The sequence below is a fragment of the Mytilus galloprovincialis genome, chromosome 13 (assembly GCF_965363235.1).
Source record: "Mytilus galloprovincialis chromosome 13, xbMytGall1.hap1.1, whole genome shotgun sequence".
NCBI classification, from domain to species: Eukaryota; Metazoa; Mollusca; class Bivalvia; order Mytilida; family Mytilidae; genus Mytilus; species Mytilus galloprovincialis.
In genome coordinates this window covers 47,968,332-48,040,420 of record NC_134850.1, presented here as the reverse complement: position 1 = coordinate 48,040,420, position 72,089 = coordinate 47,968,332, and the positions used below count along the sequence as shown (strand labels likewise).

The 72,089-nt window shown below is 31.5% G+C and overlaps 2 protein-coding genes across 2 annotated transcripts; one reads left to right on the top strand and one right to left on the bottom strand.

The window, feature by feature from the left end:
• Window positions 1–13,109: 13,109 nt before the first annotated feature.
• On the bottom strand, window positions 13,110–14,834 carry LOC143056137 (uncharacterized). Its single transcript, XM_076229222.1, has 2 exons — window positions 14,688–14,834; window positions 13,110–14,632 (listed from the first exon to the last, which is right to left on the bottom strand). The coding sequence occupies exons 1-2, from the start codon at window positions 14,832–14,834 to the stop codon at window positions 13,532–13,534; spliced, it is 1,248 nt and encodes a 415-aa protein (XP_076085337.1). The 3' UTR covers window positions 13,110–13,531.
• Window positions 14,835–23,359: 8,525 nt separating this feature from the next.
• On the top strand, window positions 23,360–56,967 carry LOC143056205 (uncharacterized). The gene is made up of 22 exons (XM_076229289.1): window positions 23,360–23,498; window positions 25,312–25,386; window positions 28,426–28,523; window positions 32,006–32,101; window positions 34,240–34,338; window positions 34,697–34,999; window positions 35,636–35,756; window positions 37,785–37,992; window positions 39,498–40,360; window positions 41,959–42,073; window positions 43,258–43,452; window positions 44,240–44,276; window positions 46,103–46,402; window positions 47,235–47,276; window positions 48,570–48,724; window positions 49,335–49,539; window positions 50,952–51,068; window positions 51,745–51,899; window positions 52,621–52,731; window positions 53,548–53,668; window positions 54,699–54,792; window positions 56,109–56,967. The coding sequence occupies exons 1-22, from the start codon at window positions 23,425–23,427 to the stop codon at window positions 56,245–56,247; spliced, it is 3,723 nt and encodes a 1,240-aa protein (XP_076085404.1). The 5' UTR covers window positions 23,360–23,424; the 3' UTR covers window positions 56,248–56,967.
• The last annotated feature ends 15,122 nt before the right edge of the window (window positions 56,968–72,089 follow it).

Here is a 72,089-nt window from a genome sequence, read left to right as displayed (position 1 = left end):
TTTTCAGTATTTTGACACCTTATCATAGATTAAGTTCTTTGTTTATCATTTTATTATGAAAGACACACATCCATATAATGGAATTGCATACGACTATCATACAAGTAGTAGGTTTAGCTAGGTTGAATCCACCATTTTCTACTTGAGAAAATGCCTGTACCAAGTCAGGATTATATATATCAACCTGTTGCAAAATCAAACAATTGCAACCTCCTATCAAATATTTTATAATTACATCATACAAAAATGGATAGAAAAGAAAAGTGAATGTAGAACAGGTCTGACAAGGCGACGCTTTGTCATTGACAATACTAGCATTTATCAATAAGGTTAAAAGGCGCAGAGTAATGCTCACAATTATTAAACAGACAAGAAACCATGCCTTACATTCCTCTAAACCATTAATAAATATAAAGAAACAATATTTGTATCAAATGCCCGCACATAAATTTTACTTGTCTACTGTGTAACGACTACGAATTAACATAAAGATCACCTTGTTTTGTACAGTACATTATTATTCAAAACAGCATGACATCTCAACCTTGGTTCACACAAAATAATTGTAACAGGATCTTGTAAGGATTGTTATTAATAGAAATTATTATATAACTTTTCAGGATATATAATTATATTAGTGTATGATATATTAACCATATGATCGGCGATATAAATAGCAGTGATGCGATGAAATTTAGAAACGTTTTTTAAACTGAAAATACGAAGATATTCAAAAAATGCATTACGAAAATGCGTAGATGTGAATATCTGCATCTGCACAAATTTGAAAGATCACAAATAAATATAATGAAATGGGCAAACATTGTTTGAAATGTTAGACTTGCAAGAGTTCAATAACTATACAGAAGATGACAAGAATCCACTTTCTGTCTTTTTGCTCGTATTTCTCTAATAAAAAACCAGTTCCATTCATGTACTTCAAATATTTTAACGAAGTGATTCTATTCATCTCGTTTGCAAGAAGGTTCAGCTTCTGAAATCTATAGTAATATTAAATATGTTACAAAAAAGTATAAAACAAGCACTAAACTCTAAGTTTAGGAGGTCACCTCGATGGTATATCACAGTCATAGTGTGTAGACTAAAATACACACAAAATACTGATATGTATATAATCAAGTCCATGCATTGTAAATTGTTTTTTTAAGCTTATTATAATATAAAATTACGAACTAGTATGGTATAATTCAAATCTGAGAATTTGAGTCGAATTATTAAACATGAATTTAACGATAGCATGTTCGATATACGGCCGTTTCAAACAATATGCTTTACAATTGCTACTTGCTATTTCCCCAATAATAACTCGAATTTAAGAAAGAAGAGAAAAGACTCCGAAATTTCAGTGTATAAATCTACGCACCGCGCAAATAAAACTAAGAATAGGTTACGACTATAAAATTAACCTTTAAAACCTATTAAATGATATGTGTTCCACATCACCATGCATATTTGCGGTTGAAAATTCCAAACGTGATAGTTGTGTAATACCTGGAATTACAAAACCCTTTTTACCTTGTATCAAAATACTGAACATATCATTCTATAAGACAATACAGTTTGCACACTAGACTGTTATTCAATGCATTTCAATGTTATACTTTTCTGCATAAGTACCTGCTTATTGAGTGAAAGTGTAATGAGCAAAACGGGAAGAATTCAAGGTAAGCTTCGATATGTTTTATGATTACATACTATGTTTATCGGGTTTCGTATACATATAAAAACAAATATAAAAATATTGCGAAAAAGGACCATTTATTTATAACATAACTAATCGCCGTATTTGAATATCAAAAAATAAGACAACGCGTGACCGAACGACGCATGGATTGAACGAGTGCGCAGCACGAGTTTAATCCATAGCGGCGTTCGGTTACAAGTTGTCTTATTTTTGATATTCAAATACGGCGATTAGTTATACTTATTATTACATTGTCAAATGGCTTTTTTTTTATGAAATTAATGTAGAAAATGTAAGGGACTATATATTTTTCCTACGCATTTACAATTTGTTTTGATCCGACGTTATCGACGTCTTGACAACACCTATTGTTGTATGACGTCAGAGAGTGAAATAACCACGTTTATTTCACATGTGAAATTATCGGTTTTTATTTAACTGGGAAATCAATGTAATTTATTGCAACCAATGTAATAAAATTCATTATCAATTAATCAATATGCATGTACATGTGTTTTACTGCACATACCCTGACCACCAACAAATAAACATAGATACACGACATCACCAGCCCGTAACCTTCGTATTTCTTTAAAACAAAAGATAACCAGACATCTTACAGTTGGGAACATGCAAAGGAATATGCAGGTAATACATGCAAGGTTTATAAGCACGAGCTTCAACAAGATAAAAATATAATTGATCACGAGAGAGATACATTTGTACATACTTAAACATATGCAGTTACATCAAAAAGATTTGATACATCATCAATGAACTAGTATACCTCTTTGTTTAGGGGGCAACTGAAAAATGCATCCAGGTGCGGGAGTTTCTTGCTGCATTGGAGACCAATTGGTGACCTTCGGCTCTTTGGTCGGGTTGCTGTCTCTTTGAAACATTCCCCATTTCCATTTCCATTTCCATTCTCAACTTTATTATATGTTTTTTAATTAGTATGAAAGGTACCAGGATAACAAATTTATACGCCAGACACACGTTTCGTCTACATGAGACTCATTAGTGACGATCAGATCAAAATGGTTTTAAAGTCAAACAAGTACAAGGTTTAAAAGCATTGAGGACCCAACATTTCAAAAAGTCGTGCCAAATATGGCTAAGGTGATATATGCCTTGGATAAGAAAATCCTTAGTTTTTTTTTCGAAAAACTCTTTATGAAATGTCATTTGACTGCTTGAGTATCAACTCTCATTTCAATGTTTTGTTTTACAAAAATGTTTAACCTTTTGATATATCTTTGTAAATTGATTTACTTTGTGTTGACCTTATTCCTCAACGTAACTCTTTTCTAATGTTAATGATGGGGAAAAACATACTAGTTCTTTTGACAAAAACAAATAATTTGGTCCATGCATAATTACACATTTTATAAATGACCTTCTCTTAAATAAACGAAAAGACAACGCGTGACCGAACGACGCATGGATTAAACGAGTGCGCATGGATTAAACGAGTGCGTTCGCTTACAAGATGTCTTATTTTTGATATTCAAATACGGCGATTAGTGATACTTTTTATTACATTGTCAAATGGCTTTTTTTTTTCAATGAACTAGTGTACCTCTTTGTTTAGGGGGCAACTGAAAAATGCATCCAGGTGCGGGAGTTTCTTGCTGCATTGGAGACCAATTGGTGACCTTCGGCTCTTTGGTCGGGTTGTTGTCTCTTTGAAACATTCCCCATTTCCATTTCCATTTCCATTCTCAATTTTATTATATGTTTTTAATTAGTATGAAAGGTACCAGGATAAAAAATTTATAAGCCAGACACACGTTTCGTCTACATTAGACTCATTAGTGACGATCAGATTAAAATGGTTTTAAAGTCAAACAAGTACAAGGTTTAAAAGCATTGAGGACCCAACATTTCAAAAAGTCGTGCCAAATATGGCTAAGGTAATCAACTCTCACTTTAATGTTTTGTTCTACAAAAATGTTTAACCTTTTGATATATCTTTGTAAATTGATTTACTTTGTGTTGACCTTATTCCTCAACGTCACTCTTTTCTAATGTTAATGATTGGGAAAAACACACTAGTTCTTTTGACAAAAAACAAATAATTTTGTCCATGCATAATTGCACATTTTATAAATGACCTTCTCTTAAATAAATGAAAAGATGAAAAATAATGAAAAAAATAATACTAATATGCAAAAAACAGTTCTTAAAAAACAACAACCAATGATTGTACTTTTTTGGGTTTAAAACTGTTTTGATATGAGCGTCACTGATGAGTCTTATGTAGACGAATCGCGCGTCTGGCGTACTTAATTATAATCCTGATACGTTTGATAACTATTTCCTGTTAAGTTACTGGTAAAATCAGGAGTCGTGATTGATATATTACACGTTTTATTCGTGCTCCGTTTTCCTTTTCATGTTTACAAGAGGAAATGATAGGTGTTGATTCACTTATAAATGGTGTCTTCAAAACAGTCGAAAATATAAACACAACATGGTTTTAATTTCTGAAAAGTATCTGAATTTAAAAAAAAGTAATTACTTTCTGGTTGAAGACACGTCAGGTTATGGGTTTCCCAGAGGATATTCCACGGAACACACAATCAAAGGCTATAGTGTTCCGTGTATCAGAAGCAGACCTTGGTTACCCGGGCGACATCCTAGCTGGTTTTATTCTTTGTATTATTTGTATTCACAAAATAAAAAAAGTTAATAATACCCTCCGAGAATAACCCACCAGCAGTTAAGTTTCTTCCAGGAAGAAATTTGACATCGACTTGATTGTACCTGTAGTAAGAAGTAAAGTCATATAATTACTGAAGTCCGAAAATTGAAAAGAGAAAGTCTCTAATCAAACGACAAAATCAAAACTAAAAAACATCAAACGAATGGATAACAACTGTTTTATTTCTGACTTGGTACAGGCGTTTTCCAATGTAGAAAACCTGATTTTAAAGCTAGCTGAAACTCTCACTTCTATGGCAGTCGAATCAAATTCCATTATATTGACAGCGAAGTGTGAACAAACCACACAGACGTAATAGGTAAAAATGTCAAAAATAGGGGTACAGCAGTCAGCATTGTGTTATGATCTTAATCACTATCAACAAAATTTTGAATGGACAGTCAACTATTACACTATGCATACACGGTTTTTGTTTTGAAATGAACGAAAAGAAGAATCAGGAATATAAAATAACAAATAAGTTTTTTTTCTTTTTTTTCAGAGGATAATAAAGAACTTCCAATTATACGAGTCTTTAATTTTAGAAACATCGAAGCGGACACATTGTGTTCTTTTTGTAAAAGAATCCGTTCAAATTGTATTAGATTTTGTAATGGTGGAGCTAAATCAAGAATTGCTTGATGAATGAAACAGTGTCGTATAACTACAAAAAAAAAATTGAATTAAAAAAAATTGGGCAGCAAATATTGAACTGGCCCTTTTTATGAATATTCATCTTTGTATTATTTACAATTTCGAACTAGATTAAAGATTTTTCATTAATTTTGATTTACTATATATTGATCATGACCCTTTGGTTTCCCTTTTTTTAACGTTGTCTTTTGATTTGTATCATCTCTTATCTTTACCTGTTCAAATTGCACAGGTATTTCAATTGCAATATATGTCTTAATATTTGTATTGCATAGAAATTTCATCTTCTAATTAATAAATTCGGAAAGTACAATTTTTATTTTGCAACTGTATGTTTTCGTTTAGAAAACGCCAGTTTATTCTGTTTGCAGTTGATGTATTTTCTTTTTAATTCAATAATTGTCTTCATTTAAAATCTGATGTTAAGTAATGTAATAATTGTAGATATCATCGAAAAAGAAATACTGCACAGGATTAAAATATGAAAATTAAACAGAATACCATGACTGGAAATCTATCCAACAAACTGGTAAATCTACGACACTTTACTATGAAGGTTGGATTCCTTAAATGTATGCCATTTTTCTTTTATCCTCTTTCTCTCATCGTTCTCTTTTTTGTATATTTAAGTACCCTTTTTGTTTTTTAACCATTCTTATTAGCCCATTTTCTCTTTTCTTTTGCCCAATTTTACTTTTTAAAATGTTCAACCCACAAATCCTGCTTACACACTAATTGATTACATAAATAATTGTTGGTTGCTTAACGCGCAGTTACAAATATTTCATGCATGGTCAGGACGGAAACATATTAACAATTAATACAATACAGGTACATATGTAGGTCCGGGATGAAGGTCGGAGAACTTTAGACTGCTACTTGAAAATGAAAGTTTTTTAGATAGTGACAAAAATGAAACCTTCACCTACATATTCCTCACAAAATGTTGCAAGTGTCATAAACATGCACGAGACATTTAATTGAATATACCCATTCTGACCAGACGAGGCTTTTATTCTGCCTAGCCAAACGGACGCCCCACATTTTACTGCCAGTCACCTTTTTGAGTATTTACACATACATTCTGGAAAACGGGACAGCTGACATTTGATTCAAATTAAACAAAACATAGCCGACGCTTTCAAATATAAACATGGTTTCTTTATACTATGGCAAAAAAGTAACTTATGAACTCATCAATGATACTAAGCTTATAATTTTACATAGATCATTCAATAACTTCAAGATGGATTGTATCCCAAAACAACTCAGATATTACAAACAAAAACAAACTACAACATATAAACAGACAAACAATAGTACACATAACACAACATAGGAAACTAAAGAATAAACCACACGAACCCCACCAAAAACTAGGGTTGACATCAGGTGCTCCGGAAGGGTAAGCAGATACTGCTCCACATGTGGCAACCGTCGTGTTTCTCATGTTATTACAAACCCGGTAAATATTCTAAATCGGTAGGTTCCATTCATGAAAAGGGAAGGTGGAATAGTTATTCCATACTCGTGATGGCGTCCATAAAATTTACGAAGGAATGATGTCAACTTCATCATTTGGAACTCTTGGTTTAATAGCTTCCTTGTGAGCAGCAACCCTCTATCAAGGAAATCATGATAAGAATTCATTGGGTGATATACACATCGTATGCAGGCGCTGGTGTAATGTTGCTGCACAGAAATGGAAAGTTCACAATTGGGAAGCTGAAATCATCTCGTTTGTCGTAAAGTTTTGTTTTCAACTGACCCTTATTGTCAATTTCTAGATGTAAGTCAAGATATGAGGCAGACTTAACTGTATCTGTTGTATCCTTTATCTCTAATTCGATGTGATAGATACGTTCAACATATTGTCACCATATTTTGAATTATTTAGTAAGAGAACATCATATATATAGCGGAAAGTAATGTTAAAGGGTATTGCATACTTCTTGTTTTTCATCCTTAGAAGTTCTTGTATGAAGTCAGCCGCATAATAATGAAGAAACAATTCGACAAAAAGAGGGGCACAATTCACATTGAAATGCCGACACTCTGATATTAAAAACACGTCCTCCAAATGAAATAAAATATTTTGTCAATCAAGAAATCAAGCATATCGATAATTTATTTCGAACGCACCTTTGATAAGCAAGGACGTTAATTTCAATAGGAAAAAAAATCTCCAATATATGTAGGATTTCCAGGATTTCCTGGATCCGTATGCATGTTTCGGCAGCAGAGCTTACTAGTTTAAAGTAAGTAGTGTTTCTATGTTGAAAACTGTGATGTCCCTGTTTCACAAAGACATTTTAAGCCGGTTGTTTATTGCTGTATTAACATCGACCTAGATAAGATATTAACCTACAGAATTATTATGAAGTCTATAGAAAATGCATGTAGTATATTTGACAATATAACATTCACAATACACGGGGATGAAAGTGAAGCACGAATATCAATAATGTTCGGACAAAGTGATAATAAACATCCTCCTCCTCCTCCTCCTCCTCCTCCTCCTCCTCCTCCTCCTCCTCCTCCTCCTCCTCCTCCTCCTCCTCCTCCTCATCATCATCATCATCATCATCATCATCATCATCATCATCATCATCATCATCATCATCATCATCATCATCATCATCATCATCATCATCATCATCATCATCATCATCATCATCATCATCATCATCATCCATGGAACTTTGTCACGACGATCTTTTCTTACTGTTGTGAGTTCATAGTTCATTGCATAAGCTTCCGTTATTGAATAGTTCTTGCGTACGATTCCATCGCTCGCAGTTTCTTACAGATCTTCGAACGTATTTCATCAATGTTATCCATGCACTGCAATAACTGTACATCTAGTACTCCTGCAAGCATAACACCATACACATGATATAACGCATCTGCTGGCTCGCGCCAATCAAAAACTATTTTGGACGTTAAATCGTTTTCCAGAATCGACGAAATACCATGATTAATTGCATCTTTTCCTAATTCTAAAATATCAAAGACAAATAAGTCATCTGATGTTGCTATTGCCAATAACGAAATACTTCAAGTTCTAGAGATATGTTCTCCCTCAAACCCAATAGCTATATACTTGTGTTCATTCGTATATTTACCAATGGTCTGTACTGCCATTGAACTTCAGACAGAGTTTTAACATACTGAAATGAATCAAGTTTGGACAATATAGTTTCCATCAAAATAACATATGTTGTTCGATATCATGCATACGACTAAGTTTCAGTCATTTATAACCCTTTACAACTGTCATCAATGCGTTTAAGGCTTCATAGATTTTGAATATACATAGGTAAAGGGATTGAATCATTCCTTTTATCATAAAAAAAACCCATTTCATTCATGAAAACCTTAACAAAAATTGTGTTTTAACAGACTGTAATAAAAATGTTTAACAACGCACACATGTAAGTGTACCATGTAATTTCCTTACAAATACTCTAAATATGTTATTATGAAATTTGTTTCCTGTTGGAATACGTCCAACACTTTGATTGAATCTTTTGTTCTGATGATTTCAATTAAAATTTTTCTGTCAGTTATAAAGTAGATTTCACTTTAATTGCATGTTCCATAAAACATGTATTTTATATCATTGTATAAAGAAAAGTAAAATTGCCAAAATACCGAACTATGACCTAAATTTTAAAGAGAAAGTCCCTAATCAAATGATAAAATCAAAAGCTTAAACATATCAAACGAATGGATAACAACTGTCATATTCCTGACTTAGTACAGGCATATTCTGGTGTAGAAAAGTGGTGGATTAAACCTAGTTTTATCGTTAGCTAAACTTCTCATTTGTATGACAGTAGCACATACAATTCCATTATATTGACAACGATTTGTGAACGAAATAAACAGATATAACATGTATAATAGGTAAACACGTTAAAATAGGGGTACAACAGTCAACATTGTGTTATAATCGTTAAAAATGTAACAGAGAAACACGAAAAGCAATATAAACAACGCACGAGAAAAGTTAAAGACAAGAATATACAAATTAAGCATAGCACAATAATACAATGATGGGATATGAAAGTACCGAGCCACGTCAACTGATTATCACCAACACATAGACTAAACAGTAAAAGTGATATTCAAAATGACAAATAAAAGATTACTATCCCATGTGAAGATGATGAAAAATGTCAGTATGTTTGTAACCATGACATTCCTTTGCATGTATGTTATTGATGTACTATCATCATTCAGATATTTATTTTTGAAGTTTCTGTAATGATTTCGGTTGGATAATCTGTTATGACTTACCGTTTGTAGCCCAAATAATTATAAAGTTGCCTTTCCATAACATCATTCTCATGAAAATTGTTTGAACAAGTTATTGTACTAACATAGTTTGTGGAAAAGGGGAAGGGGTATTATGTTGTTGTTTTTTTCTATTTGTTATAACATTTCTATCGCGAAAAAGTGGTTATTTTGTCAACATTTAATTTTAATTGATTCGATTGAAATTTTCAGATAATCAGGATATAATTTTGTACCTTCTCCCACCAGACCCAATTGTGAGGTACGTGGATTTTATTTGATAGTTCAGTAGAATACTTTACAAGTTGATCATTTGATAGAGTAAAAGGTAAACATAAATGTAAAAAAAAAGTCAAGAACTGACATCAAGGAAGCACGGAATCGTGATACATGTACATGTAACACAAAAACGAATATAAATACACATTATGATTTCCTATTTAGTGTGATTCAATAAGATTTTCAAAATCTAATACTTGAATATGTTTAATCTGGCCTGTTTAAGAGAGTTATGAAAGTTTTTCATTAAAATTCATCTCACATAACTATATGATAATGTCTCTGTATTTAAGCGATAAATTACATTATTTGTTTTTAAAATTAAAAAGCGGGCAATTTCAATTTTTGGTACACCTCGCGGGCTTCTTGGAATTAACATAAGCAGTTGACAAAAAGTAAAGTGCTATGAATTAAGATATAGATTACCTGAAGATATGGGAATTTAACGATCGGCTTCGAATTGTTATTTATGAGCGTTTCTAATAATTATGCAAACTCAAAACTGCGAAACGGTGCATTTAATAAATGAAGTGATAATTTCACATTGAATATATCTATATATGGAAAACGATATTATTAATATCATTTGCAGTGTATATCACAAAAGACAACACAAAATCAATCAAATTTAAAGAAAAAGATAAATGACTTGTTCATATGATTGTACCTGGCGCTCTTCAATATTACAACTTATAATTGGCAAATTTCTATATCAAATGTCCTCATGTGTCAAAAGAAACATTAATAATCTCATCGATACATACATTAATTAAACAGACGTTTTTCCAGTGTTAATAAATCGCAGTTTTTTACAATCAAATTTCTCTATTTTTCAATTCTTCTTCGTGTATTGAAGTTTCGTTTTCACCGAGATCAAAATTATATTTCAAATTTCGTTTTCGTTTTGAACGACCTTTTCGTGATCCTTTCCGGTTATGTCGTCGTTTTCTACTTTTCTTTTGTTTCATCGAGTTTCCATCAATCGCAATACTTATTTTCACAACTTTGCATACACGACATTTCTGTTCACAGCCTCTTAAATCTTTTTTCGAGAATTCATTTATCGGAAATCGCCTCTTGCAACCTGTGCAAAGTTTGTTACCTTTCTCGAAAAAAAGCATCCCGTTATCTGGAATAATATCGATTGGCAAAAATAGATTGACTTCGTATGGATCAAAACTTCTTTCTCTCATAGCTCTTTTTGTATTACAGTAAATTGCAGATGCCACTTTAAGTCTGCTCATGTTAATGGTCCATGTTCTATGACTGCAATAAATCATATAAAGGCTGGTCATTGTATATGCCAAAAACGAAAAAGTGTCTTCATTAATTGGCCGCATAGTCCATACATTTTTCATACTTTTAAGTTTAGTAGAAACATCTTCCATTTTCCTGAATTTCAAATTCGTTCCCACGTACAATTGTATCGTGGTCATTAAAGATTTGATTTCAATAACTTCATCAACCCTTCTACGTCGTTCCAATTTACCGTACCGAGAACGTATACCATCAATCATATCGATACACTGCAACAACTGAATATCGTAAGCTGATGTGAGCAATACACCATGCACATGTAATAAAGAATCTGCCGGTTCACGACAATCGAACACGATTTTCGTAATACTTTCGTTTTTGAGAAAAAAGGATATGCCTTTATCAAAAGCAGCACTTCCCAATTCTAAAATGTCAAAAATGAAGACATCAGTTCTAGTTGCTATTGTCAATAAGGAAATTTTTCCTTTTCGTGATATATTGTCTCCTTCAAACCCAACAGCTATTAATTTGCTTTCATATATACCTTTACATATTGTTGATATAGCCTTTTTCAGATCGGACAAGGTCTTGACATATTGATATGCCATGCTGAAATGTCTTGCAAACTGTAGTTGTGTGAGTGTTGCTAGATACAAACACGTATTAGTTGCTGTAACCAATAGTTTTAAAAGATGGTAAATGGTTCACAGATTTTCAATCAACATAGGTAAACAATTACGTCAGTCATATTATGTTTTTTTTTAGTAGTATAACAAAAGTGAATGCTCAATATCTTATTCATGTACAAATCTTTTAAATTCTAAACATTTCTCACGAACTTTACTAAAACTATATGAAAGTATATTTTACAATTATTTTAATTCACTTAAGGCAGAATTTAGAGCTTGACATTTGGTAGATAAAATATAAAAAATAGAAGATGTGGTATAATTGGCAATTAGAAAAACCTCTACCAGAGATAAAATGCTATAGAAGTTAAAAGAATAAAAGGTTATTGTACGATAATGTTAGAGCTACTCTGTGAATGCTGTTTTCTTGTGGACGTTTTTAAACATACAACTTTAATATAAAAGTTACACAAATACAAACACTTCCTATATTAAAGTTGTTTTCTATTTTCGTCTGAAAATCTCAGATCGAATAAAACAGACATTTCATCAAAAGAAAATTAGCACAATTTTTAATTTCATTCCGGGTTAGGACATATTATATACCATCTGCTATGTTTGTACTATAGTAGCATGATAAATAAAAAGAAGATCGAACCCGTTCAAATATCCATGGAAAGACATGTGACATAACCCCATGCATACCACTATTTCCTTTTATCGATTTACCACGTGCTTTCCGATGAAACAACAAGTAATATTTGTTTACTCGTCTGCGATATGCAGATTTATTTTCATTACCAGTTTCATTTTTAGAATATTTTGATTTAATAAATTGAATTGACAGTTCGTAGTTAATCAATGTTTAAATTTCATCGATATATTTAAATGAAAAAAATCAAGAGAACAAACTAAGGGAAACGCAATAAAAGGAAAGTAACGGTAACCTTTAGTTGTTAATTTCTGTGTCATTTTGGTCTCTTGTGGACAGTTGTCTCATTGGCAATCATCACATTTTTCGAATTTTTTTTTAATTTTTTTTTTTATAAATAATCGATATTTGATTGAATATTTCTCATCAATGATGCATTTGGTTCGAGTTTTTTTTTATCCTGTGTGTTGAAAGGAGTATTATGATTGGCAATCGTTAATACTGTATCATGCACTTGCATGATTGTCAATGCAAACACCCAATAAGAAATAAAGAATGCGCAACGTGTTTGTTCTATTGAAAAACAATTGACCAGAAAGAACGCCCATATTCTAGGACTGTTTGACAAACAAAACTTTACACTTGGTTGGATTAGTTTTAATAATGTGTAGTTACTAATAACTTACCAAAATGATTGTAGGTTTCAGTTAATTGTAAGACGATAACACCCAGGAGATAATTTAATATTTAGTTGTATCGCTTGTTATTATGTGTGAGTATATAAAAAAGAAGATGTGGTATGATTGTCAATGAGACAACTATCCACAAAAGACCAAAATGACACAGACATTAACAACTATAGGTCACCGTACGGCCTTCAACAATAAGCAAAGCCCATACCGCATAGTCAGCTTAATAGGCCCCGATAAGAAAATGTAAAACAATTCAAAAGAGAAAACTAACGGCCTTATGTATGTAAAAAAATGAAATCAGTGGCAATATTTAAAATAGTCTGTCATTTTAATTAGATTGTCATTTTTATTAGACATGCTATGCTAGCGATGTTGAACTTCATTTTGTCGCGGTCTATTATAACAAACTCATACTTGTGACGGCATTCAAGGGTACACAGCTACAAAAGAAACATCGGTTAAGTGTCGCAATTAAGTTCAATTTCTAAAGTATTAACTGTTATTTTCTTTCAAACTAGAGTTTAAACATTTGAATAAACAAAGATAAAACATTTATTATTCTCCAAACTTCAAATAACTATGATAAAAATCAATCTTAACTCAATACATATAATAAGTATATAACAACAATAGCAACATTTACACACAAGCTCGTTTTTAATAATAGTACTGCAATTCACTTGATCCATCACCTCCTTCCATTTCATGAAGTCCACAATCGTACGTATATCTGAAATTGCCATAGCGATCATGATCGTCATCAGAATCATTGTTCCATCTTTCATCATAATCATCATAATCATTATCATGATCATACAAAAAATCATTGTCGTCGTCGTACCTATCGAAATGCGGCGGCTCGGACATTGCTATTGGTAATTTTGATGCTTCCTGATCTAAATCTTCATCTGGTTTCTTTTCAATTTCTTCAATATATGGAACTGGTCCAAGGCGGGGCTCTATATATGGACATTGCCTATCTGAATGACTCTTAACCATTTTACATACTCTACACAGCTGATCTCCATTGCTCAATTGATTTTTTGAAAATTCATCACGTGGAAACAGACGCTGACAACCGGTACATTTTGTATTGCCTTTGGTAAAACTAGTTTGTCCTTTTTCAGGTATGACGTCAATTGGTAGATAAGGATTGCGTTCATATTGATTAAATCTTCTCATGACCATTGAGCGCTTGGTGTTACAATATATTTCAGAAGCAATGCGCAATCTTCTCATTTGTTCTTCATCGGGTTTAAGTGAATCATACAGGGGGGAAAGACATTTTACGTCATATGCAGCGTATTTAAGGAGGGTATCAGAGAGAGGTCTTTCTTCCCATAGGTTTTTCTGGAATTTAATTTTTCTTTCAACGTTTTGTTTTATTCGCAATATGTCATTGTCTTTCTGGTAATGGTACAAACAAGAAATGAGACTTTCTACGCGCATTATCTCGTGATCTCTAAAGTTTCTTTTTTTCTGCTCACTCTGTGTTTTTGCTGTAGATTGCGTTATAATTTCCAACAACTGGATATCTAGTACTCCTTTCAGATTGACGTCAAATAAATGCCACAGGGCATCTGAATCCTCTCGGCAATCAAACAGTAGTTCTTTAATTGCATCATCTTCCAAAATCTCCTTCAGACCTTTGTCAAATGTAGCTGGACCTAATTTTAAAACATCAAACAGATATACTTGGCTACTAGTAGCAATAGAAAGAAGTGTAATTGTTCCAGCTCTCGATAAAATTTGCTCCTTCTAAATCTATAGCAAAAATCTTTTCAGTAGACAAAACATTCTTTAATTCATTTACCGCGGATTCTTTTTGTTCTGTGTTCGTAATATATTTGTATAATTGTTCCTTGCCTTCTTTACATTTCGGGGCAGTTCCACTTTGGCATTTATCATCAACTTTAAGTCCGTCAATTTTCTCAACCAGAGAATCCTCTGCAGCTAGCATTTTCCGGCTTTGTTTCCAAAAATTATCCTGCATTGAATAATAAAAAAATATCCTCATCAACTATATACTTGGCTAATAATCATTTACGCAAAATTTTGTTAATCGGGATTGTTTTGTTTTATTTTCTTGTAAAAGGTACCATACGAGTTTTGGAATTAAGTTTCTCAAATGCTTGAAAAATATTGCGGTTTTTATAATTCATACACAGACCGAAGAAAATTATAAGGTGATGAGGGTCTTTAGTATTTTGTAGTGATTTGTAGTACTTTGTCTGAGTTTTTCCTCGTATTTCGTTTTTGTCATATTTTTGTCTGTCTCTCTTGGACATTTAGATTTTATATTCTCTATAATATTTCTGTCCCCTTTTAACACTTGCAGTATTTTGATTAATCAAATAATAGTCATGCAAATTTCAATTATATGATTGTCAAGTTAATGACGAAATGATAGTAAGGACACAATTAAAGATGGCGTCAACTTAACATCATGTCTTTTTTTTTAGAAGTCTCTAAACGCTCATAGGAAAAACACGTATCGTGTTCCACCAATCAGGTATCAGAAGATATGTATTGAGGAATCATGACAACTGTTACCTTTTCACAAAACAGATCAGTCAACTGTTAAGTCAAATTGCAATTACCTTTTGTCGAATTTTTGCTTTAAGAACGATAGTTATAATTTTCATAACAAGCAAGAATTGGGTATTACTTAATATAGTGTGGTATATAAAATCATAACTTTAATTACTCGTCTTTCTTACTATCTTTCACCCTTTTTCTCTCACGACATCAAATCATTTTGCGTTGCCTATGTTATTTACGTCATCAATGTGAAAAGCAAATAATGCAAAACACTTTATTAATAAAACGTTTTTCCAAGTATTGCTACTCGTACCTCGAGCCGTCTATAAGCGTACACGGACATCTTTCATTTTGTCTTAGTCAATTACGGTTCAAGTAAAATGTTCAGAGATAATCTTCAGAAACCCCACGATATCAACATTCAGCTGATCTATACAGAGAATAAAGAAAAGTAACCATATATAACAGAATTTAAAGTGTAAGCCAGACGATTTTTTCAACAAAATCGGACCTAGACACCATAATGTGAGTTCTAAGCTACCAAATTTATTGAATAATAATAAATCAAAATATCTGTTTTTTTGATAAACTAGTTGGTAGATATTTTCCAGTGAATAGTTCAGTACACAAATCGGAGTTGATTTATTTCAATTATATGACTCTGTCTTATTGGGAGCATATTTCATGCAAATACATTTCTAACAAACAATACAACAATTAAAGGGAAACTTCACAAAAAATCAAAAATTGATATTATGTCCATTCTGTATGAAAATGTTCAGATTCATAGATATTAATGTTTTTTTCTGCTAGATAAGAGATCACCATCGATTTTAAATTTAGAGTATTAATTCTCTGCGTGCGACCATTTTGTCACCTTCTCCGTTTTGAAACCCCGATATGTCTATAAACCACAAAGGACCAAAACTACAGTAACCTGATGTAGTCATAATTGCGTGTCGATATCTTGTCAATCGTACGGTTGTTTTATCCGACTAACTAACTTGATACGGAAAATGTTATTATTTTCTAAATAACCATGGTCTGTCATTTTTATACTGTTTATATTGGAATTAGTTAAAAAATCAAAGTTCAATCATAAATAAGTGTTCCGTGAAAACTGTTTTCGAAAATCTAATTTGTTCATAATTCTTTTATGTAATAAACTTAAATAAATTCGGATCTTCCCTCATATGATCACCAGGCCAGCATGGATAAATGTATTACTCCCAAAGGTATTGTGAGGTGACACGTCCAGGTATTCAAGCGATTTCCTGTCGGGCTTTCAAGTTCATGCATCGTTTCACTTCTGAGGGTATTGATCAGTGTACACTGCCGATAACTTGTAACTTTCCATTTTGAACTATCAGGTGTATAATATACATCTCTGTCTTGCAAGTCCAAAATTCATATACTAGTCATTACTAAACTCATAGTGATACGCTTGTTTATAAAGAATGTAAAGAATGTTATTTATGAAAATCTAAATAATACCGAAAAAAAAAGATTTGATAAAATAAAAATATATTTACATATTTTTTCAAAGAGTAGATTTTAAAGGAGTAGGTTCAGTAAGACCCCTTTTTGGCCCCAATTGTTAAAATGTAAACTTTTAGTTATTTATTGGACAGTAGAATGCTTCTGCTACATAAATATGGGCTGTTTTTTTTTTACAATACAATGCATATATATCCGGTACTAGCACCATTAAGTCATGCTAAATTACTGAAATCTTCACAATTCTAGCATTTTAGTTAAATTTTAGACGGTTTTTGTGTAAAACGAAAGTGGCCGCATTCGTGTTCATCCTTAATATTGAAATGTTAGTAGTATTTGATGATAATAAATTACATATATAAAGGTTGAGGATGAACACGGATGCGGCCACTTCCATTTTATCCAAAAACCATCTGAAAAGTGACATTTTTCGGCATATTTGGTAGATTTTTCATAATTGAGCTTGAAATGGATCGTTTTGATGACTAAATCAGTTGAAATCTTTCCCATAAACTAATTAATTCAAATAAAATAGACACTTAAGTATTTAAAAAGTGGTCAAAATCTTTCGTCAGATGAACCTGAAATTTGAGGCCAAAATCGGTCCTTACCGGACCTACTCCTTTGAGAAAATGTAAGTATATACTCGTCAAGAGTGAAGGACAGATTGGAACATATCAGAAATATTGATTTAAACGCCTGGATAGAAAGTTATGGAACTTTAGCGCAATTTAAAATATATACATGTACATGTGTACATTGAACATAAGAAAGAAACATACAATGTGTGTAAATTAGGGTAAAAGATTCGTCAATAGACTAGTCCAGGTATGCGCCTATTCCAACAGTATGTAGTCATTGAATATCACTAGACTATTGTAGATACCAAGAGAAGAAGATGAAGAATAAGTGAACCAATTTGATTTAAATACAGGTCGATACATAACTTGCTTTGGTTCATCGAAGTTATGGACATAGTAAAATCACAGATTTATATTTCAATTAGATTGTTCTCGAATGAAGGAAGAAATTCGTCATTATCACAATTGTTCCGACATGCATGGAAAATATATGCAACTGGACGTAGACTAATTATTCCCAAGGGATGTGAACATTTTCCAGAAAAACTATTGAGTATAAAAAGTTTCAAATCAATTTCGGGATTTATTTTCTTTCTTGATATTCAATAACAGAAATTTAAAGAATAAACTGCCTGTCGGCTTTAAATTAGGAGTATTCTTGCCAGTTAAAACAGACTTATAATTACATTAAAAAAGGGGAAAGATGACATTAAATTCGTTCTGTCTTTAAAAAAAAACCCATCGTTAGTCAAAGTATTATACGTTGTTAGACGAACTCTATTGATATGGACGTTCCCGATTCTGTATAAATTTTGTTGATGTTTTTTACACTTGAAAAAAATATCTGTTCATAATTTTTTCGATTCGATTCTTTGAAGATCCATATATCTCCTGTCAATTTTTTAAACATTTTCTTTTTCAAATAGCTGAAGTATTTATGCGTTGTGAGAGGTAAAATATTTTGATGAGAACATTAATTCCTGAATATGTTTACAAATAAAGATCGCTTTGGATTGACTAAATTATATAATTGCAATTGGTAATGATCTGTTGTTTCAAATATTTTAAAGGTTACCGATTCTTATTTAAAATAGTACAATTTTTAGTTCATACACTCGTGTTTAGAAGGCTACTATTATTTATAAATTGGTTCAATTAAATTAATTCATTATTTCATGGTTACAAAAGTAATCAGAAGTCATAATTCGTTTAAAAATGAGCTTATGCAAAATATATAAAATATACAACGACTATCCAGTTATTATGCGACCTTATTACTCCCATCAATTTTGTTTTATTCTTTTTTTACATTTATGTGTCTAAAACCATCACTCGTCTCCCGTGTATCATTCATACGAAATGTCAGTGTTCACACCTGGAAAGGTCAACCGTGACAGCTAGAATTCACTGAATGAAGATCAAAAGATCAGAATTATATAATGCTTATCTTTTAATTACCTTGAGTTTAACCACGCATTCAACATTTACTAAGTGTCACATATCAATACCCATTGTATTTCCACAGTACACCTGAGACTACTACAACTGTGTTATAGTAGTCCCAGAGTACACGCAGAAAATGTTTGCCGGACTGAAGCAAAAAGGTCAGAAAACAACATGTATTTTAATTCACTATCGATCATGTCAGTTTCATATGTTTGATTAAAGTATTTGTAAAAAAAAATCATAAAAATAATTTATTGTATGAATTACTGTTATTACTAAAATTCGTATCAAAAGTCCACACATAAATCCTACAATCTAACTTTAAAAGTTGCATGGCTATCACTTATTTGTTGTTGGTTAATACATACACCAAAAGTCGTCGATGCGCTTTAAATCGCGTTATAAGATGGTTAACTAACAAGATTTAAATGAGATTTATTTCACTCCCGGCATGCAAAAAGACTTAAACTACGTCACATAAGTCAGGAAGTTTAAAGAAATAAAATTAATAATTCCCAATTTTCTTTTTTATTAGTTTTTATATCAAAATAAAACTTGGTGAAAAAGTTTTTATGGTATTATGAACATAATAAGATCATAAGTTAAAAATTGTAAATTTTCCCTTTAATACCGAAAGTAATGATAATTTAATCCAAGTAATGACTGGCAACACAAATGACCTTCTATATGCATAATAACAAAAGATTTGATACGTTATTCTTGTATGACTGATATTTAAATCTATCTATTAAAGTACATCACTAAATTTCCGAAAGTAAGAAGTCTTTTCAGAAAATTAGTATGCTATGCAATACAAATTTTTTACTTACAATGTAAAAAAGAAAAAAATACCTGCTCAAAATTAACATTGAATTTAATAAGTGCACTATCTATGTAGATATATATATCGAACACTTGATATACATGCAGTATGAATGAATTTTTCAAATTTAAATGTGTACTTATAGTGATATTCTATGTAATCTATACTGTTTGTTTTTGATCCTAATCAAAATAAGAGCTATAAAAAGATAAAAATAAATCTATAATACAATAGAAGAGCTAGTCAAGTTTGTACCAAAATGATAAAAAACAAGACTTTGAGAGGAAACGATTATCAATAAACGGGTTTCATATCCCAATAAGACCCAAACAAGTAACAATAAAAGAATAAAAAGATTTGGTATGATTTTAAGGATAAAACAATTGTCCATCAAAGGACATAGATTTTAGAAGATACAGGGCGCCTACTTCATTAGTGTTAATTATTGCACGAAAATTTAACAGCAACTTTGCTTATAAAGGATCAGATGTATAAGAATTAAATAAACACATTGAAAACCAGTACCGACAATCTCTCAATGAGACCCCCTGAATGATCATTCACTGACAATAAAATATAAAACGGCATGTAATTATGAGCGTTTAAGAGACAATTGAGTAATGAAAAATGTTACATATCCTGACACTAGGACATTTTGTACCCCAGGTACAGATTGGTTTAGCCTAATTGACTTTGGAACTCGATTTGTTTAGCTCTACAACTCCGTATTCGACTTTTTCTACCACATATAAGTTTATGACGGGTGCCGCATGTGGAGAAGGATCTGCCTACCCTTCCGGAGCACCTGATATCACCCCTTGATTTTAATGGGAATCGTGTTGTTCATTCTTTAGATTTCTATGTTGTGTCATGTGTACTTTTGTTTGTCTTTGTCCTTTTCATTTTTAATCATGGCGTTGTCAGTTTATTTTCGATTTATGAGTTTAACTGTCCTTCTGGTATCTTTCGTCCCTCTTTTAATGACGGACAATCATATTCCCACTGCCGACACAGGATATATGATAATTTCATTATAGCAAAGCAACAATCTTGTATCACTTGTTTGTATTGCTGATATTTCTATAAATCTGTAAATGTGAAAATCTGCCTATCGTAAACCTAAGAAGTGGTCCTTAATTATGGTAAACAAAGAAGACTAACTCGAACAATAAGTTACATTTTGTGATGTTGTGCTAGCTATAAAATCAGGTTTCACCCACAACATTTTTTTCGAAAATGCCTGTACCAAGACAGGGGTACGACAGTTTTTTCTTTTTTTATCTTTGGTTTTTGAAGTATAAAACTTCCATTTGTTAAATAAACCCTTGAATTGTGGTTCTGTGTTTTTGTTTTATAAGTTGACGATCAATTCTAATATTAATACTATACACATTGTGTGGATATTTGTTTTTAATAATTTGTTGGAAGGTCAAATATAAAAATCAGGAGATGTGGTACAGTTGCCAATGAGAAATATATCCATCAACAAATCAAATTTTATAAATATGAACATTGTAAAAAGTTTATTATGCATGATGCAATTGGACCATTTGTTTTCATTTATTTCAAAATATATTAAATGTTTTTTATTCAAAAGTCATCCTTTTCTTCATTAATAAGTAGATATGTGATTTTAGTGGAGACTATTTACATTAATTGTTATTGTGGTTGCTATAAAGTATTTTATTATTGACACCAGATAAAACGAAAGTGAAAGTAACATATTTATGGCCACAAAAATACATTCAATCTGCATTACATAAAAGCATTAAATTGTAACTTTCTGCATCGATCATATTCTGCTCAACTTGTCCAATTGATCAATGAAATTTCCGATAAGTCAATAGGATTTTAACCGAAAGAAAAATATAAATTGAAGTTATCCTTGCTTGAACGACATGCACATCCAGTTGAATAAGTGTTCGATCAACAATAGTCCGGATATTGATTACGTGATATGATTATGCAGCATACATGGATTTTCGGAAAATTTAAATGTTCTATTTCAACTGATACGAATGTCATTTATATTATAAAACATTCTAATCTGCATTGCAATACCCTGGTTCAAATGACTACATCAATGGATAATATAATTGAATGGAGCCAATTATTTCGAAGTATTCTCTGTATAAGTCTCTGCAAATAATTATCAAAGTTGAAAGAATAGACAATGTATACATACCTGTATATATAATCTGAATTCCAAAAAGAGACCTACGAAGATGGAAAAGGTAGTTTGAACCGAATTGTTCACTCTTTTTCCCTTAATGATTTGTATTTAACCTCTCCAGCTCTTTATATAAGTTGTTCATCCAATTATGTTTTATATTCGAGCGCCATCGTGAGTATTATTAAGACGAAATGCGCGTATGCATACAATATGTTAAACCTCGTATCTTTAACGAGTTTTGTTTTTATTTCAGGTTTTTTGAGAAATTCAGGAGGTCAGGAGGTGTGACTGAAAAACTTCTCAAATCCATCGTTTGTTCTAGTCATATTCCTAAATGAATAGGATGATATGAAATTAAAAAATAAAATGTCACCAGTTAAACTCACTATATATGTTGCCGTAAAGATGTTAAAATTGACGTATGATACACTTAAGAAAATACCTGTACCGAGTAAGAACATGACAGTTGTTGTCTGTATGATGTGTTTAAGCTTTTGATTACGGACTTTCGGTTTTTAATTTACCTCGGAGTGCAGTATTTTTGTGATTTAACGTTTTACATTCTGAATATATATATATTTTTTAAACTTTTAACAAAGAGCTTGTAACGAATCTAAGTGTTTATAAATCGCTGGTTCAAATATTTAGGTTTCAGAAATATCATAGTGTCTTTTATAAGCTATTTCTGTATTGCTATTTCTGTATTGGGCATGGTCTGTTTTTTATGTAAGCTGTATTGGACCCAAGGCTCGTACACTTCGGGCTAACTAAGAACCAAACCGCATCATAAGTAATACTTTACTAAAGTATTGCATCTTTCTGTCATACACAAAGTTATTTTACTTTTTAAGATTTTTGGGATCAATGGAATATATATAATTTGAAATAATTACGTTAGATGTATGATTCTGATAGGAAATGTCTCACAAATTTAAACTGTAAGCTTGTTTCCGAAACCCTATTTGAACTAGATTGCAAAAATATTATAGAACATCGCAAAGTTAATGACATTAAACATCTTTATTCTCACAACACAGTCCTACAATAAAGAACCTAATTTTTTTTATCTTATCGACCAAACGTTTTGTGAGATCTTCTGTTTTGTTTTTGAATTTAGATTCCAAATAATTTTGACATCAAACAACAATGAAAACAATAGTTTGCAAAATGCAAATTTCAGATGCACCAATATCGATGCCAGTACTTATATGTATTTGTAAATTGATAAGGCAATATATAATATTGAATGACACAGAGACAATTTTTTCCAGCCATACTTCACTAAATGATCATTTTTAAAATCATAGTATATACTTTATAAAACAGATTTAAATGTGTTGATTGGTTTATCATATTATCAAAAGTGTATAAATACTATCTGTTGTAAATACCTCTTTAAGGTAGGGTCCAAAGTTAACAAAATAGATAAATGAAGTCACGTCGTAAAAACTGTTCTTTCTTGAAATATTAATGACACATTCTGTTCGCTATGTACTTGAAATGGAATTGCAATTTTTTTTATTTTATAATACTGTTTTTTCATACAGCATACTCATGGAGTGGGTAAGATATTATTGCTTTGTCACCTTTTTTTGTCTCTATTTCATATGTTGTACCCTATTTTATTTGGTTAATTGTTCAAGATTTAGGAATCTTAAATGGTTTCTATGTTTGTTGTTCGTGTAATATATCATAGTATGCAATGATGTTTTGATTCACATTTGTGTATTGTTATTTGCAAGGTTCTTACGCTTTGGTTCTTTTAAATATAGTTTTTATATAGATGAACACGAAGTATGTCACGCTTGGAGCATGATCTGTTTACTCGATCGGAGCACGGGAGATCATTCTGATCTCTTAAGTTTGTGGTGCTCAGTATTTTGTATTCTATATTGTGTTTGATATACTGTTAATTGACTTTTACTAGTTTTTCGTATTTTGCAATGGCATCGACATTTAATCTGAATATCCTTTTGGCATCTGTGCCTTTCTTATAGCATTATACATCACATATTTGATACATATGACGTGAGCCTGTTCTTTAATTGTGTTATTGTTCTATGATCAAATTTGTATTTTTTCGACCATTTTTGCCTTTTTGTGTTTCTTTGATACATACGACGTAACTCTTTACTTGAAAATTCTGTCATTGTGTTATGTGCTGTTGTAAATTTTTGTATTCTTGTCTCTCATTTTTGCTGAAGATCTTCGTCTGTATGCCTATTTGTGCTTCTTTCTTAAATATTTTTTTAAGTGATAAACTCAATGATGACGGCTGTTTTTGACATTTTTACCTATTATATCTGTTTGTTTTGTTCACACATCGTTGTCAATATGATGGAATTTAATGCGACTGTCATAGTTAGAGGTAAAGCTAGCTGTAAAACCAGGTTTTATCTTCTTTCTTCTTAACAAGAAAATGCCTATACCATGCCAGGAAATATCAGTTGTTATCCATTCTTTATATATTTGTTTGAGCTTTTGATTTTGCCATTTGATAAGGGACTTTCCGTCCTTAATTTTCCTTGAACCTCAATACTTTGGGGACTCTTTTTTTTACACTTATCATAGAAAAAGATTCATTATAAATGCAACTTATCTTTAAAAGTGGAAAATATTTCTACATCATTGTATGTACCTCTAGTATATCACAGAGAGAATAACATTCTGTAACCTTGTGTTGTCTTAAATTTATTTAATTTTAATATCTCAAACAAAACACTTTTATTATTATGATAGCCTAAATAAAATCACAGTTCAACTGCTGGTAGACGTTTGGTCCCCGAGGGTATCACCAACCCAGTAGTCAACACTTCGGTGTTGACATGTATATCAATAATGTGGTCATTTTTATAAATGTCCTGTTTACAAAATTTGGAATTTTTGAAAACTAAGGATTTTCTTATCCCAGGCATAGATTACCTTAGCCGTATTTGGCACAACTTTTTGGAATTTTGGATCCTCAATGCTCTTCAACTTTGTACTTGTTTGGCTTTATAAATATTTTGATATGGGCGTCACTGATGAATCTTATGTAGACGAAACGCGCGTCTGGCGTACTAAATTATAATCCTGGTACCTTTGATATCTATTCCACAATCAAACAACTACCTGGTTTATTATTGTTTTCGCTAAACTATTTTCATTGCATCATGATATTTCTGTACGTAACTTCACAATTGCAAAGTGCAACGACAATTAAGAAGTAAAAAGTATTTATTCTATAAATCTTGGCGAACAAATATTAGTAATAAACGTTGTTTTCCAAAAAATATACTAATTAATGAGATAACAAATGACGATGATAATATGATAATATACTATCAAGACATCAGTTTTATTCAAATATCACATTCTATACCGTTTTATATTTTAGAAACTACTACACCAGGAAATATATACAATACTGGAAAACAACCCATCCATGCACAAAGAAATCATGGCCAGGAATGTAATTATAAAAACGTTTATGTTATTTAATGCTAATAATAATAATCATAAATATACTATGTCAAATTATTTTGTGTTTTCTTAAACAAATGGTCTTTACACCCCTTCCGTTTGTACAGGAAGGACGTTGATGAACAAAATACATTTCCTATAGTCCTGAAAAACGCTACAAGAAGGATTATTTGATTTAAAAACAGACCAAAAAATTACCACAGTCAATTAACGGTAAACTCAAAAACTGATAGAGATCAATGGCTGATGTCTTTTGTATTGTTTTTATCATGGTTTTGAATAACAATGAAACTAAGTGTACATATGTGATGCTTAGCTACACAGCTAGGCAATTAAAAAAATACCAAAAAAGAGACTTATTATTGTCGAAAGACATGAATGCTTAATAAATAATATTCTAATAGCTTAAAACAGTGATATCACATAGAGACACACGAATATCAGATAAATTTGAAATGCTAACGTGTAAAACCTTTACTTAAACCTTGGATTTGATTAAAGTTCTGAAATGAAAGAAATGACCGGAATTACAACAAGACAACACTCACATTTTGGTTGATCAGATAAAAATGATAATTGCTAAAGAACGGATCTCATTATAGATTCATAATATCTTCAAACATTATCAGTGTTTCATGTAACTCCTTTTTTTATAAAACGGAAAATTATTAGCCGAGGATTTCCTTGAATAAATCCAAATTATACATGTTGTTATTTCCAATCTGCCTTCATTGGTCTTATTATAATAACCTTACTTAATCCAACAAAAGGGAATTGCGTAAATCAATATATATGTTAATAGAGCAGAGACTATTATGATATCTTAAAATCATGACCACAAAAATATAAATGCGATGCAAATACATTGTGTAGTTGATGTTTCAACTTGTGTAATGCTGATTTCAGTCGTTTTTCCTAAGAATCATGGTGAAGCAGTTTTATCCTCTGATTCTTATGAATAACATATATGTTATGTATAAATATTTAAACGATCGAACTGTTTTTACTTGTAGCAAGAAAACAAGTTCGGTGACATCATTTTTTTCTTTCCTGCTCTTAAAAATATTATAAAACCTTTCTTCTGATATCTTATTTCAAAGTTCTGTCTCATATATCTCTTTTTGTACACAAAAACCTGTTTTTTTTATGAAAAATCTAAGCAAATTTTGGAAATTTTGAACGATTAGTACCTTGAAAAAATAAAAAAACAACACGTTTAATAATTTATTGCGTCCGAAGCTCTTTTCTGGATTTACCTTAAAATAGCATGGTGACCAATATTTTTTTTTTATCATTTTTTGAAGAAAAAAAAACATTTTGGCAAAGTATAAGAATTCTGTCATTTTTTTCTATACCCCTGAACTACCATAAATTCAAATCAAGATTTAAACGAAACACTTTAAATTTCTTAATACTTTACATAGTTATGTATATATATATGTAAAAGATATTTTCCGCAAATTGATATTTTACAGATATTTGCAACATTGTTTTATTCTCTAATTTTCTCCGCTTTCAACGTTTTTTTAAATGAAACGTGGATTTTTCACAAGGAATATGGCGATAGAACAATAAGTCAAGGAAGAAGTCATAATACTATTTAATAAATGATACTATACGATTAATGCGATTGTATAATGCGCAGTTTATAAATTTATTTCATTTGTACGTTTACAGAAAATATTACACTTTGTCAAGGGCGCTTTATCACTTAGGTGACCTGAATCAAAATCTATGTATACATCAAGATAACTTGTTTTGCTTTATCTACTTTTTTATTATGCATTGTCATTATCATAAGACATTTGTTTTGTCCAAAAAAATAACCGTAGAATAATGTTTTTCATAGCTCTAACCTCCTTCTTGGAGAGTAGAATATAAGGTAAAGATTGTTTTACTGAAAAACAGGCTATAACGACGTGTTATCCATTTCCTTCAAGAACAGATACATCTTCAATCGCACTACTAAACGGAGTATAACATGAATAAATGATACATATTTACTTTATTATTAAAGGTTCGTTGTTCCTGCAATGTGTAATGCAATTTTGATATTTATTTCTCTGGTTATTCGTAAGGTTAATGACTACTTTCTAAGGTCGTACGGGACAATTTTGTTCCCTTTGCACCTGAAAAGTATTTTCTTTGTTGTCAAATTTGATTGCTTTCTAAATCATACTCATAGTTTGAAAATCTCCGATGATGTAAGTAGTCTGTATTCCTGACAATATTATGGTATAGCTTGTCAGCTGAACGAATTTCAGCAAAATATTTGCTGCGTTTAAAAAGTTATTAAGGAAGAATCTCAAATGGTGTAGTAAATACATATATTCACGATGGCATGGTCATGAGAAAGAGATTCATACTAGATTACGCTCAGGACTAATTGCCCCGAAATTACCACTATACAAATATTATCTAACATGACATAGGTTTTCCGATTTCTGCCGAAGAAAAACCATTTAAATCACTGATCACTGTTTAATTCATTGCGTCCGTTACATCTGACTTGTCAAAATATAGTGTGTTTCAATGGGGCCTAAGCGTGACGCGGGATTGCCGATTTTTTGTAAGCAACATACTGACTACAGCATGAAAAAAGCGAAGTGAAAATGAGCAAAACACAAACAACTGTTTACAAAACACAACACAGAAAACTTAAAACCTAGCAAACACTAGCCCAACCAAAATCCGTCCAATTTGGAACATATGTATGTGTCTGACTAAAGTTAGTTAGCATATCAGTGTTTGTCTTTGTCTATCCAAATGTCGAGTGAACTTTGTTTTGTATATAACAACTGTCGTAGTTACTGTTAAATTTATCAATGTCATTCTGTAATAGATAGGGGAGATTCAGATATAATATGTAAATTGTTGTAAACGATATGTTAACCTGGATATCTTTTTAGATTGTTTTTGTCGTTGGGATGCTGTCGCACTTACATACCCTTTGCTTTATCACACTTTGTCGTAAGGCATAGTAAGAATTTGATTTTTCTAAACTGAAATATATTTTACATTTGTAAAGCTGCTGGAGCCGTGGAACTTCCCATTATCCTATATTTGGATACGAAAATGTATGTAACAGTGGTTGGGTGCATAACGGTAATCAGAACTGTAATATACGTAAGTGTTTAAACGTATTGCACTGTGTATGATTAAAAATTAAAAATGTTTGTTTTGTTAAATTAATTTTAACTTCACGTGAAACAGGGACGACTTATATAAAAGGAATTCTAAAACTCAATGTCCATTACACACTGGTAACGTCATGGTAAAACAAAACTAGTACAGTCCTTGGATGGTGTAAACTTCCCACTAACACCATACACCATACACCTTGTACCATTACACCATACACGTTACACGTTTGAACCATACACCTTACACATACACCATACACCATTACCCATTCTATCTACACGATACGAAATTACCCATTAAGCAATTAAATTTCAAATATTTAAAAGATTATTATTATTGTTTATTTTTAAAATCCGAAAAATTAAAATAAAAAGAACTTTGTTTTCAACTAATGAACTGTCGTACACCATTCATTCACACCATTCCCGATCGCACGTTACACAATCACACCATTCCTCATACACCATTACACCATTCCACTTATACCATACACCATTCCACTTATACCATACACCATAGCACCATACACCTTACACCATTGCACCATATGCCATACACCATTACACCATACACGTTTTTTTTGGGAAGTTTACACCATCCAAGGGCTGTAATAAAGACAAACAAAATAGTCTTCAAACCACAACAAAGAAATCTACACTGACTAAAAAAATACCCTTTTATTTATACCCACAACTTTGATAAAATACGGAGTTCACATAACAATAAAAGTTTCGCTTGCAATTTCAAGCAGCATCCATACCTGAAAATGTAAACACAACTTTATATATAACTAATTACTATAAGGTTCCTCCCTGCAACATATTTGGACAGTGGTACAAGAAAACTGTTTGTGGCAGTTTAGCCGTTGAACAGACCATTGCTTTTAAATATTTGATATTTTTTATTTCCCAACTTTCCTCGAGTACATCGTTAACAGAACGAAGTTATACTAGTTATTTGAAAGTTTTCTAATACGGTTGGGGTCTGATACGTCTCTGCAAGCTTATAATATGTCTTGTAGAGAGGTACTCCAAATCGGAACGATTGAATACATTTCTTTATTTGAGAAATCGCAGTCAACAAAGTAATTTAAATACGCTGATGTGGAAGGTTAAAACTTTTTAAGGAAAATAATTGTATGCGATTGTAGTTGTGCTTTAGTTTTCGAGAACTATTTAATTCAATCACTTTGACTTTGTGTCGTATTTTCTATTGTGACGTATATATTTCACAAGAACGTTTGTGGATAAGTGTTAAGTCCGGTAATGGAGAACAAATAGATGTACACGTGTGTTAAATATTTTGTTTATTAATACCCTCAAACGTGTATTGTTCTTTTAGGTTTCCATAACCTTTGTTCAATAGCATACTGGAGGAAGTTTTTTTTTACATTATTGATAACCGTATTGGAATGATATAAAAAGATGTTTACGGGATCCGAATGAATTAATTGTTTTTTGCAATTTTGTTTTATCATTTCATCGTATCCGCAAGCGCAGTATAACTTAAAATATTTCAGTATTTATGTTTGACGCAAGAAGTGTAACTGTAGGGAAAACGGTACTATTTATTCTGCATAGGCGACAATACTAACATTTTCTAATTTTACCACTTTTTATAATAAAACCCTGGATAAAACAATTATGCGTGGTGTTAGTACTTTACTACTCTATTTTAAAAATTGAAGCCAAATAGTATCATGACCAATTTCCAACGGAGCTTGTTTATGTTATCCATGCCCACCGTCATTTTGCAGCAAATTTATAAAATTTTGAAAGACTTTTCGAATAATTCTCTAGAAAATATTTCATTAGGTTTTCAAATTTATATTGCAAATATAAACACTGCAGTTATTCATAAATAAATTAAAAAATATAGTGTACCCTTACATCCAATCACGGCGCTCCTAAGTTGACTTCCTTCACCTGTCTTGGGTACACAAAAGGCCAACCTTATGCTGGGAAAATGTAATAGTACCGTTTTCTCTATACTATGACATAATAAAATTGAGAATGGAAATGGGGAATGTGCCAAAGAGACAACAACCCGACCATAGAAAAATAAAACAACAGCAGAAGGTCACCAACAGGTCTTCAATGTAGCGAGAAATTCCCGCACCAGGAGGCGTCCTTCAACTGGCCCCTAAACAAATATATACTAGTTCAGTGATAATGAACGCCATACTAATTTCCAAATTGTACACAAGAAACTAAATTTAAAATAATACAAGACTAACAAAGGCCAGAGGCTCCTGACTTGGGACAGGCGCAAAATGCGGCGGGGTTAAACATGTTTGTGAGATCTCACCCCTCCCCCTATACCCCTAGCCAATGTAGAAAAGTAAACGCATAACAATACGCACATTAAAATTCAGTTCAAGAGAAGTCCGAGTCTGATGTCAGAAGATGTAACCAAAGAAAATAAACAAAATGACAATAATACATAAATAACAACAGACTACTAGCAGTTAACTGACATGCCAGCTCCCGACTTCAATTAAACTGACTGAAAGATTATGATTTCATCATATGAACATCAGGAACAATCCTTCCCGTTAGGGGTTTAGTATCATACTACATAACATATATGAGAAGAACATAACCCGTGTCATGCCAACAATTGGTTTTTGAATAAATGTGTTTAATTCCGATGCAAAGACCCTATAAGTGAATCAATATTAACGCCAAAATATGCAATCTTTAATGACCTGACAACAGTATCGTAACTATATCCCTTCTTAATAAGTCTATTCAAAAGCTATAAAGAATTCTTATGACACTATTAATGCAGTTATTCATAGATAAATAAAAAAATATAGTGTACCCTTACATCCAATCACGGCGCTCCTAAGTTGACTTCCTTCACCTGTCTTGGGTACACAAAACGCCAACCTAATGCTGGGAAAATGTAATAGTACCGTTTTCCCTGTAATGTTACACAGTCAGAATGAAGATAACTGTATTGCATGTATGCTTGCATTGCAAAGTTAAAAATATTTGTATAACGAGCTTCCCAGACCATTAAATACTCTACTGTCAAACCAACAAATCGCTCATTTGACGTAGGGAAAAACGAAATAAGAAAATAGTAATCACCTGAAACATTTGATTTTTTATATAACTGATGTATTCTCGTACAATTTCGAAATTTATATTAATTATTGACAAAAACGTTGAAAAAAATCTTCTGTTAATGCTTTTATTTTAACCTTTTAAACAAAATTACCACCCGCTGAGCCTAAAGTTGCCGATCCCGAACAATCAACACCCGCTCCAGCCTAGGTTTTCCCCTCTACATAATTTCCGTAGTATTGTTTTGTAAGTGTTAATCCAGAACATAAATCTTTCATTCAAGGACAATATTTTTTTTATATATTAGTATAAGGTTATTTAAGGCCTTACTTATATTTTATCAATACTGTAAATATGTAAGATAAAAGTTTAACAAAACTATTTCCTTTTCAGCTATCTGTTCTCCACGATGTATGAATGGAGGAACGTGTTATTTTCCAAATCGATGTAGATGTGCACCTGGATACCAAGGCGATATATGTGGCGGAGGTTATAGATTTATAATTGATTTCATTACTTTTATGAAACATATTTTAAGCACGGAATTTGTTTTGCTAATTTAACACTAGAGTGGTCTTGATAAAAGTTTGTAAATTAGGTTTCATTCTTTTGTCAATATTTCTATTGCAAATATGAAAAAAGAAGATGTGGTATGATTACAAAGTCTGTCAAACTTATATGGTACAACGATGTTAGTTTAAATATGTTCTGCGAGGTAGAACTTGATATCTAAGTGTGCAAGTAATCTAAATAGCAGGAATCATAAGCGTACATAGATCAAGTTCCTGGTAGTTCAGCATTACCAGCGATAAATGCGTCACTCATATTGAATAGCTGTATTCTTCAAATTTTGGACTTGACATAGATATTTATGATAAATCATGTTCTCTGATCCTAACAGTTCACCACCATTGCACAACATTGGTGTTAATAATGCAAACAAGTGATTAATATACACAATTTGTAAAACAGAGCCCCTTGAAACAATGTAGCATTAGCGTATTCCTATTGCCAATTATGGAAGCTACTTTTTGAAACATACGAACATCAATAAATGCTTAGGAGAAAGACAATGACGTTCAAAGTAAAGAACCACTAATTCAGGCCCGGCCAGAAAGAATATAAAAGAAAGAAGTAAATATCTTAAATACAAAAGTTCCTAGTCTTTGTCAATAGGTGAAAAATTTGGATAGTTGGTGTATCAAACGAGCGCTAAGGGATTTGGGATTACTGTAGAACTTTTGTTAAACGTTTCTTTCGTATAATAAAGATGTAAAGCCATTCTTATTGGAGGGCTCATTTGCCCGGGTGTTCAGATAGACCCGAAGAACCTGTTTTGTATTATGAAACTTCCGGGTAACGGTTCGATATAATATGTGTGTTGAATTTTTCAGCAGAAGTCATGATAAAGTATTGTTTTACATGAAATGACTGCCTGGTTGTTTGGAATTAAGGTTGATGGTCTCTTCTGTCGCCATGTTCATTACAAAATTTTCAAAGTGTATAAAAACTGCAAAGAAAATGATTATTAAATATGTGCTATTTTTTTTGCATATACCAAGAGGCAACTTCGTTCAAAACTATACTATTTATAATTGATTTATTGCTTTAAAAAAATTATAATAATGTGGCCATTAAAGCCAAATATTTTGCAGAAAATCAACAGACTTTAGTACAAAGATTTTTTTTGTCAAATTTTAAACATTTATTACTCACTTGTTTGTCCATGATGTGCTAGCCTTTGTTATTTACAAAAAGTCCTAAACAACCTTTACATTTTAAAAAAACCTCGTGCTGAGACACTTACGTCGAGTGCACCCTTATTACATTATGATATGCTACCGGCTGCATCCAAGGAGTCATTTCCATACTTAATTGATAGGGGGTTTGGCTATGGTTCTGTTATCCAAACCTTTTCATATAATATAAAGTATACCTTTTCAAATATTGCGTAGGTAAAATAGTAAACTTTTCCCATATTGATTGGTTTTCGTGGAGGGTGTTGGAAAAGTGGAATATTTAAAGATAAGATTCTGTGTGTTATATTTACCTACGGCGAGACTTTCGGCTGTGAAAAAATGACAGGGCTTTTCATATACAAGTATTGGAACTTTATCGACCTTATCATATAGTTCTGATAGTTTTCCCCACCTATTCCCATATTTTCAAACTGGAAAAAGTTACCTATTCCAACGGCGCGTCCTATCACCTTGTATATAGGCTGTGCCTTTCCCCCCGAGCCGGTTACAGTTTTTTTAGAGCTGATTTAATGGTGTGTATCTTTTTGTATGGAGTCTGCGACGTCATTGCTAACATTACAGTAAGCATTAAGATTTAAACATGCTGTCATAAATAACATGTTTAGAAAATGAACAATTTATTGGAGATATCGGAATTCAATATATTTTGTTGAAATGTTTTACTACACACAGGTTTGCTCCTTTAAATTTAAGGGCAAATCAGAAGGTAATTAATCGTTTGTTTGATAATGGCGCTAGTAGTGTACACAAGTTAAGTGTCTATGTAAATGTTCTACAAGAAATGACCTGACCATTGAACATATATTGTACAATGACTTGGATTTAATGTTTTGATCGTTCATTACAAAAATGATTTATTTTCAACAGTGTCGGCATGTTCTCACCTAAAACCTTGCTATCCTGGGAAGTGTTATGGCAGTACATGTGTCTGCTCAGATGGATTTAATGGAGGGAGCTGCTTAAATTGTAAATATGATAACAATCCCTTATTACAGAACAAGACATTCACATAAATAGTTATAAACAATAGAAAACATTCTAGTTTAGTTTGCGTACGTATATATACCATAATTATGTTATTTATTAATTTCATGAAGTAATAAACCAAATGATATCACATCGTACGTATACACGTATGACTTTTAATGTCCTGATACATGTACAAGTATGAAACTGCTAGAGAAATTGTGTACAATTTAATGCAATAAATTATAAGTTGAACCATTCACACACTTATTATATACAACAAATCGTCAAGTCGGCCTACATGCTTCATTTTGTCCTCTGTTAAATTGGATAATTAGTTTTATATGTATTCAAACAGTGCAAAGCCCAACGTTTCTACCAACTATTGAGAGGGTTAACGCCACTTTTACCTACCACAGCGAAACGTTAAAAAGAGATGAATACAGTTATAAGTGTGATGCAACTCACATGAACAGGCCTGACATAACATGGACAAACCAAGGGAAATTCAATGTTCTTCAATTTTACTTGAAAGCCTCATTAGACGATACCTATGTATTTTCCCGTAACCCAAGCCCTGTTCCAAGTTATATCAGCACGGTACAATTTGGGATCGTTTCTGCCACTGCAACTGTTATCCATATGAAACTGAAAAATGGAGGTGAGATATGTTAATCGTCCTTTTAAGCCTAGGCAAATCGACGATCAACAGTTCTGTTCGCCAAGATCCAGGCTTCAACTTATATTGTTCTAAAACCTGTTATATTACTTTTCGATGTTTAGATCATTACACAACCAACTTGAATGAAAAAGATACAGTAATTTAGTTAGCAAATAATCGTTCTAAATAAAGGAATATCAATAAGATATATCGGTGTTCAAAAGTCAGAAATTGATTTAAAAAAATCAGAGTTGCAAATTAAACCCGAGAGAAACCCACTTACTATAAGAGTAAACCCAAATCACAACAGGATTACTGAAGTCCAACAAAAACAAACGCCAACATATATAGACACGAGCTATTTGATTACAACTGCCTTATTCCTGACTTGGTACAGGACAATTTAGATAAAGTCTATAGTGATAACTAACATTAACTGCAAGTACATCTGCATTTGTTTAACTTAATCTACGTGTATTTTTGTTTAAAACTACTTATAATCAACCTGTATTTGTAGTCTAGACCAGTATACATCTTGGATTTGCAACTTGTTCATCATATTTCCATAGTGTTGTATTGTGTGCTATAACTGACAGTTAACAAATTTGAGATATTAACATCATGTGTTATTTGAAGGTTATTACAAAGCCAAGACGGACAACCTGTCATGTTCAAAACCTTCTCCTGCAAATTCAATAACCGATTTGTCCTGCTACTTGAACACCAGCTATATTATACAGTTTGACTCCGGTGACAGGTAATAGCACAGTTTTGCAGAATGTATTACCAAACACCATTCCTACACAGTAACATAAGTGTATAAAACAAATTCCGTTTTCATATTTATTCGTTTTTAACATGTTTTGGACATGTTATAACATTCTATTATCGTTACACTTTTCTCATTTGAGGCAAGGAAGAAGCAAGATGCAATGTAAAAGACCTATTGCGTAGCCTACGTTCTTCACAAATATAATAGATGAATAAATTTTCATATATGTCATTTGCATGATATTATTATTTTCGGTAGATATTTATGGAATTAACCCACACGCTTTATTTTATTTCTGATTAAATTCATTATTTACGAAATAATTGATGCCAGCTACATGTATACTTTATTGTAGTTTTAACATTGGTAGGCAGGCATCATATTCGTGATTATTTTTACCCGAGCGACAGTGAGGCTAACATAACACGAATATAATGCCTACCTATGTTAAAAGTACAATAAAGTATAGCAGGCTTTAATTTTCAATTCTGATTAGGACAATTAGGGTAATTTCTATGTTGTATATGTATAAGAGTAAGGCGTTCGTATAGGATCTTACATGAACCTCTCATTTTTGTTTGTAAACAAGCAAACAACTGGCAATGTGATTTGTCAGAGGGAGGAGTTTTGAATAGCAGCATGAACGGTTGTCGAATCTAGGTAAAATCTGTCAATTTCGAACTGCAACACATTACAGTCATAACAAATGAATTAGTAACATGTGCATTATTTAAGAGTTTGGAAGTGTTTTAAGTAAATTAAATATATTTAATGCATGCCAATTTTATCAAATTAATTATTCTGCAGTAGTCAATATACGCATGTGCAAACATATTTTACTGGATTAAGAGCATTGGTTTATTCACAAAGCGAAAGAAGCACGTCATATTAGAATTGTTTTTAAACTTGAATAATAATATTTATAGAACATGCGATGAAGGTGATGGATTTTCTTATTGAGCGCTCATATCACTTTCTGCTGATATTAACTCGATTATATATTTCAGAAACAAAATAGTATCGTATTCACAGCAAAGTGTCTTTGCATTGAAAAATGATAAAGATGAATATATCGATTGGAATTTTTCTACAAATTCGCTTGTCCGAAAAAATAAAAATATTTGTATCCGAACACATGAGTATTATCTAAAAAATACATAATTGTTCTTTATTTATTGTGTTTAGCTTTTAAGTAGCTTTTCGTAACTGCGAGTACTCTAGAAACTCACGTTCGTGTTAATTTGACCTGTTACAACTAGTTTTGATAAGGGTATGTCTATAAATTTGTACTGCGGTTCTCGGACTATGAACAACAAAATTATTCATTGTGTAAAAACAAATCTGTTCTCGGACTATGAACAAAACAAATATTCATTTTGTAAACAATATTTCCGTTCTCCATTACTGTATACATAAAAGTATTTTCATTTACCAACGTACATTTTTCTATTTGGCAGCATTTTGTTCAAGGTTATGGTTGTCTGTCTGAAAATGTTTAAATCTCACCCCTTATTTTATTGATTTTGTATTTACATTGTATCATATTTCAAATTTATTCGTTCAGTGTAAAACCATTTGTTTGTGTTAATATGTCTCTTGATTGCGTTTATCCATCTCAATTGACGTCTCATAGTGTGTCTTTTTATGTTGTGATTTTACACTATTGTTTCAGGTAAGGGTGATGAAGGAGCCTGATGTTTAGTGCTTCATAAGTGTTCTCGTTTCTTGTTTTGTACATATATTTGACCGTTGGTTTTCCCGTTTGAAGGATTTAACACTTGTATTTGTATGGCCCTTTTTAGCTTGCTGTTTGGTGTGAATAGTTATCAAAGGTACCAGGATTATAATTTAGTACGCCAGCTTGCTGTTTGGTGTGAGCCAAGGCTCCGTGTCAAGACCGTGCTTTGACCTCAAATGTTTTACTTTCACAAATTATGACTTGGATGGAGAGTTGTCTCATTAGCATTCATACCACATCTTCTTATTTCTATGTATTATTCAATTTCCTTTCAGGTACATGGTACATTTTTCAGTAAGTACTGGTGGATACAGGAATCTTCTAAATGGTCATAGTAACTTTGGACGAAATACCTACATTGCAATTAAGACTGAAAATTCGATGCAACTACATTTTGATTACGAAGATCCAATTCACTGTTTTGAAGATTCTAATTGCACTTCGGGAGAAATTCCATTCCGTTTAAGTCACGATGTTACAAATGTAAGATATGCTTCCACTTGTATATTTTTATCGACTTAACAATTACGTATGTCACAAATCAAGGAAGAAGTTAGAAAATATCGGTACAAACAACACAATTGTTGTTTAAGCGTCAACATGAGAAAGACTGGATGCGTTAAGAGGATATGTGTAACCTGTTTTGTATGCATCAGCCGCAATGAGATCCCTCACTCAGCTATAATGTTAACGTTGCAAGCTGCTTCATTTCTGATGCTACAAAAAAAGTTTTCAAAACGTTGCCAAAAAACATACATATATGCTATGAACTAGTAAAACTAGAACACACCTGGGTTACCACGGGTCCGTATATAAGTATATAAGTATATAATTATATGTAAGCCTTATTCTAGCCTGGATTTTAAGTATTGGTATTGTCATTTGATAAAGTCATGCTGATTTTTAGATGCACATTTTTCTCTCTATTCAAAATCTTTTTGCGTGAACCCGTCGACCTTGAAGTTATTAATTATTGGTAATATTAATTATTTTGAAAACAAAAGGGTCTGGAATTGAGTATTTTTTAATGAACAGCATTGTCCTATATTATAGTTATAAATAAAGTTGAATTCTTTGATTCGCTGTTTTACGTTATGCCGGCTTACAAATTGGAACCTTTTCCTATACGCCTTATTCTAAGTCTAGATTTTAAGTATTCGTATTGTCATCTTATAAAGTCATACTGATTAAAATATAACAATTGGTAACACTGTGACATTAAATGAATTTAGTAGTGTCAACCCTGTGACTTTGACTTGTGTTTATAGCAAATCCTAAATTCACCGTGTGGTGGTGCGCCTGTCAGATGCGACACGCACATATAAGGTAATAGGTAACAGGTGAATATTCCATTGGTATAGGTATCGGATTCAACCAGGAACTTGTTAATTATTGGCTATATTAATTATGTGGAAAACAAAAGGGTCTGGAGTGGTGTAATTGTTAATCAAGACCAGTTGTCCTTTATTAGCTATATATAAAGTTGAATTCTTTGATTTGTCGTTTTTACCCCACGACGGCTAAAGTTGGACCTCGTTATTTAAGTATTATAGATACCAATGACTTAGATTATGATTATAATCATGTATATAATAGACATATATATAAATACTCATACTTTTGTTTTGAATAACAAGATCCCAACTTACGTTTTTTTTAAATAAGATAAGATTCTAAGTTCCTATTACAACTTACAAATGGCCGCATAAATATATCATGTTGTACTTGTTATATGTAATAAAATATTGTATTCTTACAAAACTACAAAACTCAATATCAGTTGATTGATAACAGATTCTAATCATTTTCTGGTTTCAATATTTACGAATATTGAAACCATATGAACATGAATTGGTTTACTCCTATTAGTATTAATAACAAAATAAGTATCTCATACAAAATGTGAAAGCAGGGCATGGACAGCGCATGCCAGTTTCTACTTATTTGTCATTTGTGGTAAATATAACCAACAAAACTATTTGTTTCAGGTTTCATTGAGTCCATTTTGGAGTGGCTGGAAAGATAAGTTATCAGGAGTTTCAAGATATGTATTTGAAGTTTGGAAAATGGAGTATAGTTACGATAAGAATGGATTAAGGGAACCTCTCATTACAACTGCATTTAATCCAGTGCCGTTGTTTATAAAAGCAGTAAATGCCACCGGAAGTATCCACTTTCCGACGTATGAACCCCGTGATCCAGGTGTATACTCTACAATCCTAGAAGTAAATGACAGAGCGAACAACTCTCAATATGCAAGACAAGTAGCAATATTTGATAGAACATCTAACGTATCAACTAGCTCGGAAGATCTGATAGTAGTAACCACAGCATCACCGTCATCGAATTTTACATGGCAAACAAGTCAGTTCTCGAAAATTAAAGTGTCATGGACAGGCCATTTCATGAACGACGTGCATGAGAAAGGGCATTTCCTTGAAAAAATACTTGACTACGAGCCACGCTTGAGCGATGGAAAGCAAGGCAGACGCCATGACTACAAGAAAATACTGAAAAGGTTTGATGATATTGACGGTGTAAGAAACAAATCGTCAATACCAAATATAAAATCCATTATTCGTTTTGAAACCGTTGGAAAACACGTTATTTCTCATTTGATATTCCCAAAGACAGGTTGGGAAGATGTTGTACCTTTAAGTGACAATAAAACTTTCCCACTTACAGACATCCGTGATGGCGATTCTTATCAACTTTGGATTCGTGCACATGACATAATGGGAAATAGTAAAGTTGATTCGGCTGTAGTGCATTTTGACAGGAGTCCACCCACTGTTCACCCTTTAAATGTCGAGTATAACATTAATGATGGAGAATACCCATTTTCAAGCAGGTATAGAGTAATATTTGTGAAATTTATACATTAATTTAAAATTTCAATCCTGGTATCTATTATGAGTTTATTTATACATTAAAATTCAACATTTAGAAATATAAATACCCTAATTACTATAAATCCTGAATTGTCTATCGTATGTTTGTATTGCATGCATGACTAATTTCGTTTCATCGCATACAACTTTTGATTGAAATTCAAATAATGTAAATAATTTATCGTTCCCCTTACGTTAACATTGAGTTGATTACCTCTGTGTATTTAAACATCATTAGTATTCTGATATTCAGGTTCTTATATTGATGGGTTAATCAGGAAATAAACAATGCTGTCTTATTTCTGAATAAATAAAAAGTATTTTGGAATATATCGAAATCAACACTGAAATAAAATTGAGAATGGAAATGGAGAATGTGTCAAAGAGACAACAAACCGACCAAAGAGCAAACAACAGCTGAAGGCCACCAATGGGTCTTCAATGCAGCGAGAAACTCCCGCACCCGTAGGCGTTATTCAGTTGGCCCCCAAAATGCATACTAGTTCTGTGGAAATGGACGTCATACTAAACTCAGAAATCTACGCAAAACACTAAAATTAAAGACCAGAGGCTCATGACTTGGGACAGAGGCTCCAAAAACGCGGTGTTGGGGAGGGGATCAACTTGAGATCTCAATCCTCCCCTATACCTCTAGCCAATGAAGAAAAAACAAACACACAACAATACGCACAGTAAAGCTTCAAAAGTCCGAGTCCGATGTGAAATAATTAACAAAAGAAACTAAACAAAATGACAATGATACATTAAACAACAAAGGACTACTAGCAGTTAACTGACATGCCAGCTCCAGACCTCAATTAAACTGACTGAAAGATTATGTCTCATCATAGAATATCAAGACAAATCCACCTATTAGGGGTTTAGTATTATACCATCATAGAATATATGAGAAGAACATAACCCTCATGCCAACAACTGGTTTTATAATAAATGTGTTTATTTCCGACTGGAATATATTTTAGCATATTACAATTAACCATAACTTGACTAGAACAATTTATTAAATTTCTTTCATACTTTAAAACACGATTTTTTTTTCATATTGGCGTAATATTTCTGTTTTGGTATTGTATTAAACGCAATACATTTAAGTTGCTAACGGAACAATAACGCAACAGATGCTTTGAAATCTTGGACATTTTAGAATCGAACCTCCCAACTTGAATAATAATAATAATAATAATAATAATAATAATAATGAAAATTTTAAAAAAGCGCCCTATATAAGAAATAAAAAATACTCTCAGGCGCTGTACATTCACATGGTAATTAAAACAAATCAATGACAAAATATAAAACATACATCGTGTCAGATTCAAATACTGAAATAAAAAATGCCTACCGTAAAACAAACGTTTAATACGAAAATACATGTTAAAACAAAGAATTAAAAATTAACAATATAGGCTAAAATGCATGAAAAATAAGCAAAAACTCTTAAACGAAATATAAAAAGTTGCATAAAAAGTTGATACAAAACAAGTAAAGCCCTGTTCTTTGTTAAGAATTACAAGCCTTTGATGTGTTATCTTTTTAGAGTACGTGTTGCAGCAGAAGATGAACACAGCGGAGTAAGAAAAATATCATTCAAATTTATTGTAAATGGAACTGGCGAAGAAAAGGCAAAGAAAGATTTCCGTATTGAATCAAAAGTACTTATTAGTATTTCCTTGCGTAACATGTTTTATCCTTTACAAGTTAATGTTTATGATGCGTCGGATAGAAATCGACCTTATGCAAGAGCATCTATACATGTTCATGTATATGACTTTGATTGATTTTAGAAAAACTCAAATACAAAAGAAAAGATGAATTGTGGTTTGTTTGGTATAGTTTATTGGCATACAACTTTCAAACAGTTGCACACTTTCTATACAGTTTTGTTTCAACCCGAAATAGGTCAACAGGTGTTTTGTTATTCATTTGCATAAGGTCGATTTCTATCCGACGCAGCTCGTTTGTTGTTAAGATAGTTATTCATCAGAAGTTACATAAACGTTGATATTTTCATTTCATATATAACGTTTTCCGACTTGTTTTAGGTAGTATTTATCAAGATATTTTGTTAAGGGAGTTCACTCCTGAGTTTCAAAATAATTAACTTTTCAAAATACTGTTTTATATTGAAAGGTGATTAATTAGGAATCAAAAGAGGAAAAAAGAACAAAAAAAAAACATATAGGTCAATGTACTTGTTTTCGAGATTTTAGCTTGACTTTTCACAGCTTTATCATTGACAAGTTCAAGTTCTCAAAAACTATTTAAAATTTTATAAGACTTTTACAGATGGCTTATCATTATACATGTAAGAGATTTATAAAAGAAAAATGGGGGTCAATGGGCAAATTTTATTACGGCATTCAAACGGATAAAGCCAGAGGATTCCGAAAATCAGACAAACTTCCCAACACATGACAAGCGAACTCCCTTAAACAAACTTTTTTTTAAATAAGAAACTTCTTCATGTGTGTCTTGTACAGTGAAAACGAATGCAAGCTGACATAAAAGTTTGACAAAGCGTCAATATGATATACAATGATTATCATGATTATATTGCTTGCTACTTTTAATCTTAACTAAATACTTTGTTTTATTGACATTCATCATGGGAACTGCTGTAAAAATATAATTGTAATAATATTGACATTCGTTGTTAAGTCACGTTGCATAGTCACGTTCGGTCAAAAATGAAAACTATATAACTTTATATGTATACACTTGTTGCAGTAGAAACATAGAACTGTCTTATGTGTTGTATACAGATCAATGCCGACTAATTTCAGCCAACAATGAATATTTTTTACTTCAAATGTCATAACCAATTTTTAACTTTTAGTCCAAAGAAGAATGCGAACTCATACCACGTGACTGTAAGTGTGTTAAAATGGGCGAATGCTTTCTGTTAGACACAGTTTTAGATATAAACAACTGCTGGTTAAAAATTCCAATAAAACAAGTAGCCAACTTTGTACTGTTGTTAGAAGTTACAGTATACAACTCAGCAATGTTATCGTCTAAAAGATACAAAACTGTAAGTAAAGTGTTTGAATCAATATATAATATACTTTGATTTCAAGAAGTTTTTGACATTGAATTTCAGTCAATTAATTTCAAACAAAATATGTAATTTTTAAATACATAAACCATTCTGTTGTCAAATATGATACAACTTATTACTAGTAATACTAATTAGATTCGAAATTGAACATTATTGATTAAGCCTTTTAGTACTCATCTGATAATTAGATAAAACTTCTTTCTGATTTTTTTTCACATGTAAAATAAAACATTCAGACAACTTAAATTTAAAAGTCACTTACCATTATAATATGACAATAAAGTGAAAAAGTGACTTACAGTAATAGTATACCAATGTCTCAAAATCAGTTTAAATGTCATTTTGTTTAATGCATGTCTTATTAGGCAATGTGTTCATACTTTTAGGTATTATTACATGTACTATAGATATATAAAATAAAATTTGTTATAATTGCCTATAAGACTTTCTACAAGAGACCAAATCACACAGAAATTGACAACTATAGATCACTGTTCGGCCTTCAACAATGAGTAAAACTCATACCGTTTTTCAAATCTAATATGTTATTTGTATTTTAAAGCCTCTTTCAGCCTTAATGGTTTTGTCGACGAGCCAAATGTATATTGGAATAGTGAGAAGAAATACCCGAAGACAACCGCCAATATTCGGCATGCAAGCTTTTAACATAGTCAATTAAGACTTGAGCCGGGTTCGAATTATAACTTAATTTTGACAGGCTGCTATTTCATAAAAACATTTGTCTAATTATATTCTGTAGATTGGTATGGTTAAACAACTGCACGGGATACAGCATTGTAAGTTGAAAAAAACTTATTGCTTATTGTTTGTCTGTTTGTCCTTTTCATTTTTAGCCATGTCATTGTCAGTTTATTGTCGATTTATAAGTTTGACTGTCCCTCTGGTATCTTTCGTCCCTCTCTTGAAAAACGATGGAAACATAAATGTGTTATAAATGAGCATGAACATGTACAATTTGTAGTTCTATAGCATGTTTTTATCAATTAAATTTGAAAAATGTAAAAATGCGTAAACTCTTTATGGCAAATCGAGCAAAATTTTCACTGCATTGTTCTTATTTGCTGAATGTGAACTTGTACACGATAACATGCATAGGAAATTCGTAGTTTTTGATCTTATTAAACTAGCACTTAATACATGTTAATCAAATTTAGAGTTTTATAGTTCATGTATTTTTTCACATTTCATTGTTTTATTGGCATTACGTTCCTCTTTACAAATTGTCTTTATGCACATATCACTGACTCAGACGTACTTATAAATATAATTATTTTCTGTGACTGTATATTACATTAATTTGTAGGATCCTTTACTATAGATAATTTAGCTGATCTGTAACAATAACATCTTCTTATATATCATGTACTGTAGTACGCCGCTAGATTAAAACTGACGAGGAAAGGTAACACACGGCCAGCGAAAGCTCTTTTTTGAGAGCCCAGGTGGTCGTGTGGTCTAGCGGGACGGCTGCAGTGCAGGCGATTTGGTGTCATGATATCACAGTAGCATGGGTTCAATCCCGGCGAGGGAAGAACCAAAAATTTGCGAAAGCAAATTTACAGATCTAACATTGTTGGGTTGATGTTTAGACGAGTTGTATATATATATATTTACATAGTTACGTTGTATAGTTTCACCTGAAGATTGTTAAAAAACATGAAAGTACTTGTGAAGTAAAACTATTTATACCGGAAATTTTGGATTGAATAGTAATCTATATATATATATTTAGTAATTGTAGGAGTCAGACAATCTAACAATATTAGTCTTTGCTTTTTGTTTTGTTAGTAAAGCGCAATGTTTCCTCAATTAAGTGGTAAAAACTGTATCCAGGTTTGATGCCACATGTAGTTCAGTGCAATGAAAGTATCGCAAAACCTCTACATTTCTACATTATTTCAAGTTCATCGAAGATATAAACATGCGAGTGGATACATTTATCAAATAGCGTACTTTCATCCACAATCAATATACTAACAACGGTCATTTCACAATATAATAATGTTATTTAACGAGTCTCGGATATTATATTGCACCACTACACAACTGAATGGTCATTAGAACTGCATAGCTAGATACAGACCAACATCAATATTTTCTCCTCAGACAAATAAATATACATGTGCATTTGAATCATTCCCGACTACATATGGCTCACACAATTGAGTGAATATGTTTATCAAATTATACAGCGACACAAAGATTAGGACTAAGAATATTCCGAAAACATTGTTGCAACTAAATATAGACGTTCTTGGATATATACATTTAATAATTCTAATACCTTAGTTTGTGCACTTTTAATAATGTGTACTATAGTGATTTTTCTCTCAAATTGCATTAACACTAAAGATGTGTAACAATTAATATTGCCTAACAATATCATCTTATGAATCCATTCTTGATCTAATGACAAATTTAAAATGTTTTAATTCGTTTGTACTTTGCAGGATTGCTGTCTAGGACACATCTTGATCTGATTAAGATTTTTCAACTACACTAACTTAAGTTATTTCATTTAAAATAAAATAAAAAATAAAAAAAATGTTTTTCAAACCAAAGTTGACAGTCTTCATTTTCATCTTAATGTATGTCATTGCAGACTACAGCCCATCAAATATTACGGTGGTAAGAAAAACATCCTCAAGTGTAAGTATTAAGTGGATCCAGGCTAAAACGTGTTATGAACGAGCCGGAATAGTCATTATTTTATACAGACCTGACAATAAGACAAAAGAGTTCAAAGTTCACAAAGATGCTACAACCTTTGACCTTACAGGATTATCATCTTTGACCTCATATTGGTTTCTTATGTACACAAAGTATGGTAACGACACAGATTTTGTCAGCAGTTCAAGTCCTGCTATGTTTGCATTTGTTACTCGACAAAACCACGAATCAGGTAATACAAATTCAGTCAATACATTTTTGATTCTATATATTTATACATTTTGAAGTACCTTGAAAGACTTCAGAAAAAAAACGTTATCGTAATACTTTTAATAACATTTTTACCAATGAAATATTTATTGTATGTCTGCTATTATTAATCATGTACGTTTTCTATGTGTTACATGTGATCATATTTCAAAGTTATAATTGTCGTATTCATTATCAAAACACATAGACGCATGACGTTATACATTACATAATTAGGCATACATTTAAGCTACATTCATATAGTTTGCACTAAATGTTAAAGAAACAAAATACCGAACCCCGAGGAAAATTCAGACCGGAAAGTACCTAATCAAATGAAAAAAATCAAAAGCTTAAATAAGTCAAACGAATTGATAACAATTACAACACTAATGACTTGGTACATAAACTTTCCATGTGAGAAAATTAGGAATTAAACCGACTTTTTATCTAGCTATACATAAACTGTCTCCATACCTTCGTAAGTGTATAATGCGTAATCAGGAGTTGTATCACGCGAATGGGTTTTGCAATTGTCAAATATTTACAGACTGGTTTTTGTATTTCATTGTTTTAATTTTCTTTCAGATATTTTTATATATGTTCCAAATAATTCAATCATTTGATAACTCCATAGTTTTAAAGGTATAGTGATAGCTTTTGTAAATATATATCAATGTGGGCATTTAGGTTTATTTTATTGCCATATGGGAAATATAACCAAACTGAGATGGAATTGCATGCTTTAAAAGTTATTTATTTTGTTCTATCTTCTGCCTCATATATTCATAAACATATAAATATATTATTTGCAGTCAAAAGTTTTTCAACATATGGAATTATAGGAATAGCAGCAGGTATGTTTGTATTTACATGTTTATGTATTGAGAGAAACTTTCTTGTTCATCCGTTAGTTTTTCATAATTATTGAATCCTTTTGAAATTAGAACAATTTCTATTCTTATGTGCATCGGTCTGCAAAATCTACTGCGGTATGTACTATAACAGTATGCTAATTTTAACTAAACGAATAATGTGCAAAAACCATTTATAAAATGATTCACAAGAAAAAAAAGATCAATTACAGCTCGTGAATTACTAAAATAAATTCATTAGATACGCTCGAGATCACTAGTTTCGTATGCAAACAGCTATCTGTACGAAACTGATCTTGAATATTACAAACGCATGGTAGTCTTTAAGTGTTGGTACCCGTATTTGATAAATAAAAAGGATGTTCTTATCCCAAGCATAAATACATAGCCGTATTTGACACAACCTTTTACAACTTTTGATCTCCAGTGCTGTACAACTTTATACTTTTTTCACTTTCGATCTTTTATATCTGGGCGTCACTGGTGAGTCGTGTGTGGACGAGGCGCGTTTTTGGCGTATGAATTTTAAACCTGATGCTTTTTGTTATCCATTAATCATGTGTTTCTTTGTCTAATACGTTCTCCTATTTATATGTATTGTAGTCCTGTAATATTATGTTGTCATTTCAGTGTTAAATATAACATGGCCATTAAAGTGCGAGGTTAGGCACGCCACAAAACCAGGTTCAACCCACCATTTTTTCCTTTGAAAATGTCCTGTACCAAGTCAGGAATATGGCCATTGTTATAGTATTGTTCGTTTCTGTGTGTGTTACATTTTAACGTTGCGTCGTTTGTTTTCTCTTATTTTTGAGTGTAATTTCATATTGAGATAAGATGTGTCACGGTACTTGTCTTTCCAAAATTCATGTATTTGGTTTTTATGTTATATTTGTTATTCTCGTGGGATTTTGTCTGATGCTTGGTCTATTTCTGTGTGTGTTACATTTTAGTGTTGTGTCGTTGTTCTCCTCTTATATTTAATGCGTTTCCCTCGGTTTTAGTTTGTTACCCCGATTTTGTTTTTTGTCCATGGATTTATGAGTTTTGAACAGCGGTATACTACTGTTGCCTTTATTTACATTGGTTAAAACTGAAAATGGACTTTTTGGTTTAATTTATGCAGGTTAAAACAAATTAGGGGATTCAGTGTTGGAATAGCAATTGTGTAAACACAAGTATGTCATTTGTTGATTTCAGTGTCATTAAAATCATTATTTTTATGCAGGTAGCTTTTGATTTTTTCCTTATAATTAAAACATCTATTTATCATAGGAGTAACAGTGCTCCTAATAGTTGTCGTCATTGTCTTGGTATTCCTTCGAAGGACTGGACGGTTACAACCAGCCAAACAACGTATTACATCTAGCATACGTACAGTCAGAAATACAATTCGAGTTCAGCCTACGTCAAATGAATATACTGTGAATGTAGGTATAATGAAGTTATTATGGTAAACTCCATTGCATTCAACATTTAAATTAATATGGAAATTGTTATCCAACATTAACAACTAGTTGCTTTGTGAATATCGATCAAGAAAGAGTTTCTTTCAAATTATATTTAATACAAAAAAAAAAAAACAATCATGTGCATGTATGCAAAATTGTATGAGTAAATAGAAAAATTAAAAAAATCGACATCAAGAAAATAACACTATTACCGTCATATGTATCTAGCAATGCGCCCATCCCTGCAAAAGCTTATTTCACAATCCTTATGGATAGAGGATCGTTTACAAAAGAACGAAAATAGCAAGGTGCATTTAAAAGCCATAAATTGAGGAAATGAGCCAAAAAACAAAAACAGAGTGTACAAAAACCCGAGGACCATAACATTATGGTGTTCGATAAGGAAAGAAATTCCTACTATTTTACATAAGTAGTATTACTAACGTTCGTTTATGTGCAGTTATAATACGATGATAAGTAGCATGTAACAGATTCCCTACAAGAATACAAATAAGTAATAATTTACTTGTTTAGACTTTGAATGCTTCAATGAAATCAATGAAATCTTGCTAATTTCTTTACAAATTAGTTTCAGAATCGGACCAATGTTTCAAAGGAGGACGACGATATCTACTTCTACGGTAGAATGGAGATGTTAGAAGACACTATGCAAATATCCCGCAAAAATATATCACTTAAATCGGAATTGGCTCGTGGAAGGTTTGCTGTGATTTTTCTGGCGAAGTATTACACTAAAAGCGAATGTCATGATGTTGTTGCAAAGACATTAAAAGGTAAATTGTTTTCAATAACAACGTCATCAAATACATTACTAATAGGTTTTAGAGTTTAACTATTATATCTCATCCTACCCATGTACTATAGTATCTGTATACTTATAAAGCATGTACATTTAAAAATCTTCTGGTCTTGAATAGTGTTCTAATAGTTTTAGCAATAGCAATCAAACAAAAGAATAACATTGAGTTAAAAATGCGGAGTGCAGAGAAGTCCAATAAAATGAAAATTATAATACTGTATATATGAATTTTATGTATGCATCTGAAGCAATGTTCCTGATATAATATCGTAAGCAGTACCCAATGCACAACGTTTTAAGGCAAGAGTGGATAAGAACCGAAACGATTTTAGATCATTTTAACCAAAAGAGTTCAAACATTATATCTATATTCGTCTAAGGTAAATTCTAGACCGAAAGTGTTGTAACTAATGTCTCGCCATGAGTTAAAGAAACATATGTAATTTACATACCACTGACTTATATGCCAATGTTTACGTCTATTTAAAATAACATATTTACTCTAGCAAAACTGAAAGTGTCTGATCCAAAACCCTTATATTTCTATGTTAACTGATTTAAAAACCACAAAATAAAATGAATTGATTTTTTTTTATCATGATTTAACTTAAAATCTGTATTTCCGAAATTAAAACTCGCCAGTTTAAGACAAATGAAGTTGAGATTGATAACATTGTGTTATTCCCATTTTTCAAGCTATTCCGGAATTAAAATCTTTTTCATTGAACATTTGCTGTTAGTTTTTGGTGACTAAATTCATTTTAGGGTTGCCGCTAAAGCGCTTAAAACTTCAACTAAAACAGGGGCCTAATAAAACTCAACGTCAAACACAGTACTATTCTTTCAGTTCTAATGCAACTCTAAAACAGAACCAATCAAATTCGCTCATTTAAATAAATGCAACACAACGTATATGCATACGTGCACTATTTCAGAAAAATTGATGCCCTACAATATATGGTGGTACAATGTATCAAATCTAAATGAATGATAAATATAAGTTTGCATTTCTATTTAGTTATTGATATTGCGATGCTTTATATGATAATTATATCATGTCTTTAAAATTAACGAAGATAACGAAATGAAACCTGTTTTTTTGTGCATTGAGAATATTTTTCATTCAAAAAGTACAAACAAATGGTTTAAATTTTCTATGGTAAATTTAATATTAAATTGTTTTTTTTTAATGTAAAAACGACAAAATGAATCTCAACTTTATATTAACAAACGGAAGGACTGGAAACAATATTCATATTCATAACGTTGTACGTGAGTTTTCGAAGAATAGGTAAAACTGAGGGAAAAATCTATAAAGCATCGCCATGGTATCTATCATTGACTAAAAACAGGCAAATGCGATTAATTTTTTCTTTTTTCCATTAGATGATCAAAACGAAGAAGCAATAATGAAAATGAAAGCAAAAATAAATTTCTATACTGCAAGAGTTGGTCGTCACAAAAATATTTTGGAGTTCATAGGAAGTGTTGAAGACGAAGTCCGTAAGTGTGAATCGATGAGAATAAAAACAAGTACAAATACATTAAAAATGGGATACACAAAATAAAAGAAGTTAATTTTACAAATCAAGGTGTATCTGTTAATGGTATTACTTAATAATTTAACGTACATCTAATTAAATGAATTTTAGAAGACAAGGAGCACCAAACTTTTCACAGAACCAAATCTTTACTTTTTTGTGTAGTGTTTTTCACAGATATTTGTATTTTTGCCGTTTTTCTTTATTGGTCATGGTATATTTTGTGTCAAGATTCTTAACACTCCAAAAAACAAACATACTGAAGATGAAAAAACAACCAGGGTGGAGTAAAAATCAATACAACAACAATCCAAAGAAACACAACCAATCGAAACAACAGTCAAAGTACTTTATTGTAACAAAAACAATGTATTCTTCAAATATAACCAGATCAAATTCGCCATTAGTTTAGAGAGTAGTAATCGAAAATAAGGAAATGTGGTACTACACGTATTACCAGTGAGACAACTAGTATACGAAGTGGATGAAAGCAATTGCTATGACAACATACGATTAATAATAATACTATCGTTTTCGTGTTAACGACAGGTCTGCTAATGTAGGTACATAAATATTTTTAATGCATTTATTGAATGATCATTGACAGAAACAATCATAAACTAAAATGTGTTATATAGGTGGGCCAATGATGATACTGGAGTACTGCTCCAAGGGAGTTTTGAAACTATTTCTAGAGTCAATAAAGTCAAAAATGTCAGTTGACATAGACGAAAGACTGTACAGAATTGTATTTGGAATATGTCTTGGAATGGACTTTCTGGCTTCAAAGAAAGTAAGTATTGATTATATTCATCTACAATGGGAATGTAATCGGAAGCAAATCTCATAACTAAGTCTGTCTAATATATATCGGATTCGAGCTGCTTCCTACAATATTTATATACAAACACTTTCAGCCATTTTGTCCAATAAAAGTCATCAAAGATACCAAGCAATTGTCTACGACAGTTGTATGTTTTAATTACATAAGACTCAATAATTACGCTCGATTAAAAACAATTAAAATGCCACATCAAATATCAGATTCAAGAGAGTTGATAACCGAGCGTTGTAAAAAAAGCTGTGCCAAATAAGTCCAGTGCAATATGTACCATACATAATTGTTGTCACATCTTTTACTAAGGAACAGCAATAAAAAATAGATTTCAAACTACAGAGGTTTTTAAATTCATAACCCCTCAAATATTTGTTAAGTGAATACTGATAGTGTGTGGTATAATTGGTATGCAACAGCGCACAGTTTAAATTGTATTTTTTATTTTCTTAATAAATCAGCTACAAAATTTTCTAGGTAAATGAATAGCTATATTTTACACATCATAAGTTTTTCAATAAGCGTCATCTATTAAAAATACATAACATAAAAAAAGTCTTGATAATTTCGAAATGCAAAAAATTAGAGTTTGTGTTTTGTGCAAATGACTATTATTAACACATTGTCAGCTTAAAGCAATATATTCTAACATTATTCATGTGTTGTTATACACCTTTAGATTGTTCACAGACGTTTGGCTGCACGAAATATATTACTGAATGACATGTACGAACCAAAGATCACAGGGTTTGGTCCAGAACCCATTTCTGACGAAGAAGATCCCAAATCTGTAGGTATTTATTTTTATGCAAATACGGATGGGGTATCGATATATAATCCGCTATCCCTCTAACGCTTTTTTAATTTATAAAACCTTCTTAGATTACAAGACTATTAATATCATTATTCTCTCCTATTTTGTTGTTTTTGTATTTACGTATAAGTTTAACGGAGGAAATCATTTACTTTTAGCCGTTGCCTTTTTTTCAGGTCAAGAGTATTCTTAATAAAGCTTTTTTGACAATATCAAGTCTGAAATATGATAACTTATTGATATGTCTGTTATCCTGTTTTACATTTTTTCTAGATATATCTCATATTCCTCCTGATATCTTATTGGTAAACTTTTTTTTAAAGTAAGTGGCCTTTCCACCCATGTTGTAGGAAAAACCTATGTTTGAAGCAGAGTACTCAGAATCGGCACCATAATGATATCACAAGAACATAACACCTTTCAAAATTTAGTTGATTGGATAAGACTTCTAATGTATTTGCACAGAAATAAAAAAAAAAGACGAAAAAACAATAGTTAATTGGCCTTAATCAAGTACTTGTTATCCTCACTTACAGAAAATCAAATGCACAAGTCTGCTTTCGTAAACAGTAAGATGATGTTTTGAGGTTTTAGTGTACTTCTGATAAATTTGGCTGATTTGTCGCGAAACATCGGCTTCCACATACATCATAATAAAAGCATCTACTGTGAAGGTATATTGCAGCCACATTACAGATTTCTTTGACATATTCATAATTTTAGTTTGTCGCTAATGTTCATTTAGTATAATTTCTAACTTCTAAATGAAGAAAATAAAAAATTCAATTTTAGGAAAGTGAAAGAATTCCAATCAAATGGTTGGCACCAGAATGTATGAGTTCACCACAAAATGCTAATGAGTTGAGCGATGTTTGGTCTTTTGGAATTGTCATGTGGGAAATTTTCTCACTTGGTAAGATAATAATCGAATATGATTTCTCTACACTCAATGCAAAATACCTGACAAAACAAAAAGTAAAATCAAAAACAAAACAACAAGATAAATAATGTTTTAAGTAATTATGAAAACAGGTAAACTGCAATCCAGACGAATACTTAGTATTTGAGTAAATTAAGCATCAAGTAGTGTATTAACTCAGATTTAATATACCAATTACATAAATTAACACAAAATTTTACAAGTAATAGATAATGTTCTATTTGAAGAAAAAAAAAAATACGTACAGTCGTTATGCAGTGTGATTCTCTTGCTCATACATAGTCAGTTAATCCATAGAATTTTCTTTTTTTTAATTCTCGAGCAAAATTGTTTTACTATATAGTCAAATAAAAAACAAGAAATAAACAGTCTGTTGAAGAAATACAACCTGAACGATTTTTAACAAGATTTATCTTGCAAACACCCTATAACCAAACGAATTTAAAACACCGGACTCCAGACGAAAACAACTCATCCGAAAATTTCACGACAAAACAATCAAGCAGCTAAACTAAATAAAGGAATACACGGGAGAAAAGATACCAGAAAAACAAATCGCTACAATGACAGTTTAAGCACAGCTATGTCATGTATTAAAAAACTTTATCCGATGTTACTTTAAGAAATACAAACGGCTGTTTATATTGTTATATTCAATAACAGGGTAAGAAATTTGTAATGTTGTAAATCGCCGTACTATGTAATGATTTGGTACGGTATTTGTATAAACGTATGCTAGCAATATCAAATGACATTACGTCAAATGGCGAACGTTTGAAGCCTAATGAAGATAAAAACAAATAAACAATAAATGCAATTGTAATTCTATGTACAGATAATTAGCCATGGGGAAATACGCAGAATCTGGATTTTCACTTTAAAAAGAGCATTTATCTCTAATGGAAACATGCCTCTCTCCCCCCAAAAGAAACAACAAAAAATCTACAAATAATTTGATAGTAATTCTTATCATCATTATTATTATATTACCAAATATAATCAGGTGAAACACCGTATCCCGGATTACAGAGCAGAGAAGTTCCTGGAAAAATCAAACAAGGCTATAAGTTGAAGAAACCGGAATACTGTGATGATGCGTATGTACAAATACAGAAATTCATTCATGTGATCACTTAGTTATCAGATTTTTAGAATTATAAAATATGATACGCGGGTTATTTAGTATGCACCCCATTTGCCCATGTTTCCCCCCATTTTTACCTATTATGATGGGTAAAGAGAAAATTTAAGCTTGAAATAATCACCAAAATAAGAACCTAAAATACGTTTAACGGTTGATTTCGTCAGTCGACTCCTAATTAGATCGATTGCTCTTAAGATAAGGAATTTACCCCTTTTTTTTGTTTTTTGTCGTATATCTTGAACAATAATTTCAAATAAATAGAAATTTTTATAAGCAAAATAGATCGGTCAGCAAGACTATATCTACAAATAAAACAAATGGAGGAATTTTTAGACAACTCTATATGAGTTATTGTCCTTTATGGGCGATTTTTACTTTTTTTTGTGGGGGCGGGGGGATTGTGGAGATATGATAAAAGAAAAATATATAGGAACTTAAAAAAATTATCAAAGGTACCAGGATTATAATTTAGTACGCCAGACGCGAAGTCTACATAAGACTCATTAGTGACGCTCATATCAAAACAGTTACAAAGCCAAACAAGTATTCCTGGGATAAGAAAATCCTTAGTTTTTCGAAATATTCAAAGTTTTGTAACAGAAAATTTATAAAAATGACAACATCATTGATATTCATGTCAACACTGAAGTACTGACTACTGGGCTGAAATAACAACGTAGTAATAGAAACAATATGTGGTAACCATTAAATACATACAACCAGTACATGCATAGCAAATATAAAACAAATATCATAGTTAAATAGTCTTTATTGATGTTCTTCATCTCAAAGTATTGTGTCAATTTTGCAAATATTCATTCCTAGAAAAATCAAATACAAATAAGAAAAGAAATAATAAAATGTTTTTTTTTGTGAGCCTCGCCTTTTTTTTTATATGTTACCGTAATGCTTGAAATTTTAGCATCAGTAGAAACATGTTGTTTTACTTATTCCAATTAATATCTTTTGTGAATTAAATGTGAGGCACACGTGCTATTTTTCTTTTTCATAAAATAATCAGTTTAAGCATAGAAGACACATTTCTAAAATGAAATTGATCACAATGAAAACTGTTAACAAACATTTGTTCTCAATAAAATGAACATAATACATACACTTTTGCCTGTACATATCACTCATTAAACCAATAACCACGTATACAATGTTTTGAAAGCATGTTTCCATTTTCATCTCTCAAGTAAGGCAAGGCAATCATGTATTGTACACTTAATATAGCTTTGTTGAAACATATAAACCTATTTTTTTTAGATTTTATAAAGTAATGTTGAAATGTTGGCATTTAGATCCTCGACACCGTTCAGGGTTTAAACAACTGAAGGAAGAAATGAATACCATGTTCACCGAGGCTCCTGGTGATGATTATTACTACAGAAGAAACGATCTATAAATATGCTTCACATGATTATACGGACACTGCCGAATACAATAATTGTAAATTCTAATTATGTAACGCACCATGAAAATAACATTGTTCGGTATAACTTTACAACTTGTTTATTATTTATTTTGATGTGATTATAGTCTTTGTTAGTATTACAAAAAGTGGTGGCTGATTTCTGTAAAATTCTAAGTATCGAAAAACATATCAATAATAATGATTTGCGTTAAAAGTATATACGTTTTACGCGGGTATTATATCAAAGGAAAGTCACTTTATAATCGATACATGTAATGCTTTCTACAAACTATTCACGTTGGGGTTGTGAATGCAAAATAATCCGTAAAAGTAAATAAAAGTTGACAGTTTTTATTATGTTAACAAAAAAAATAATCGTAAATTAAGTTGATTTCAGCGCAAAAGACTGTATGCACGTATGGTTATTAGCTAACATTTACCGAAATATACGAGATATTGTGTACAGTCACAATTTGTTTGGAAGATTAATTTAGTATATCTATAATTCAATGTGATAAATAATATAGAAGTTGTCACAATGGTTAATTAAATACATGTATTTAGAAGCTTTTAAGTTATGCGTGTTATATGTTTTGCCTTGCTTTATTGTTTACATATTATTATTGTATTTTATGCGTCAAAACATATATTCAAATCGTTATTAAATTTTTTATTAAAAGCGTTAAGTATTGGAGTCTGTCGTCGTCTGTTCCTCTATATATTATCATTGATTAAAAATAAGATGAAACTTAATTTTTCATTATCTCTATGGCTTATTGTAGAAAATTTATGAAATCATTTTAAGTTCATTTTTATGTTAAATATATATTATGTGTGATTTAAAGGACAAAGTAATAGCACAAAGAATTGTGTCATTGTACAAAGTTTATTGTGTATTTTAATGTTGCAAAATGGAGTGATTTACTGTAGAGACTTCCCGTCATCCGAACAATGTTTTACTAATATGATGGAAATTACCGATGTTACCTAAACACATGACAAAAAATGCATGTCCATTTACAAATGCAGTTTTTACATTTTTTTTTACAGTTTTACATTGACATTAACTTCACCTATACCTTAATTGTCGAACAGCTTCCAAAGTACAGGTACAAACACAAGATACACTATCTTGACCAAGAAACCAAATAAGGTTTCATAACGTCAATTTGTTAACGAGCGAACAGTTTATTTATTTAACAGACACTGATATCAAGTTTTAATAAACCTCTTAAATTGTATATTTGATTCACACTGTTCGGTCGTTCTTTCTTCTGTTCGCCTTTCCATTCGTTTTTCTAGACAAAGATTTCTAAACACTTGTTTTACTTTCCTATGAACATAAGTTGCATTGTTTTATTGTCAAAAGCTTGATATGTATGAATTGGAGCTTGTTAATAATATTCGAATACCTAGACATCTACTTCCTGTTTATTGATACTTTGAAAAAGGAGTGGAGGCATGCGTAGTACGCAGCGTTTTAGTGTTTTAGTGTTTTGTAAAAAATGTAACGAGTACGTATTCATTATGTTTACAAGCACTGTGTATACGTAAAATATGTCTGTTTTTGACTTTTTCGAGACTACAGTATCGTCTCAAACACATTTAGAAAGGAACTCATATTACACACGTTACATACACGACTGGATAAGCCGAATACGCCTACTTTAGTCAAGTATCGTATATTTTGACAAACATATGATGCATGTGTAAAAACATTCATTAGATTGTTTTAAAAAGTCGTTTATTTGAACTTGACATTTATCATATGCATTAAAATGGGTGATATGTGTTCATCGTTGCTTTCACGTTGTTGCATAAATTAAATCGTAAGCAGTGCACATGCACCCATATTGGATTGTAAGGCATCATGATTTCAAAGCACTGTGTTCTGCATTTACAATTTCAGTACATAATAGCATTCCATAAAACAGTAGTGTTAATGATTGTTCGCGTGTACAGAGTTTATTACAAGGAAACCGTTTTCTAGATTATATTATTGTCCACTCCTTCCGTTCGATAATTTTTCCTTTTGTTTCAAGAGAATACTTTGACTTTTCAATGTTCAATTGAAACACACTTAAAGAAAGGAAGACATTTCTAAAGAGATTGATTGTGAGGTCACTGTAAACTACAAAACATAATATGGGGACGGAGTCCCCAATAACAGTAGAAAATTCAATAAAAAAAAAATACGGGAAAATTTCCCGAATTTTTCATTTTACTAATGAACTCAAAATCGTCAAATTTTTTTTGTCGTGTTTTGAAATCTCGGACCTGCGCAGAAATGTACAATGCACTTCCTTTTTCCGGTCCCGTTTGTATGTTACTTTGAGTAAAATATATATTTATCAGTCTAGTATAAAATAGGAAGGAACGCGCAATACCAATTTCATTTTTAATAATTCCTTGATATGAAAAAACGTTACCTGATGATAGCGTTTCTTTGTTTACATTGCAAATGACGTCATAATTTAAATAACGTCACAACTAAATCCCTAACAACAGAACCAAAATCGGAAACGAAACAAATATTTAAGTTACAAAAAAATAATTCATACAGACTTCGTCCCCATTTACAGGTTATGCCTGCCTCATATTATTTTTTGGGGAGAACATATTCGGGTTTTTAACAAAATAATAAACTAAGATACTGTCATTATACCTTAAGCAGATTAACGTAGAAAATTTAGTTTCCTAATACTAGAAGTCACGTGCATAGGAGGGAAAGACGCTTACCGCTGTTTTGGTCAAAGGTCACAGATCAAAACTACAGCTGCTGAAAAAAGACTTATCCAAATATATATTAGATAATAGAATCCCTGGCTAAATATGTGCAATTGAGGGGTTTCTATATGTGAAGTTACTATATCAATATAAAAACGTCGATTTATAAAATAAAAAGCTTTATCAACAGAGAGAGAGCGAGAAGTGACATAACAAAGTTCTTAGTCAATACAAAAACACCTTTGCTAAAACGGAAAGCCAAAAATGACAAAAACACTAACAAAACATTACACAGAACAAAATGGGCAACAACAACCACACAAAAACTCGAAGATGAATTTAGGTATGTACGAAAGATAAGCAGTTCGTTCGAGCTCCACCAGTTTTACCCGTCGTCTTACTCATTCATATATATCTTCGAGAATTGCATTTGGAAAATCTCAATCAATGACAACAGGACGGATCACTACAAGTGGAACATGTTCTTAGTCATCTGTATTACAAAAAATCATCAAATTGGTTAACTAAAACATCATTCTGTTCACAAGTATAAAAAAATTTAATTAGAATATTGAATTAAAATTTCTTGTTAAATCCTTTCAAACGTAAACAAAAGTAACAGCAGTATATGCATGTTCAATAGTCTTAATCATTTAGGCTAAAACAACGTCAGGTCACAACCGATATAAAGATATAGAATATTAAAGGAAAACAGCGGAAAAACAAAAACACTGAACTGCTTACAAAACAAACGCAAACATACATAAATCCGTAACCTTTTTTAAATTCTCGTCAGTAGTATTAATGGATATTTCCCCCAAAGACAAGAAAGGTTAACTAAGGTATCTGAACACCTGATCAATGTTTTGAAGAACGTTTTCTTATATCTTTATTTACTTCAATGGCACAGTAAACCAATGACATGTTATATAAAGATTTATAGGAGTTATAATATGGCCCTCAGTTGTCAAAAATTATGTTCAAGGCCATATAACATCTATATTTTTTTTAATTTAACATGACATTGGTATACTGTGCCATTAAAGTATATATAGGTATAAGACGATGTGGTATGAGTGACAATGAACCAACTCTCCATCCAAGTCATAATTTGTTAAAGTAAACCGTTATAAGTCAAAGTACGGTTTTAACACGGAGCCTTGGCTCGCATTGAACAGTAAGTTATAAAGGGCCCCGAAAAATTAGTTGTGTAATATCATTAAAATCCAAAAAATAAAATACGAAAAACGAGAAACATGTATGAACAAAATCAATAAGTGACAAACACTGAACATCAGGTTCCTGACCTAGGACAGGTGAAAACAAATTTTTAAACGTAATAATAGGTACCAACATTCATCCTTACCTGAAACAATAGTGTAACACCACAATACATAAAGAAACACTATAAAATATAAATTGAAATGGCTTAGCTCAGTTAGAAGACATATGAAAACAAACAAGTGAATATATACTGAACGTTTCTCTGTTCATGCATACCATATGACAAATTAAGTATTATCAGACATTTGTTAAACTATCTATAACTTTTGATTTGAATTTAATAATAAAAAAAAATAACCGTCTAAATAAGTAATATGAAACTAAAAATTCAATGTCATTAATGTGTGATCTAAAATACTTATGATTCCATATATTTCATTTCCAAAGATGTACATCTCAACATCAATAGACATGGGATGCCAATGATCAGTCGTAATGTGCATGATGTGTGCGATCTTTCAGCGAATATTTTGTTTACAGGGTTATCAAAATTTAGAACTTTCTTTTTAATGAAGGAAGTTAGGAAGAAGGACAATTTCATTATGTTGGTATTCGGCGAAGTTACTTACCACAATAGGCAGGTTCTTTTATTGATCAATAGTCTTAATCTACTTAGAATAAATATGAATGCAGGTGTCTGTTTATCGTGTTTTAATTATTTTTGTTGTTATGTAGAATATGACATAATTTATAAATTTAGATAATGTAGAGGTCAACATGACGACATCCTAACTAAATGAAATATTCCTCAGCATGGCATTGCGTAATACATGCCATTTTGTCTATATATACTATGTTTGAAATTATCTTTCCAATTCCTTTACTTCTATCGGTTTTAACATAAATCAGCATCGTAGGCATCTGTTATGCAGATATTCCGATCATCTATCGGCACTCTTTTTACGTTATCTATTTTATACAGTTGATAGGTAAATTTATACCGTTATTTATTGAACATTATCAGTTATTTTAAGCACCTGTGATTATTACACAGATTATGATCACAAGGGGATAAGTTTAAATCCTAAAAAAAACCTTCAAAAACAATGCAGTTATCACAACCGTATGTACAAGTTTTTGTCAAGAGCTATGATTCATGCCATTAAGTATCAATCGTTTTGTATTAAGTTTGTTGACATGAGGGAATATCTTATTTATGGAAGAACTTGATAATCACTGTGTTAATATTTGATCATTTTTAAATACTCGAGACATTAAGAAATTCACGTTTTTGTTGAAGGTCTTATTATAACTTTGATAACTAGGTACCAGGATTATAATTTAATAAGCCAGACTCATTAGTGACGCTCAGATCAAAATAGTTATGAAGCCAAACAAGTAAAAAGTTGAAGAGCATTGAGGACCCGGAATTCCAAAAAAATAATTGCCAAATACGGCTAAGGTAATCCATTCATGGGATAGGAAAATGTATGGTTTTCGAAAAATTTAAAGATTTGTTAACAGGAAATTCATTAAAATGACCATATAATTGATATTCATGTCAACACTAAAAGTGTTGACTACTGGGCTGGTGATACCTTCGGGGACGAAACGTCAACCAGCAGCGGCTTCGACCAAGTCATGTAAATAGGTACCAGGATTATAATTTAATACGCCAGACGCGTGTTTCGTCTACATACCACTTATCAATGACGCTCAGATAAAAATAGTCATGAAGTCAAACAAGTACAAAGTTGAAGAGCATTGAGGACCCGAAATTCCCGAAAATTGTGTCAGATACGTCTAACGTACTCTATTTCTTGGATAAGAAAATACTTAGTTTTTTTTAATGCCATTGGGTTTCTGTCTCATTGAAGAATTTCTTGCATCTAAAATAAATTTTGAGATGTGAATGATCATTCTTGATGTTTACGATGTTTAATATCTTACAGAAACAATAGACATCACGTTTACAGGATTATCAAAACATTTAGAATGCTCTTTATAATTATAGAAAGTCAGAAAAAAGGAAAGTATTTGTATGTTGGACCGAATTTCGCGAAGATACATATCGTAGTCGGCACGGATCCATAGTCTTTTATTATTGTGTTGTAATGCAGAATACACTATAACTTTACGATTGAATTAAGGTCAAAGAGACGACATCTGATCGAAACAAAATCTCAGATAATATCTATAACCTTATCAACATTGAATTATTCGTGCACATGACATTCTTTATTTCATGTTATTTTGTCTAGATAAGCTGTTTACCATTACTCTCCCAAAGTTCTGTTACTTAAATAGAATTGTATCTGGTTAAGATGTGTCTAACCTTAAATTAATTTGCCTCCTTTGATTAACAAGATCGTCTACCTCAGTATCACGAAAATTTGAAGTGATTTTCACCAGGGTCATTTTCATTAAGTACTTCAATCTCTTTTTCCAAAAATATTTATAAACTTAAACAAATTGACAAACACTAAAGATATGCTGGAAATTTAATATTTTCGTTTCTACCTTGAAATAAAAAACTTGAATAAAATATCGAACTCCTTCGTAAATTTAACCTTACCATGTCCATGAAAAATGACAAAAAAAAACCAACCGTTAGACTCTTAAATCACAACGGAACAAATAGATAAAAAGCTGTGTTTTTAAGCTTGGTCAAAGCATTTTTTCGTAGAAAAATCGTTGGTTAAACGGGGTTTTATATCTAGCCAAAACTTTCCAAAACTTTCCACTTGTATGCCAGTTGTTCAGTATAGTTCTGTTATATTAACAATATTGGCTGAATAACTTAACAGATACTAAACTTTAGTAATAGATGCATTATTTGTTATTGGCTTTGAAATAGCTGTAAATTACTCCAACATATTGAGTTTCAGACAGCTCATATATGTCGGTATACCATCTTTTCCGCAAGTTTATTGTTATCTCTTTGGTAATTAATGAATAATAAGACCAATTTGTTACATATGGTTATGCGTTTGTTGATAATCGCCAATGGCAGTCACCAGGGTTTACAAAAAATCCTTTTCAAATATTTTTTGTAAAAATATACTTTTAACTTTTATGGTCTTATGAAAAAACTTGTTTGTGATACATTTATACCCCTCTATCAGAACATTTAATGTGCATGCACGCGTATACGGCTTTTATCCAACGCATTCATAGGTTTAAACGTTGTTTTTATTTAAGACTGGTTTATATGTGTATATATACTCTACTACAATCTCAGAACCAATTGTAGAAATTTTTTTTTGGCATACAATACATTTTTGTAAATAAATAGACGTTTTACTTGAATATTGTTTTGCTTTAAAGATCCTAATCGCATATATTGCAGAGACCGACATTCCTTCTAAATGTTTGAATTATTCAATCATATACATGTTTGATACCACTTTATTCATGTAAACAGAACATATTTTTTATTATGATTTTTCTGTAACTCCAAAAAATAAATATTTGTTGGGGGAAATGTTTCCGGATCGTTAACAGAATATTAAACTGATAAAAGTTCATTATAACTTAAGTAGATTTGTATTTGCATCTTCTTTTTTATATGTAGTTTGAACGCCAATGAGAAAATTCTCCATTCATTTCACAATGTATAAAAGTAAATATAACATATGACAGCTTTATAAAAAGAAAAAGAAGCCTCAAATGGTCAGTACAGAGTTATCAGAATAAACATTTCCGAAACGAAAAATCAAAAAAACATCAAAAGTACTATCAAAACGTTTCACAGAATAACTCAATATTGAGAAGCAAAAATCACATCTAAAACTAATGGTAAATACTGGTGCTTTTAAAAGGGTTGGCAATTAAAGCTCCACTCTTTACACCAGTCGTGTTACTGATTTGAGTATACGTCGGAATGCTACATGTATATTTTGTAATATCACAATCGATAAAAAAGATCGATTTGCGACAAGTGGTATAAGTTCGTAGTGATAAGTTATGCAGATATTCAATATTGGTTGATCAAATCGTGAAAGTGTATTTTTAGATGTAAAATTTTGTAAATAATAAACTTTTTAAAATCAATTTCAGTAATACTTCTCCACGACGATCTGACAGGTTAACCAGGATCTGTGAACACATGATTATTATGTTGAGGAACTAAATACCTTAACACGTTACTTTTGACAGATTTCAGCAATAGTTTTGGGCATGTGAATCATCAAAGATTCGATTAGGAAGCCTGTGTCAGGGTAAATCCTAATTTAAATGCATTACAGTAAAGGCTCTGGTGAACGTATTGGTAACAATCATTGCTTCAAAATACCAGGTTTCTTATAGTCGCAGGAGCCAACATGACTGACTAGGTCACTTTGGTAACCAATAATTGATAATAAGGTGTACAATGGGTGTACTGGTTTTAATGTTTAATAAAACATACTGTTTCGAATCGTTGAAATGTATTACATTTCGATATTTTTATTTCCTCTCCATTATAAAATGTGTTGTTCGGTGAATATCTGATGGCTCCCAAACTTTAATAATTATTTTATCCATGGCCAGTTTATGGTTTATTCTCTACCGTAATTTCATGTATTTATTGTATCTGTAGCCGTTATATTTAGTACCTGTTATTTTTCTAAAGATAACGATAGGTTTTAGACCCCCAAAATGCTTCAAAACAGTGTAGTTTAAAAACACAGCATATACAAATTTCTGCCAAGAGCTATGATTAATGTCAGTGAATATCATTTGTCTTGTAATTATTCATTTTTTCATTGAGGGTATTTTAGGTATTGATGACATAACTTGGTAATTACTGTGTACATCATTGATTATTTTTCGACATTCAAAATTATTAAGAATATGACGTTAGAGTTGAAGACACACGTTATAACTTCTATATATCTTCATTCAACATGTTATTGGGTTTTTGTACCATTGAAGTAAATCTGAAATATCTGCATATAATGTTGATGATAAGTCAAGTTGTGGGTAAATATTTGTTAAACTCTCGATATCTTTTTATCTAAATATTTATATATATATCTTCCTTAATAAAAAATATGAAATAAAAAGAAAACAAAGTCATTTATTTGTATTTCATGATAACATATCGAAATATTTATGTCTTTATGATGTACATCTAACGATCATAGACAATTCATGATCTTTTGGTGTCTACAAATGTCACGTTTACAGGATTTTCATAAGATTTAGAAAGATTTGTTTTATTTAAGTAGATAAGGAAGAAGGAAAATGTTAGATTTTTTAACAGTGGTTCATGTAGTTGTTGATTGGTGTGTTTCTTATGTGTTTGCCATTTGCTTATAGACTTTCCAATTAGATCTTCATCAGAGTTCATTCGATGTTTTTGTTATATTATTTTATACTACTGGTTCCTTTATTTAGACTATTTGACCAAATTTCGCAGAGCAACATACCCCGGTAGCACGTATCTTTTCTTTATCAGTAGTCCTTGTTCAAAAATTTGGACGAATATCATTGTCTGTACGTCGCCTAATTAATATTTCTGTTGTTATGTAAAATATCTAGTAATTTTGATATTTGGTCAAGATCAACCAGATATCCTAACACAGAAAAGAAAGAAAAAAAACCACACAAAATAACATGGCTATATTTCATATTGAATTATTTTTCAACATGACATGCCTCATATAATAGTTATCAAAGGTACCAGGATTATAATTGAATACGCCAGATGCGCGTTTCGTCTACATAAGACTTATCAGAGACACTCAGATCAAAATAATTTAAAGCCAAAACAGTACAAAGTTGAAGAGCATCCAGAAACCAAAATTGAAAAACAATTGTGCCAAATTCGCATAAGGTAATCTATGCCTGGGAAAGGAAAAGTCTTATTTGTTCAAAAAAATCAAAGTTAAGTAAATAGGGAATTTGTAAAAATGAGCATATAATTCATGTTCAGGTCGACATCAAAGTGCTGACTACGTGGCTGGTAATACCTTGGGGGACGACAAAACGTCTACCAACAGTGACAACGACCCAGTGGTGTAAATATTTATCAAAGGTACTAGGGTTATAAAATATGTCAGACGTGCGTTTCGTCCACATAAGACTCATCAGTGATGCTAAGATCAAAATATTAATAAAGCCAAACAAGTACAAAGTTAAAGACCTTTGAGGACCCATAATTCAAAAAAAATTGTCAAATACGGCTAAGGAAATCTATTCATGGGCTAAGACAATCCTTACTTTTTTCGAAAAATTCAATGTTCAGTAAATAAAGGCAACAGTAGTATACCGCTGTTTAAAACTCATAAATCTATGGACAAAAAAACAAAATCGGGGTAAGAAACTAAAACTGAAGGAAACGCATTAAATATTAGAGGAGAACAACGACACAACATAAACATGTAACACACACAGCAACGGACTAAGCATTAAACAACATCCGATGAGAATACCCAATGTAACATCAAAACCAAATACATGAATTTGGAATAGAAAAGTACCGTGACACGTCTTATAGTAATGTGAATACACACTCAAAAATAGGAGATAACAAACGACACAACGGAAACACAACGTAAAAATGTTACACACACAGAAACGAACTATGATATAGCAAAGGTAATTTTCCTGTCTTCAGTAACCATGAAATTTATAAAAATGACCATATAATTGTTATTCAGGTCAACACTGAAGTGCTTACTACTGGGCTGGAGGACCCAATATTCGGAAAAACAAATGTGCCAAGTATGGCTAATGAAATCTATGCTTGGGATAACGAAATCCTTAGTTATTCTCAAAATTCAAAGTTTAATAAACAGGGATTTTATAAAAATGACCATATAATTGACTTTATTTTGTCTCGATATGCCGTTTTAAAATACATACGTTTACTTTTGTTTTGCCTAAAAAGCAGGGTTTCCCCTGGATCAATTATTTTTTTCGCCACTTCTTTCGCCAAAACAATATAATTTTCGCCACTTTATTATTAATTTTTCGCCAAGTAACACAAATGTATTTTTCTTTTAAAAATTACCTTTTTTTCATACCCCCTCCCCCTAAATAAGAAGTGGATTTTACAACAAAACAAAACATTTTATCACTTGAAATTGATCCATCGTGTAAGGTGTAGTCATTAAATTGACCCTATCATTAGGGTTACTGTCATGCCAACCTTTTGGATAGATTTCTTCATAACGACAGTTTTCTTTTTTATACCATCGTAAATAAGTAAAACTATATATTTGAAACACGTGTGTCACTGAAACGACTTTAAAGTACCCACTCAAATCAATTATCTATATGAAAGTTAAATGATAAAGTTTTAAATCAGAGACCTTTCTTGCTTTTGATCATTTTTCGTCATAACAACAGTTTTCTTTTGTGGACTATCATTAAAAGAAGGAGAGGAAGCGTAAAAATTTCACTTCAAACACGTGCGTCGCGAAGTGGTTAATAAATCTCTTTTGTGACATTTGACAGAAGCCATTTAACCATATCATTTTGTCATATCATACAATCAACACCTTTATTGATTAGTCCTTTGATGTCTATAGCTATAAATGCAATCAGCTGATTATTGATTTTCTGTCAAAATCTTAACGAGGTCAAGGTGAATTCCGAGTATTGTCTGATCGGTAAAGTCAGAGAAACCCGAAAAAAGTAAATAAACAAGATGGCTGAAAATAAATCGATATATATATTTCTTTCGCCAAATTCTTTCGCCAATGACGAATTTTAATCGCCACAATTATTATTTTTTCGCAAATTGCGAAAATGGCGACCGCCAGCGGAAACCCTGCTAAAAAGTAAAATAACTAAAATACCAAACTCTAAGGAAAGTCTCTTCTCAAAAGTTACCATAATTTACTTGGTTAATAAGCCTTTGCCTCCCTTGACTAACACAATTATTTTCCCAATACCATGTTGTGGTCTTGGTAGCAAACTGGATCATCATTTTGAATGAGATATCACTTTTACAAAAATTTGATTTTAAAACCAGAGTCATTTCAATCCTTACGTTACTTCATACTGTCACAGCACACTTTATTCGAACTATAAACAGGGTTATTTATGAATACAAACTGCAATGTTTATAAACTTGGTATATTGAATCAATTATAGATAAACTACAAATTTAAACTAACAAAACCCAAACAAAGATATTTTGGAAATTCTAAGTTTACATTTTCCTTCCCACCTTGACATTAACAGTATAATAAAAATACCGAACTAAATGATAAATTCAAAAAGTCCATACAAACTAACAAATTCAAGTTTTAGACTTCATCATCACCGGCAGAAATGACAAATAAATGTTGTAACTCTGGCTTGGTCTAGGCTTTTCCCGAGGATATATGGCGGATTAAACCTAGTTTTATAACAGACTAACCCTCACATTTGTATGACAGTTGTTTATAGTTTTGTTTTATTGACAACATTGGTTAGTGTGGCAACAATTTGGATCATGCAGCCAAAACTCGAAAAACAAAGACGACGTACAGACGATACAACTGACTAAAAATTCAAATATCCATACAAACAAATTTAACAAAGACGTCCACTTAAAAATTGAGACGGTACACTTGAGGCAGAAAAATATTGAGTTTGAAGTTTAACGTGTGAAGTTAAAAGTGTGAAATTTTAACATGGAACTGAACATTATTTACTGGAAAATGAAAATAAGCAATTGGTCGTAGTTGAAACTTAAAATTGTCAATTTAAAAATGAGAAATGTCAACTTTGAAATGAGAAATGTCAACATTGTAGCAAGAAATGTCAATTTTAATTAAGAAATATTAAGCCTAAAAGAGAAACTTAAAGAACAGACTGTCCGACCGAATTTTCGTACAAATAAATGAATTTCGCTAGAAATAAATCCAATTGAATAAAACACTTGAATAAGTAAAAAAGGCCAGATAAAAATGTTTCATTTAGGTAAGATATACGTCATGTATTCATATTAAGAACGCATATTTCTTTATTTCTTATCTTATTTCAGTTTCTTTTTCCGCAAGCCAGAATTGATAAATTTATCGCAGATGTCAAGTACTGTAGGTTACAGAGTACAGTATACATAGCCAAGTACATCGTCCTTTTGTATGCTCTAAGGTTAATAGTTATCAAAGTACCATGCTTAAAAAATATATGCCATAAATTAAGTAAAAATGGGATTATATTTATGCTGGTTCCTTGTTACAACATAATACACACATCCTCTATAAAGACGCTATAAATAATTAAGAAAGGTCAGTCGATTGTATATTGCCGCTAAGTGGATACTCCTATTGTGTGAAATAAAAACTGCAAAATTTAAAAAACAAATCGAAATTGACTGATATCAATGTAAATTGCAACTACCTTCCATATCGATCTTTAATGAGATATAATTAATGAAAAACCTGTACAAAACGTGTTAATCAGTTGAGACATTTATAAACCATCGTCCTAGACACTTCTTCTATGTTTGCAAATATTGGAAACTTGATTTTAATGTATGGGTATGCAATTAATAAGCTTTGAGCAAAATTTCTGTTCTTGTGATGTTTTGATTTTGAAATTCATCAGCTGTGCTGTAGAATTGCATGGCAATTTTGTATATGTCTGCTTATCTAACAGAAGATAAAATAATTGTCAAAGACGTATCTAAAAATTTAAGATAGGTGCCGTTAAAGTTATTTTTAAAACTGACATTCCATTTATTTTAATCTAATGAAACCAAAAAAAGTCTTATGCATTCATATATATATATATATATAACTCGTCTAAACATTAACCCAACAATGTTAGATCTGTAAATTTGCTTTCGCAAATTTTTTGTTCTTCCCTCGCCGGGATTCGAACCCATGCTACTGAGATATCGTGACACCAAATCGCCTGCACTGCAGCTGTCCCGCTAGACCACACGACCACATGGGCTTCACAATAATAAAGCTTTTGGTGGCTGTGTGTTACCTTTCCTCGTCAGTTTTAATCTAGCGGCGAACTACAGTACATGATATATAAGGCATGGTGATGTTATTGTTACAGATTAGCTGAATTATCTATAGTAAAGGATCCTACAAATTAATGCAAGATACAGTCTCAGAAAATAATTATATTTATAAGTACGTCTGAGTCAGTGACAACTCTACAACAGATTTATCCATCGGATCACCAGCAATGATGGTTATACATGGCTGTGTACATAATGTATATACAACTCGTCTAAACATCAATCCAACAATGTTAGATCTGTAAATTTGCTGTCGCAAATGTTTTGTTCTTCCCTCGCCGGGATGCGAACCCATGCTACTGAGATATCGTGACACCAAATCGCCTGCACTGCAGCCGTCCCGCAAGACCACACGTATATACTATAACTTTGATTATAGTAGATGATACCTTACAAAGCAATGCAAATCTGTAATTTTTTTGTTTTGTATTATTTTAATCTTCAAAAAACATTCATGTACAAATATAGATCTGTGTTATCATAGCAATCGATGTTTAGGAATCCCATGTTCTTTAATATCGTTGTTGATAAAAATACAAATATGGTGATATAAAATAATAATATGTGTTAAATGATCGTAACTTCCCCTTAGATTTCTGTCGCGGAAGTTTTTGTCTTTTACATCTTTGATAGCAACCATTAATAATCTGTGAACTACGTCTTTTGTTACCTATCTAACATCGGACAAGGACTTCTTTTAAACTGGGTTGTATTGTTCGTATTCCTGTGTGTTTGATTATTCTACACTGACAAGAGGTAAACGGCAGGGTTGATATCTCACAAAACATGTTTAATCCCGTCGCATTTTTGCGCCTGTCCCAAGTCGAGAGCCTATGGCCTTTGTTTGTTTGTTTGTTTGTTTGTTTTTTTTAAGTTCATTCATTTATATGTTTTGCAGTATTCATTTTCATTGAACTAGTATACCTTTTTAGTAATGGGCCAGCTAACGCCTGCCTCCGGGTTCAGGATTTTCTTGCTGTATTGAAGATCCATGTGTGACCATGGGATGTTTTCAGCTCTTTGGCTGAGTTGTTGTCTCTTTGACACATTAGTTTCCATTCTTAATTTTACTACTTATACTTGCAAATTGCGATTAACACGTGCTACGCCTATATTTTTTTAACAGGTCGATAGTCATTGGATTCTTTCGTGTATTCGTACTTTCTTTAACTTTTTACGGCATACTCCTTTAAATCAGTTAGTTTCGACAAAAACTTTTAGGGTATCGAAGCGAATAATAAATTCGTTGTTTGTTTTCGGAAAATTGCATTAGATAGATAAGATTGAATTAGATCACAAGTATGAATGATAGCGGTTATCCGACATATCTATTGAAACTAGTATTAACCATTCCCTGGTTTATAATTCAGGTGTTATTTTGTGAACTTTGTAAACTTCTTAAGCAAATATTTAATCTGTCTTTTTACTGTATAGTAAAGTTGTCATATATAAGCCTGAAAGCCCTTGGAGGAAAAATAAATGACCGTTATCTAGACCTTTTATATATTCCAGAAAATAAAATAGGCTCGAATTTTTGTGATTGATACTGCACAAAAAATATAAAGTGTCTTGATAGATTCTGGAAAATAAATCAAAAACAATTAAAAAACGGATACAGCTGTAGTGGTAATACGACTTTCATCGGTTTTGAGCGCTTAAGTAAGTTTCTACCACCTATGATTTCAAGTTATTATCGTTTGTTACGGATATAAGCTATTCTAAGAAGTACAACTAGTTTGGTGAATGTATTTTTATTAAATGACCAAAATATTTTTAATGTTGTGTACACATGTATATCAGTGCAACTTTAATCAATTTCGAGCAAGATGAATCACACATTAGACTTAAACTTCATAAACAAAGCTGTATTATCAAAAGTAAATAAAGATCGTAAGACAAATTAAATAATAAAACTTCTTTGTGTGAA

Bases quoted from the DNA above. Each gene is read 5' to 3' on its own strand.
- LOC143056205 (XM_076229289.1), top strand. From the start codon at position 23,425: ATGTACTTGAAATGGAATTGCAATTTTTTTTATTTTATAATACTGTTT. The intron at 44,277-46,102 runs GTAAGTTGAAAA...ATGTCATTGCAG, and splicing joins ACTGCACGGGATACAGCATT to ACTACAGCCCATCAAATATT. The intron at 49,540-50,951 runs GTAAATTGTTTT...TTTTTCCATTAG, and splicing joins TGTTGCAAAGACATTAAAAG to ATGATCAAAACGAAGAAGCA.
- LOC143056137 (XM_076229222.1), bottom strand. From the start codon at position 14,834: ATGCTAGCTGCAGAGGATTCTCTGGTTGAGAAAATTGACGGACTTAAA. The intron at 14,633-14,687 runs GTAAATGAATTA...CTATAGATTTAG, and splicing joins CAGAACAAAAAGAATCCGCG to AAGGAGCAAATTTTATCGAG.